The sequence below is a fragment of the Leopardus geoffroyi genome, chromosome E2, assembly GCF_018350155.1.
Source record: "Leopardus geoffroyi isolate Oge1 chromosome E2, O.geoffroyi_Oge1_pat1.0, whole genome shotgun sequence".
NCBI lineage: Eukaryota > Metazoa > Chordata > Mammalia > Carnivora > Felidae > Leopardus > Leopardus geoffroyi.
In genome coordinates, this window is record NC_059335.1 from 22,789,923 (window position 1) to 22,862,011 (window position 72,089).

The window sequence follows — 72,089 nt, forward strand, 5'->3', positions numbered from 1 at the left end:
CTGAAAGAGGCAGAATCGGAATGTTTCTCATACCACCTCCTCTATCTCCACCATCATCTCTCTATCCTCACCTACCTCAGTAGCTTCTTCTCTGGCCTCCCTGCTTCCACTCTTGCCCCTGTAATGGACTTTGTCAGCTGCCCTTTGCCTATCTCCCCTCCTTCACATGGTCTACCCTAGCCCACATAGTTCCTGTGCCTTTGGGAAGCTGACCCACCCCAGCTCCAGTCTAAAGGCATGATGCATTTTCCCTGTAAATAGTTGATTCCAGAAAGGGCATGTGATACTTCACAAACAGATTTCCTGAAGGCTTCTGAAAAAGTTCTCCCTCATTCTTTGGAAGTGTTTCCATAAAAAAAAAAATCTATCCATCCCTTGGTGGGGAAGTACAGGGCATATGGCCCTGTGTATTTCAGCTCTAGTAAAACCACCCGGACACCTCTTAGCCTCACAATGAAGTTGAGTCTGTGGTCAGCAGAGCCAAGAGACAGAACTTGAGTTCTTGACTATATCACAGCACTGGACTCAGGGCTGAATCAGCCAGCTCTGAAGTCTACACATTACCTCTGCACTTCTGGTTAAAGAGGCCAGTAAATTTTCTGACGGATTAAGGCAGTTTGCATCATATTTTATGTCACCAGCAGCTAAAGATTCTGATTCATGTACCCCCAGTCTATTTTCAGCTCAGCAGCCTGAAGGAGCTTTTAAAAATAACCAGATCATATCACTCTCCCTGCTATGAATTCTCACTGCAACTAGAATAAAATCCAGATGTCCTACTAGAATTCTGTATTATATCTGACCCACCTTTCTAACTGCCTTGCAAGCCCCCTTGCCACTCATACCAACCATAATGGTTTCGCTCTTCTCCTGCCTTGGGGTCTTGGCACTGGCTGATCTTGCTGCCTGCAATACTTCTGCTGGATCGTTGCATGGTCTACTCCTTTGCATCACTCAGGCCTCGATTCAAATAAAAAAGCTTCCCTGATATCCTGTCTGTAGAAGACCCTCCCCTCTCCTCCAAGCATCCTCCAGCACCTCACTTTTTAAATTTTCTTCATAGCACTTATCCCTTTTTAGGATTACCAATTTTATCTGCTTTTATACTAGTTACCATCTCTTCACAGTAGAACACCAGCTCCATGAGAACAGGGACTTGGTTGACATTCCATGAACATTTGCTGCTTCCTTCACTCAGTCCTAAGAGCTCTCAGAAGTAACAGCAGAAGAACTTGAACTGTAAAACCCAGACAGACCCAAGCTGTGGTCCCAACTCTGCCACTTGCCTGCTGACAAGTCTTAGGCAAGACCCTTAACCTGCTGAGTTTCATCCTCTGTACAACAAGTCTTAGAGCTATACCTGCCTCAGGGTTGGCTTGAAGAATGATGGTGATCATAAGTATAAAAGCTGACAGTGAAAACTTCCTCTATCCATTTAAATCCTTCAAATTATTGGGGCGCCTGGGTGGCTCAGTCGGTTGAGCGTCCGACTTCGGCTCAGGTCACAATCTCGCGGCTCGTGAGTTCGAGCCCCACGTCAGGCTCTGGGCTGATGGCTCAGAGCCTGGAGCCTGCTTCCGATTCTGTGTCTCCCTCTCTCTCTGACCCTCCCCCATTCATGCTCTGTCTCTCTCTGTCTCAAAAATAAATAAACATTAAAAAAAATTTTTTTTAAATCCTTCAAATTATAATCACTCATCCAGGTGAACATCAGCCACCCCAAAACACCTTCAATAAAACAAAGTTAAATTTCAGCAAAAATTATTGACCCCCTTCCATGTACCAGGCCCTCCCTTGTGCATGAGAAGCAGGAGGTGATCAAGGCAGGGACCAGAACTGTCCGTGGATCTTGGAGTCAACGGAGGGCCAAAGACCTTAGATGAGGTTCTTTTAATTCTATAGGAGGTTCATCCTTAACCCCAAGGTCAAAAAATCATCCCTTCCATGAAGTTCCCCTGGTACTTCATCTGCTTATCCTTAGGGTTGTCACTGATCACTCAAATCCTTGTCGTATATGGTTTTTCTGTACACTTCAGCCTCCCCTCCAAGGAAAGGGATGAAATCATCTTTAAGTCTGAAAAATACATAGCACCAAGCATGGCAGTTGCTACAGTTGTTGCCATCTCTCAGATGCCAGTAATAGAAACTCAAAGTGAGTTATGGAAAAAAACAAAAATTTTAAAAGGAGGGATTCAGAAGGGCATGAGGCAAAATGGTGGAGTGAAGGCCCTAGGGATCAGTCCCTTCATCAAAACAACTGTCAGAGCCACTGGGTGGCTCAGTCGGTTGAGTGTCCAACTCATGGTTTCACCTCAGTCTTGATCTCATGGTTCGTGAGTTCAAGCCCCAAGAGGGGCTCAGCGATGGCGCTGGCTTCGCAGGGCCTCCTTAGGACCCTCTCTCTGCCTCTCTTTCTGCTCCTCCCCTTCACTCTCTCCCTCTCTCTTTCTCTCAAAATAAATAAATAACCCTAAAAACCAAACAAACAAAAACAACTGTCAGTGGGAAACGGAAACACTCACAGAGTCAACAATATTGAAACTCTGGAACTTGAACTTTAAAAAACCAGGAGAGTGCATGATAAAGGAAAAGGTCACCAACTGTTGGTAGGGGTGGGGAGGGGTGAGAACCAGCTGCCATGCCCCATTCCTCAGCCTGCACCCCACCATGCAGCTGTGGGATTAGCAGCCACCATTCCTGGAGTGGTTGGCTGATGCCAGTGTGAGCAGTAAGGTCCTTGTCCTCCAGAACATTTCGGTCAGTCTACCAGCTCCCTGAGAGACAGGTGGAGACTGGCCTTCTAGAACTGCAGCAATTTCCCCTGACAGCATCTTTTGGAAGATTTAAAGGGACAGACTTTTTTTTTTTTTTTTTTTTAAGAAAATCTTCAAGTCACTGGCTGGCTGTAGAGATAACAGAATAAAAACTTCAATGACCACACGTTCCAAGGAATACACTTTGAAAAATAGTTTGGAAAAATCACTAAAGAGATGACAGCAAACTTCAACAAGCAAAAATCAGCAATCCCTGAGGAGCAGGAAAATCGGATTTCCAGAGTTCACATACTAATACTCAAAATGTCTAGTCCTCAACAAACAATACAAAACATACCAAAAAACAAGTATGTAAAGCCAATTCACAGAAAAAAAATAATAATAATTAGAAACCATCCCTAAGGAAGCCCAGACATTGGAAATATTAGTCAAAGACATTAAATCAACTATCTTAAATATGCTTAATAAGCTGAAGGAAATCATAGACAAAGAACTAAAGGAAACCACACAAAAAAATTTATGAACAAATAGGGAATGGCAAAAAGAGATCAAAATTATGAAAAGGAACAAAATAGAAACCCTAGAGCTGAAAAATACAATAAATAAAAAATAAAATAATAAATTCACTACAGGAGCCAAAAGGATTTGAGCTGGCAGAAGAAATATCAAAAAACTTTGAATATAAGGCACTCAAAATTATTCAGTCAGGTAAAGAAAGAAAAAAAAAAAGGAGATATGAACCGAGCCTATGAGCCTGGGGGACACCACTGAGCATACCAACAGTATGCACAAGAGGAGTTCCAGGAGGAGACAGAAAGGGACAAAAAATTTTTGAAAAAATAATGGCTGAAAACTTCCTAAATTTGATGAAAGATTTGAATACACACATCCAAGAGGCCTAAGGAACTTCAAGCAAGATAAACTCAAAGAGATGTGTAGAACTGAGACACATTATAATCAAATTGTCAAAACACACAAAAAAAGACAATCTTAGAAGCAACAAGTGACAAGTAACTTGTCACATACAAGGAATCCTCAACAAGATTAACAGCTGATTTCTAATCAGAAATCACGTAGGCCATGGCACATGGGTGGCTCAGTTGGTTGGGATCAGGTCATGATCCCAGAGTCATGGGACTGAGGCCTGCATCAGGCTCTACACTGAGCATGGAGCTTGCTTAAGATTGTCTCTCTCTCCCTCCGTCCCTCTCCCTGCTCATAGTCTCGCTTTTTACTAAAACAAAAAAATAAAAACAAAAAAAGCACCTCCTGTTTAAAAAAAGAAAAAAGAAATCATGGAGGCCAAAGGGCATATTCAGTTCCGAAAGGAAAAAACAACCTCTCAACGAAGAATTCTTTCTTAGATCAACTATCAAGAATGAAGGAGAAATTAAAACATTTCCAGATAAATAAAAACTGAAGGGGTTCATTACTAGCAGACTTGCTTCACAAGAATTGCTAAAGTGAGTCTATTGGACTGAAATGAGAGAACACCAGACAAGAACTCAAAGTCATATGAGAAATAGAGAACACTGATAAAAGTAGTGACTAAGAAAAAAAATTTTTTTTTGATAAAAATAAAAAAAAGTAGTGACTACACAGGTAAATATAAAAACCAGTATTACCGCAGGTTTAGTTTGTAATTCCTCTATTTTCAACTACAATTTAAAAGGCTAATGTATAAAACAGTAATTACAAATCTATGTTTAAGGGGCACACGATGTATAGGAATGTGATCTGGGACAATAACAATATAAAGGGAGAAGGACAAAACTGTATAGGAGCACAGTGTTTGTATACTATTGAAACTAAATTGGTATTATTCAAACTAGGATGTTATAAGTTCAAAATGTTAATTATAGTTCACAAGGGAACTACTACTACAATAACTGAAATATATACATACAAGAAAAAAAGGGAATCAAAGCGATACACTATAAAATAATCTAATAAATAAAAAATGTAGGAATTGAACAAAAAAAGGTACACACACAAAAATGGCAGAACTAAGTCCTTCTTTACCAACAATTTCTTTAAATGTAAATGGATTAAACGGTCCAATTAAAACAAAGATTGGTAGAATGGATTTTTTAAATGATTGATCTATATGCTATTTACAAGAAATTCACTTTAGATTGAAAGACACAAAAGAATTGAAAGTAAAAGAATGGTGATACGGGCTGAACTGTCACCCCTTCAAATTCACACATAGAGGTCCTAACCCCTAGTACCTCAGAATGTGACCATGTCTGCAGACAGGGCTTTGAAAGGTGAATATGTTAAAATGAATACATTAAAAGGGCCATTTGAGTGGGCCCTAATCCAATCTGGCTGGTGTCCTTATAAGAAGGGGATATTTAGAAGAGAGCTTGCTGGCTCAGTCGGTTAAGCATCTGACTTTAGCTCAAATCATGACCTTCTGGTTGGTGAGTTACAGACAGGTGTCAGCTCTGCGCCGACAGTGTGGGACCTGCTTCAGATTCTCTGTCTCTGTCTCTCTCTCTCTCTCTCTCTTTCTGCCCCTCCCCCCCCTCAAAACTAAACATTAAAAAAATAGCAGGGAATATGTAGAGACACAAGGGACACGTGCACACACAGGGATGATCATGTGAAGGGGCAGCAAGAGGGCAGCCGTTTGCTAGCCCAAGAGAGGGGCCTCAGTGTTAACCAACCTAGTCACACCTTGATCTTGGACTTATATCCTCCAGAACTATGAAAAACTAAATGTCTGCTGTTTAAGTCAGCAAGCCTATGGTATTTTGTTATGGTGGCCCTAGCAAACTACTATATCAATAACCTAACTGTATACCCCGAGGAACTAGAAAGAAAAGCAAGCAACCCAAAGCTAGCATAAGGAAGAAATAACAAAGATTACATGAAGGAGAAACAGAGAATAAAAAACAACAGAGGAAATTAATGAAACCAAAATTTATTCTCAGATAAATATCGATGAAATTGACAAACCTTTACTAGATTAAGAAAAAGAGAGACTCAAATTTTCAAAACCAGAAATTAAAATAGGATACTACTAGCTATTTTACAGAAATACTATGAACAATTATATGCAACAAATTGGATAAGTCTACATGAAATGGGAAAATTCCTAGAAAAATACAAACAAAACTAACTCAAGGAAAAATAGAAAATTATAAAAAGGCCATTAACAAGTAAAGAGAATAAATCATTAATCCTACCAACAAAGAAAAATACAGAACAAATGGTTTCAAAGGTGAATTCTACAAAACATTTAAAAAATAGTCAATTCTGCTTAAACTTTTCCAAAACATTGAAGAAGGAATGCATTATATGAGGTCACTAAGACACTGGAAGAAAGAAAACTATAAGGGTGCCTGGGTGGTTCAGTAGGTTAAGTGTTCTACTCTTGGTTTCAGTTCAGGTCATGATCTGGGGATACAGCCCCATCATCTGTGGGATAGAGCCCCATGTCAGGCTCTCTTGGGATTCTCTGCTTCCTCTCTCTCTGCACCCCCTAGTCACTCTCTCTCTCTCTCTCTCAAAATAAATAAATATTGGGAGAAAAAAGGAAAACAATAGGCTAAAGTCCTTATGAATATAAATGCAAAAATCCTCAACAAAATGTGAACACACAAGTTCAACAGCATATGGTAAAGATTATACACCATGACTATGCAGAATTTATCCCAGGAATACAAAGTTGTTTCACCATATGAAAATCAACCAATGTAATATACCACATTAATAGAACAAAGGAAAACAAAACACATGACAATCCAAATTGATGCAGAAATAGCACTTGATAAAACCCAACACCTTTTCATGACTAAAAAAACCAATAAACTAGTAATAGAAAGAAACCTCAGCATTATAAAGGCCATATATGAAAAACCCATAGGTAACATACTCAAGGGTGAATGATAGTTTTTCCTCTAAGATCAGGAACAAGAAAGAGATGTTTGCTTTTACCACTTCTATTTAACATAGTATTGGAAGTTCTAGCCAAAGCAATTAAGCAAGGTAAAGAAATAAAAAGAAGCCAAATTGGAAGAGAACAAAAAAATTATTTCTTTCAGTAGATGATATGATTTTATGTATAGAAAACCATAAAGAATCTACACACAAAAAATAGCTTAGAGCAACAAACTCAACAAAGTCACTGGATACAAAATCAACACACGAACATCAGTTACATTTCTATACACTAGCAATGAACAATCTGAAAAGGAAATTTTTAAAAATCTCACTTGTACTAGCATAAAAAATATTTAGTAATGAATTAAACTAAGGAGGCATAAAAAATTGTGCACTAAAAACTACAAAACATTCTTGAAATAAATTAAACACAAATTAATGGAAAGATATTTATGTTCATGGGTTGGAAGACTTAATAATGCTAAGAGGAGAACTGTTATGGATGGAATGTTTCCCCAAAATTCATATGTTGAAGCTCTAACCTTCAATATACTATATTTGGAGATAGGTCCTTTGTGGAAGTAATTAAGGTTAAGTGACATAATAAAAATAAGGCCTGTGGGGTGCCTGGGTGGCTCAGTTGGTTAAGCGCCTGACTTTGGCTCAGGTCATGATCTCATGGTTTGTGGGTTTGAGCCCCGTGTTGGGCTGTGTGCTGACAGCTCAGAGCCCGAAGCCTGCTTCGAATTCTGTGTCTCCCTCTCTTCCCCTCCCCTGCTTGCACTCTGTCTCTCTCTCTCAAAAATAAATAAACATTAAAAAATTTAAAAAACAAAAATAATAAGGCCTGATCCAATAGGATCAGTGTCCTTATAAGAAGAGACACCAGAAAACTCATTCTCTCCACACACACACTAAGGAAAGGCCAAGTGAGGACACAGTGAAAAAGCTGTCATCTATAAGTTAGGAAAAAATCTTTTACCAGAAACTGAACTTGCTTGATCATTACCTTGATCATGGACTTCTAACCTCCCAAACTATGAGAAAATAAATTCCTATTGCTTAAACCACCCATTTTGTGGTATTTTGTGATCGCAGCCCAAGCAGATTAATAAACAGTGCTCCTAAAAGCAGTCTATAGATTCGAAGCAATCCCTATCGAATCCCAGTGTCGTATTTTGCAGAAGTACAAAAACCCATCCTAAAATTTATGTGGAATTACAAGGGACCCTCAATAGCCAAAACAATCTTGAGGAAGATCAAAGTTGGAAAAGTCTCACACTTCCTGATTTCAAAACTTACTTCAAATCTATGTTAATCAAAACACTGTTACTAGCGTAAGGATAAACACATTGATTAATGGAATTGAATGAATAGCCCCAAAATGAACCCTCCCATATATGGTGAATTGATTTTTGACAAGAGTTCCAAGATCATTCAATAGGTAAAGAACAGTCACATCAACAAATAGTACTAAGGACACCGGATATCCACATGCAAAGCGATGACATTGATCCCTTACCTTAAACCATATACAAAAATTAACTCGAAATGAATCAGACCTAAACAAAAGACCTAAAACTTTAAAACTCTTAGAAGAAGTCATAAGGGAAAATCTTCATGATTTTGGAATTAGCAATTTCTTAAATATGACACTAAAAGCACAGGCAACAAAAGAAAAATGTAAGTATATTTGACTTCATTAAAACTTATTAAAAACTTGTATGCATCAAATGACACTTTCAAGAGAATGGAAATATAACACAAGGAAGAAATATTTACAAATCATGTATCTTATGAAGGTTTAATATGAAGAATATCTAACTCTGTATTTATCTATCTCTATTTCTATATTTCTATATATTTATTATATATATATTTATATTTATATATGGATACATAGAAAGATATAGTTATATCTCCTACAACTCAACCACAACAACAAAAAAGAAAACAATTCAAAAATCAGGAAGGGACTTGAAAAGACAATTCTCAAAAAAAGATGTACAAATGTCCAATAGACATGTGAAAAGTTGCTCAATGACCCTAACCATTAGGGAATGCAAGTCTAAACCACAATGAGATACTGCTTCATGGCCTCTAGGATGAATATGAAGAAGAAGGAGGACGAGGTGGATGAAGAGAGGGAGGGAGGGAAAGAAGAAAGAAAGGAAAGAGGAAATAACAAGTGTTGGCAAGTATGTAGAGAAATTGGAACACTCTTTCATTGCTGGTGGGAATGTAAAATGTTATAGCTGCCATGGGAAAGTTTGGCAATTTCTCAAAAAGTTAAACACAGATCGTATAAACAAATAGTTTCACTCCTCGACATACACCCCAAAGAACCGAAAACAAATACTCAAATACATCTGTGTTCGTAGCAGCATTACTCACAGCAGCCAAAAAGTGAAAAAAAATTCCAAGTTTCCCTCAACAGATAAGTGGATATACAAAATGTGGTGTGTGTATATATTTTGTGCGTATACATATGCATATGAATGTTACTCAGTCATCATAAAGAGGAATTAAGTTCTGATCCATGCTACAACATTGATGAGCCTTGAAAGCATAAACTAATATAAAATTAATATGAAATTATGAAAACCCAAGTGAAATAAACCAGATGCAAAGGTAAAAATATTGTATTATTCCACTTACATGAAATACCTAAAGCAGGTCGATTGATGGAGACATAAAGTAGATTAGAAGTCACCAAGACCTGGTTGGGGGATGGGAGATGGGGGCCATTGCCTAATGGTTACAGAATTTTTCTGTTGGGAGTAATAAAAGTTCTAGAACGAGTGGTGACACAACATTGGTTAAATGTTACACAACATTGCGAATGTACCCAATGCCACTGAATTGTATAAAGATGGCTAAAATTATATATTTTATGTTATATTTTCCCGCTGAAAGAAAAAAAAACAACGGGCTTTGTTTCCTCGTGTAACTGAAAAGTTCAGTTACAGAAAGTTAGTTTCAGATAAGGCTACACCCAGGAGCATCACGGATATGTCTTTCTCCAATTCTTTGTGCTTTCTTCTGCGTCAGCTTTCTTCTGAAGTTTCCTTACACGTGGAGGCTCCCAACATTCCTAATCATCATTGTACTTATTGAGCAATCTCAGGGGGAAGAAGTTACCTCTTTCCTCCTAAATTGGCTGGCTTAATTGCCCACGCCTAGAGCCCAAGAGGAAGGAATGGACCAACTCCATTCTAAACATAATGAGTATGGGTAGGAGAAGGTGTCTCCCCAGAGAACATCTGAAAACATAGGAAAGGAAGCTATACAGGCAAAGCCTCAAATGCCCACTGCAAGCTCCAGCCCTTCAACAAGAGCTGCTGGCCCCCAGGAGCCTGGATATTCCTCACCTTTTCAAAATTTTTATTTTTTTTAACCTACTTTCTCCCTGATGTAGAAGTTAGCCGACCCTCAAGTGATAATACCAGAAGAAGAAAGATGAGAGTCCTAAATGACCCATTTAGTGGATGATCAAATGCCTATGTCAATTAGAATTTATTAAGCTGCAAATCTGTTGCAAACTGCCTTCATTTAAAAGACAATTTATTGGCTCTCAACTCTGAAAAGTTCAGGAGTGGTTCAGCTTTCAGCTGGGCTTGATTGAGTCCTAAACAACAACAACGGAGCTTGCTTCTCAGGGCCCTACCTTTTACTGCATCTACATCATTCTCAGGTGTCTGGGAGCTCCAGACTCCCAACTTCTAGGGTCAAGCGGGGACCTCTGCCTGCTCTGAGTAAGAAAGAGAAGCATCAGTCTCCCAGTTTTCCCAGAAAAAGCCTCAGGGCATCTGATTCTCTCTGAACTAGGTCGCATGCCCTGTCCTGAACCAATCATGGGGCTGAAAAACAGCAAAAGCTGGACTGACGCCCAGCCCCACGTGCCCCCAAAACTCAGGCACCGGTACCAAAAGAGGAGGGAGGGATGCTGGGTGACCAAAAATCAAGCAAATGTCTGTGACACCTTGTGTACTCACAGGAGTTTGGTAAAGATGGTTAGTTGGGTCATTTAGTTGGCAAATTGGGACTTTAGGCTTGATGGCTGTGCACCCCCCTTCCACTGCCCACCTCAGGCCCTGAGGTTTCTCTGAGCCTTTCTGACTCAGAACGGTATCAGTATGAGGGGAGAGAGAAGCCACGATGGGACTGGGGAGATTTGTGGTCCTATTAAATTCTATCATTTTACCAGCAAAGGACAGGCTGGGGTGAGCCTGTTGCTCAAGGTCTCTGCCTTAACCATAGCCAGAGCCCCTTCTCCAAGAATCTGCTTCTTTCATACCTGCTGAGTGACACCCACCCCTGTGTTAGACCTGGTTTTCTGAGAAGCAGATGCCCGAACAAGACCAACATGTACAAAATTTATAAGAGAAACACCTGTGAGGGAAAATGGGGAGGGGGGCCATAAGTCGTAAGAACTTTGGCCCATAGTGTAGGTCTTGAGGCCAAGTGAAGGAAGAAAGGAAATTTGGGGAGAAGCATCTAAGATTGCAATGCAGTTCTAAGGAAAGTACAACAAGGCTGGTTTGAGGAGCCTTCATGCTGAAGATGGCCATCAAAGGAGTCCTCTGCCTCCCAGGAACAGGCCTGACTTAGTATACCCACCATGCCCAGTGATGAGATGGGAAGCATGGCCTTTGCAGTGGCTTTCAAGCACATCAGCTGGGCCTTGGTCATTAAATTCCTCTGGTCAAAGACCTGGCTGCCACACTCCACTGCCCAGTTTCTGTGGGGTAGATGTCTCAACTGACTGTACTGCTTGGCTTTCTCTGTCAGACTGGAACCCTGAAGCCTGAGACCAGAGATTATACACTCAGAGATCTGCAGGGGACAGACCCTCTTACATAATTGAGCAAAGGGGGCTGGAGGGGCTGGCAGACTAGAGATCCAGTTCACCCAAGGGACCTACTGCTACTTAGCTCCAGCCGACTCATGGGATTCAGGCCCAGCATGATCCCATTCTCCAGGAGAAGCCAGATTTCCGGACTTCTTTGTGAAATCACCCAATGTGAAAATATCAGCAACTAATTCAACTTTAAGAAATAAAACAAAACTGTGTGCTAGCCAAAAACACAGCTCTCAGTCGTTTGTGAGAGGCCCATGTTGAGGGTAAGCTAGAGTGCTGGGGCCAGAGGTGCTGAGACAGGCCTGCAGAGAGTGGAGAGTGATACAAAGGCACAGAAGGCTGCGGGGATGCTGGGCCATGAGGCTGAAAGCAGGTCCCCCAAGAGGATCAGCTGCTCTTGACTCAGCCCAGTACCACTCTGGGGACAGCAGGTGACCTGCTGGCCTGCAGCAATCTGAGAAGACCCTGTTTCCTTTCAACCTTCTTACGTGCATTTAAGTAGGTCTCTCATAGCGAAAAACACTCACATACCTGAATTCAAAGCTATGCAATTATATATTGTGCTGTATATTGTGTATGGTAGTATATTGTGCTGTAAAGCTACAGGAATCCCAACAATGTGATAATAGCAAAGAGATAGACACACATCAATGGGGCAAATAGAGAGCCCGGAAATAGTCAAGTACAAATATAAGCAACTGAGTTTTTACAAAGGTGCAAAGGCAGTTCAATGGAGAAAGAATAGTTTCTCTAATAAATGATGCTAGAACAATTAGATGTTTATTTGCAAAAAAAAAAAAAAAAAGCTCTATTCATACCTCATATTTTGCACAAAATTAACTCATAATAGATCACAGACTTAAATGCAAAATACAAACCTATAAAACTTCTAGAAGGAAACATAAGAAAAAAAAATCCATGTGACCTTGATTTTGGCGATGAAAAAATTGATGGATTGTACTTTATCAAAGTTACAAACATTTGCGGGGCGCCTGGGTGGCGCAGTCGGTTAAGCGTCCAACTTCAGCCAGGTCACGATCTCGCGGTCCGTGAGTTCGAGCCCCGCATCAGGCTCTGGGCTGATGGCTCAGAGCCTGGAGCCTGTTTCTGATTCTGTGTCTCCCTCTCTCTCTGCCCCTCCCCCATTCATGCTCTGTCTCTCTCTGTCCCAAAAATAAATAAACGTTGAAAAAAAAATTTTTTTTTAAAAAGTTACAAACATTTGCAAAATATACTGTTAAGAGGTTGAGAAAAAAAACAAGCTACAGACTGGGAGAAAATATTTGCAAACAGTATGTCTGAAAAAGAACTTGTATCTAGAGTGTATAAAGAATTCTTAAAACTCGACAATAAGAAAACAGCCCAATTTAAAAATGGGCAAAAGATCTGGACATTTCACCAAAGATATACAGATGGCAAATAAGCATATAAAAAGATGCTCAACATAATTTGTCATTGGGGAAATGCAAATTAAAATAATGAGACACTACTACATACCTGTTAGAATGGCTACCATCCAAACAAGAGACAACACCAACTGCTGGCTAAGCTATGGAGCAAAGGAACTCTCTCTTATTGCTGGTGAGAATGTAAAATGGTGCAGCCCCTCTGGAAGACAGTTTGGTACTTTTGCACAAAATTAAGCATAGACTTACCATACAACCCAGCAATCATACTCCCAAACATCCCCCAGCGGATCTAAAAATCTACGTTGACATAAAAACCTGCATGCAAATGTTGATACATTTGCCAGTATGCATGGGTTTGGTTAGACGATATCATGCAAATCAAGGACAGCCTGTTTTGGGTTTATTACTTCCTGTTTTGGGGCCTCACTTTCCTCTAACAAGGGAAGTGACCTGAGGATTCCTGAGGTGTATCCTACCCTGCTGTTGAGGGACTCAGGAATCTACAGATGTCCCCAGGTGAAGCCCAAATATCACCTTGACCCGGCTTCATGCTTCCGGTTGCCAGATTTCACAAATAAAAGTATAGAACACTCAGTAAAATTTGAATTTCAGATAACAATACATAATTTTCTAGTGTGGCCATGTACCATTTGGAACACACGTGTACTAAAAACAAATTCACTGTTTACCTGAAATTCAACTCTAACTGGGCCTCCTGTACTTTATCTGGCAATCCTATTAACACGCCCAGCCTTGGGAGCCTCCCTGCTACATAAAAGGATTCACTTCCATGTGCCCAAAGAGGGAAATGGGAGTGGGGGGGTGTGGGGGGGACAAGAACCAAAAGGACAAAAGGAAGCTGGGTGAGAGGGAGGGGGCGAAATGGGAAGCCATCTCCTGAGGCTAACCCTTGCTCAAGCCTTAGGTTTGGTCTACAGTAATGGTTCTCAACCTTGGCTGAACACTGGGAGCCCCAAAGAATATTAATGCTTGGATCTGGCCTGGGCGTTGGGAATTTTTTAAGCTCCCCTGCTGATTCTGCCCGACGATCAAGGGAGCCGTTTTCTAGCTGCCAACAAACCACCCAAACGTAGTGGCATAAGGCACAGTTCTGGAGGGAGGCAGGGTCAGCTGGGCAGCTCTCAGGACCTCAGCGGAGTGGCAAGCTGGAATGCCTGCCTGGGGCCCCGACTTCCTTACAGCATGGTGGCCAGCTTCTGAAGGGGAGCCAGGTGGGAGTTTTACTGCCTTATCTCGTCCGGCTCCAGAAGTCACTGAGCATCACTTCAGCCTCATCCGGTTCATCACTAACAAGTCACTGAGGCCAGCACACACACTAGAGATGGGCAATTAGACTCCATCTCTTGATGGCACAAATGTCAAAGAACTTATGGTCGCTCGTTATATCCCCCAAACGTACCATTTGAAAAAGCAGTCTCTGGGATTCATTCCCTATTCTACACTCTCCCAGGCCCAGCTGCCATCACTGCTCACTTAGCAAAGTCTGGTGGCCTTTTCAGGGTCATCTCCCTGCCTCCCATTTCCCACCCCATCTACCCCACCCCCTGCAACTGGAGTCTCAAGCTCACAACCCTCACAACCGTTCATGGCAACCCATACTTGGCAGGCCTGGGAGGCCCCACACAGGCCAGCCTTTGTGTCTCTTGTCCTCTCCACCTCCTCAAGCTCTGAGGCAGAGCCAGTCTTACCCACCAGCCCATGCTCTCCCCAGCCATGCATTGCTCACCTCCCAAATCACAGGCACACATCCCCTTTGCCAGGAACAGCCCCACCCTCACCGTTTGCTCCCTCCCTCAGGACATTTTTCAGACCCTCTTCTGGGAAATCTTCTCTGACCACCCAAGGGTGGGTTAAACACAGCACCCTAGGTTTCCCTTAACTACATGCAGGTCCTTTCACAAATTTTCTGTTAACCTGATACTGAAGTGCAACGTTCATGCGGAAAAATGCATAAATCCTATGCATAGCTTGATGAATTTTCATGAAGTCAGCATACCTGCGTAACCAGTTCCCAGATCAAGAAAATAGAACATTTCTAGAACCACAGAGGGTGAATTTCCTGCATCCCACTTTGGGAACCGGAGGGCCCGACCCTCCCACCTCCATCCCTGGGACATCCAGGGATTGGCCCTTGACCAGCTCTGCTAAGCACACTCTGTCCTAGGCACTGGAATTGTGTGAGTCAGGCTGGGGCCCTGTCTTCAGAGTCACGGCCACATCTGCCTGCCCTTAGTCTCCTGTCCTCCCACAGACCTCCGCTTCCTCTTGCTTGGAGAGACAGAAAGCACCCATAGTTCTTGCAGCTATAAGCCCCCGTCCTCGAAGGAAGAAATGTTTTGGTTAATAATTTTTCATGTGTGTAAGTCCTGTCTTTGCTTTCCACTTGGATTGTAAATTCCTGTGGACAAGGAGGATTTCTTCCCTTTCTCATGAATCCAGCACTTGGCACATAGCAGGGACTCGAGCAAGGCTGGGCATGGTTTAATGGCAAGAGGGGGCTCTCTGGAACCAGAGGACCCTGGGGTAAGTCTCAGGCCCTGCACTCACAGTGGGACTTGGGTGGTCCTGTGGCATCTTTAGTTTGAGCTCTGCATCTATGAAGTGGCCTGAATGCTTATACTGATCACCAGCCCTGCAGTCCTCAGGGCCTCTGTGAGACTCGGATGGGTTAAGGGTATAAAAGTCCTGAAGAAACACTGGCTTTCCCATACTCCATTCACGGCAGCCACACCGTCCCCATCAGACCAGCTTCTGCCCCCAAAGACCCACAAGCAGATAGGTGACTGAAGTCAGGGCCAGCTTCATGGAGCGTGTGGTGGTCCCACAGGCACTCCGAAGGGCCCTCGACCGGACTTATGCTCCGTTGTCACCATCTTCTAATTCTTAATTTTTGAACAAGGGGTCCTGCACTTTCATTTTGCACTGAGTCCCACAAGTTATATAGGCAGCTCTGATGAAAATACCATATGAACTGACATGACACTGGATGGGAGAAGGGAGATCCAGGGGCACATACTGTGTAAGTCCGTTTGGATGAAGTTTAAACATAGGTAACACTCATCTAAAGGGTTAGCAGGGCTGAGTGGGGAGGGAGCGGGATGGGGGACAGTGAACAGAAGGAATGCCACTCCAGCGTGGCTCACACAGGCACAAGTCTGGCCAGCAGCCACTGCTGCCTCTGCCCGAGAGAGCAAGCATGGGAGCATCCGGCCGCCCCATCAGTGACACAGGTCACTAGCTCACTGTTCCAGGACAAAGTCCGGTTGTCCCAGGACTGGGAGAGGGAGGCCTTGGCCCCTCTGGTTCCCACAGTGAGAGGGAGGATATTCGCCAGGAGGAAATCAATGTCACTGGGACCAGGAAGTGGACGCTTGGTGGCTATAATATGGCAAAAATGTGCTACAACACACACATTTCTTTTTTTTTTTTTTTTTTTTTAATTTTTTTTTTTCAACGTTTATTTATTTTTGGGACAGAGAGAGACAGAGCATGAACAGGGGAGGGGCAGAGAGAGAGGGAGACACAGAATCGGAAACAGGCTCCAGGCTCTGAGCCATCAGCCCAGAGCCCGACGCGGGGCTCGAACTCACGGACCGCGAGATCGTGACCTGGCTGAAGTCGGACGCTTAACCGACTGCGCCACCCAGGCGCCCCAACACACACATTTCTTTACAGAGCCGGTACGTGGAACAATAGCAAGGAGCTCCCAACCTAGCAAGTGACTTTGCCTCTGCTTGTGGAGAAACGAGCAGAGTCATGACAGAACACCCCAACGGTTGCACAAGCGTGGCCAAAGTAAAGCGCTCACGTGGTACCCCAGCAGAGGAGAAGCCATAACACAAGTCAGCTTCAACTCACCCAACGCACAGGCTGAACCCCCTCAGGGGCGTGACGTCCTGGGCAGAAAGACCATGTTAACATCAGGAGGGTGATTTTCAAGGAGCCCGGCAGCGAGCTGGAGGGTCGCCCAGAAAGAATACCCACAGAGAGGGCTCTAGAATTTGGCAGACATGAGGATTCCGGTTCTGTGTCCCGGGCAGAGACATGTCACCAGGCCTCCCCCAGCATCCCCAGGACACAACACATCCCTAGACTCTCATCCTTCCTCAGCTCCAGTCCCCGCTGACATGACTGTCTGCTAAGAAGTGCGTGGCAAGGGACCACGGTGTTTGTGGAGCAGAGCTAGCCGCCTCTGTTCCTTGGGCTGAGCAAAAAGGACTCCATTTGCCCTCACTGCCCCCTCTTCCCACTGCTAGGCAGGGTTATACTGGCCCAGCTATGGGGCATGTTTGTGAAGATGTGGAAATGCTTGATTCCCTCATGGAAGAGTTTCCTGCTCTGGGTGGAGCACAGCCACTGAACAGAGTAGGAGCTAGGTGCTCCCACATAGGCAGTTAGCCCTGCAAAGTTACTTGGCAGAGGACGTGGATATAGAGAATGGTAAAGGACGGAGCCATGAATGCAGTCTCCCACCTGAGGGTGAGTGGACCCCGAGAGCAGAGACCAGGAAGAAAGTTTGATCTAAGGTGGGTTGCACGGGCTGGCCCCGGGGCCATGCACTGAGGAGCTGGGAGGAGGGCCATTCTTTGAGGGCATTCCCAGCAGGGAACAGAGACCAGGGAGGCAAGAAGCCACCCAGCTGGCTGGCTGAAAGTGGCCCGAAGCTAGAAAGGAGTGAGCATAGACCCAAACGCCTTCTCCTTGTGCCCAGTTAGGGCTTGTGACAGGGAGCCTAGGCTTATAAAGGACAACAGAGCAATTTTTCCAAAAATCCAGAGCAATTTTAGATGTATCTGTCTTTACTTAAAACCATGTTTCCTGAATTTAATTCACATTCCAATGTCATCATTTTTTCTGCCATATCCATTTGCCACCTGTACTAATATTTACTTGATATTTTTATCTAACTCAGCTCATATTTTTAATGTAAAGATTTAATTTAGCAATAATATCCATGAAATCATGAGCTTATGCGCCGGTTATGTATGTTTTTACCCAATCCCACAGTAAAAGCATATAACCTCTCAGATAAAAAATGTATTAAATTGTTGAAGAAAGAAAAGTCATATAGAATATATAGAGTAGGAATCCATTTATAGAAATCAGGAACAGCCCAAACTGAAGTAAGTAGATCCCCATCTGCCTGAGGTAATGTTCAGGAGCCATCCCCAAGAGACACAAGATTCAGGAGAGCGTTCACCAAGATGGGGATTGGAAGAGAGGTGGGCACAAGCCATTGTGTTCTCTCTCAAGCACGATGGTGGCTACACCGTTCTTCATACCCTTCATATCTATTAGAAGTGACGGTTTCATGGGGCGCTTGGGTGGCTCAGTCGGTTAAACATCCGACTTCGGCTCAGGTCATGATCTCACGGCTCGTGGGTTCAAGCCCCGCGCCGGGCTCTGTGCTGACAGCTCGGAGCCTGGAGCCTGCTTCGGATTCTGTGTCTCCCTCTCTCTCTGCCCCTCCCCTGTTCGTGCTCTCTCTCTCTCTCTCTTAGAAATGAATAAACATTTAAAAAATAATAATAAAAAAAAGAAGTGGCGACTTTATTCAGTATTTAGGAAGAAGGAGCAAAAAGAAACATTACTACTGCAATGGTAGTCGTTCACCAAAAGGAGAAACAAAATGACAAAAACTGCCTTCCTGTGGAGCACATAAAATCATCTCTTTTTCACTGCGCGTGGAAAGGCCTGGTCTGAAGGGTAAGACCCACCTGTACGACACTCATCCACCTGCAAAGTGTTTCTTGGGACACCGCTGAGTTTTCTGCACTGAGGCTTCCCGTGCCGGACAGGGTGAACAGCAGGGACGAGGTACATGCCCCGAGGCAGCAGGGAACCCACACAGCATCAAGGTACTGGGGGAAAAGCTGTGAGCAGCCCTGGGAACCACAGGGGTTTCCAGAGGAGGCCGGTTGTTTCCCAGCTCTGTTCTCCTCTCTAGAGGGAGCTGAGGTCCCCGGGCCTCAAGCAAGTGCTGCAATTCCACGTGAACACGCCTGTGGTCGCTAGCGCCCTGATTCCTAGGGTGGGCGTATTTCTTTTCAGGGTCTTGCCCCGCCCCCCTCCCCTCCCCGCTTGGGCCTCTCCTGGGCAGCACGGCAGTTAATAGAGCTTAATAGAGCTGCCGTAGGGGGCTTGTCGTGAGAACCGCAGGCCTTTTATTGGTGGGGCTACGACATCTCCGGCCAGGTCTTTTTAGCCCCCTTAGAAACCTATTCCTCAGCAAACGGTGAGTCCAAGAACGAATCAGGACCACAGATGTTAGTGTTTTGATGGCCTTTAGTTCTGATGGGGCCCAGACATCACAATGGGGGCCCTTGTAACTGCCAGGGTTGCGGAGAAGGGAGCTCGCCCCAAAGGGTCCTTTCTTTTCCAGAGAAATGAGGCTATCCATGTATATCAGGGTTTGGTATGTGTATGTGTGTGCTTGTGTATATGTTTCATCTGAACTGTTTTATCCAAAGCAGGTTAGGCTCTTTTAAGGCACAGCAGGCATACATTGATGTTGATATTTACCAAAGAATAAATGAATGAGTGGGAAGCATGTATTACCTTTAACTCCACAGGTGCCCATCTCCTACTCTAAGACCAGAGCGTTAGTGATACCCTGGAATCAGACAGACCTGGGATCTACCCCCTCGGTAGCTGTGGGACCTTGCGGAAGTTACTAAACCTTTCTGAGCCTCACTTTCCTGATATGGAAAATGGGGTGATAGCAATTACACCCATCTCAGGGAGTGGATGTGAGGATTAAATGAGGTGATGCATGTAAAGAGCTTAAGATATGACCTGGCGCAGCAGAATCATTTGATTATTCAGTAGATGATGATGCTGAAGAAGATGTTGACAATAGTGTAAGTTGTTCCTGGTCCTTTGTCTCATCCATCTCTGTTTTTCCATGGAGCAGCATTCTCAAATATATTGGTCTCAGACACTTCACATGCTTAAAAATACCGAGGATACCAAAGATCTTTTGTTTTTGTTGATTTATTTTGGTTGGTTGGTTGTATTATATTGGTTGGTTGATATTTACTATAAATTGAAACAGAGAATTTATATAAGCTTATTAATTCACTTAGAAGTAACAATTATAAACCCATATTACGTTAGCATAAATAAAATATTCTTATTAAAAACTAGCTTTTTAAATTTACGGTTTTCCAGCTTTGCGAGTCTCTGTCATGTCTGGCTTAAAAGCAGACGATTGGATTCTCAGATCTATTTCTGCCTTCAATCTTCTTCCATCTGCTGTTTCTGTTGAAGAATATGAAGAAAATCTAGACTCACAAGGATATGTAATTGCAAAAGGGAGACGTATTTTAATAGCTTTTTCAGATAATTGTGGATAATCTTTGATAATATACCAAAACTCAGTAAGTGGTAATTTCTTTTTTTTTTTTTAATGTTTATTTATTTTGAGAGAGACAGAGAGAGCACGAGCAGGGGAGGGGCAGAGAGAGAGAGGGAAAACATCCCAAGTAGGCTCCACACTACCAGCTCAGAACCCGGTGTGGGACTCATGAACCATGACATCATGACCTAAGCTGCAATCAAGAGTTGGACACTCGGGGCACCTGGGTGGCTCAGGTGGTTAAGTGTCTGACTTTGGCTCAGGTGATGATCTCACAGTCTGTGAGTCCGAGCCCCACGTTGGACTCTGTCAACAGCTCAGAGCTTGGAGCCTGCTTCGGATTCTGTGTCTCCCTCTCTATCTGCCTCTCCCCAGCTTGTGCTTTCTCTCTCTCTCTCTCTCTCTCTCTCAATAATAAATAAACTTTAAAAAAAAGTGTTTAAAAATTATTTAAAAAAATAAAAGAGTGGATGCTTAACTGACTAAGCCACCCATGTGCCCCAGTGATAATTTCTTAAAGGAAACTTACAAGGTGGAATCTGGAAACATACTGGTATACTTTTTACACTCTTTTTCATTAAACTTCTTTAGTTTACCTTGTGCTGTGCATTTCAAATGGATTTATTTGCAGACAGCATATAGTTAGGTCTTGCTTTTTTATCCAATCTGACAATCTCTATCTTTTAGTAAACATATTTAGATCATTTGTATCCAATGTAATTATTTATATAATTGGGTTTAAATCCACCATCCACTTATTTTCTATTTATTCCGTTTGGTCTTTGTTCTTTTTTCTCCTCTCTCTTTTTTTTTTCTGCCAACTCTTGGCTTGAGTATTTTTTATTATACCTTTCTTTATTACTGATCATTTATGCTTCTCTTTAAAATTTCATTTAATGATTTCCCTAATGCTTACATATCCATCTTCAAGTAATAACAGTCCTCTCCTCAAGTATATATGCTATATTCCTTTTGCCTAAAAAACTTTCTTTCACTTGTCTTCCGATGAAGGTTTGCTGGTAACACATTCTCTCAGCTTCCGTTTGTCTGAAAAAGTCTTTTTATTAAAATAAACTAAAAATATTGAAAGATTTTCACTGGGTATCAAAAAGCTGATTCTGTTATCGCTTCTCGGCCTTTTGGCTAAGATCAAGTGTAAAAAGCCGATTCTGTTGATAGTTTTAAATCTTGAGGGTGGGTCATTTTTCTGGCATTTTTATATGCCTCATAATTTTTAAAATGATGCTGAACATCTTGCACAGGATAGTGGAGGCTGAAGAAACAGCAAGTAGGCCTGGAACTGAGTCCCCCTCCTCTGCTTGGCCATTAACGTGGGCAGCTGAGGCAACTGAGTCAGAAGTTCATCTGGGTTTGGGGCGCCTGGGTGGCTCAGTCAGTTGAGTCCGACTTTCGATTTCAGTTCAGGTCATGATCTGACACTTCATGACATTGAGCCCTGTGTCGGGCTCTGCACTGACAGAGCAGAGTCTGCTCGACACTCTCTCTCTCCCTCTCTCTCTGCCCCTTTCCCACTGGTGCTTTCTCTGTCTCTCTCAAAATAAATCAATGAACTTAAAAAAAAAAAAAGAAGTCAATCTGGGTTCGGTTTTTGTCATTGCTATGGTTTGTGTCGGTGTAACACCAGGTTCAGATTCCTAAGCACTAACTTGTGCTTGGGGTTGGGAAGGTCTGTGGCCTCACCCTCAGTTTGTGGCCTTCCCTGTGTACCCACACATCAGAAGCGCTCCCCACACTCTGATCCTTGACTGCCATTGTGATTTGATACATGCCTTGTCCTGGAATCTCTGAGAGAGTGCTTTTTCAGTGAACCATTCCCTCCTCCCTATGACAGCTTAGGGTTTTGTTCCATTCAGAGTCTGGAAGAAGGGTCTGGAAAGTGTTTCATGCCTTTTCTGCAAGAGTGGCCAATCCTGTCCTCCAGGCCTGCACCACCAAAGGCAGCTTTCTCTACCAGAGACACTGCTCTGTCCCTAGACCTCATAAGCACGTACTAGAGGTCTCTAGAAAGTCCCCTTGAGTCTACAGGGCCCAGGGCTCTATATTCTTACATAAGTCCACACTGAGGCTCTAAAATTTGCTAACAACAACATGTGAGTTCTTTTTCCCCTTGCATGGTACATGGAGCTACAGGTGTTCACGTCCCGTCTCTGTAGGTTCTTGTCTTTACCAAGATTTCAAGCTACTTTGCTGTCCTGCAACCTCAGCTCTCTGATAAATCAAGAACATTCTTTAAAAAAAAAAAAAAAAAAAAAAAAACAGCATATATATTTTTTAGTTTTTTTTTAATTTTTTTTTTTTTTTGGAAAGAGAGAGAATGCTTGCATACACATGTGCTTGAGCAGGGGAGGGGCAGAGAGACAAGGAGGCAGAGGATCCAAAGTGGGCTCTGTGCTGACGGCAGAGAACCCGATGTGGGGCTCAAACTCACAAACTGTGAGATCATGACCTGAACCAAAGTCGGGAACTTACTGACTGAGCCACCCAGGCACCCTGAAGCATATATATTTTTAAATATTTATTTTGAGAGAGAGAAAGAGCATAAGCAGGGGAGGGGCAGAGAGATTGAGAGAGAGAGAGAGAGAGAGAGAGAGAGAATCCCAAGCAGGCTTTGTGTTGTCAGTGCACAGCACGATGGACGCAGGGCCCAATCTCACAAACTGTGAGACCATGACCTGAGCCAAAATCAAGAGCTGGAGACTTAACTGAGCCACCCAGGCTTAACTGAGCCACCCAGATGCTCAACTGAGCCACCCAAGGTGCCCCAGATCAAAGCACATTCTTGATTTGGTAGTGTACCTGGCTTTTTCTTGCTGTTGGAGTGGGAACAACGCTATTCCTCACTCTACATGCCGAGTGGAAAAGAACTGCTGTGTAATATCCATCGTGCACTTTGAACGGATTTCATAACACCGCGCACTGGTCATTTGGAAAACGTTGGCTCATTAAGTTATTTAGAGCTTCTGAATGTCGAAGTGACTCTACGCTATCAAAAATCAAATTTTTAAATCTCACCGCTGATCTCATCAGAAAAGTCTCTACCTATTGAGAAGCTGTCAAGCTCAAGGTGGTAGAGTTTTTCCATAAGTCTAATATTTAACTTGAAATCCTGAATTTTATCATCGGCCACACAAACACCAGTTGTTTTCTTTGATGTGACAGGCTCATTTTATTCATTTTGCAGAAAATGTCTGCCAAACATCCAGGTCTGTGTAACCATAGTTTTATGTGTCGGGCTTTCTTTGAAGTGAAAATGATGTTCCATGAAAAAAAAACAAAAACAAAAACCAAAAACAAAAAGCAGCTGGTTCAGCTCACCACGTAAACACCTGCACAGCACTCACCTGGAGACCGTCACCCGGGTGGCAGGACTGCTCTGTATGTGCTCTGCATTTGTCACACGAAATCTTAAAAAGGTGAGTCCCCAGTGACCGCCGTTTACTAACAAAGATTGTTACTGCTTCATCAAGGACTTTCTTGAGTAGAAGTGGAGTTTTAGTTGGTGTGGCGGTGGTTACGAGCTAGCGGCGTGAAGGACACGATGACCGCTGGCAGTGTGGTGAGCGGCCGGGTGTCCCCAGCTTTACTCATACTGTTCTTGCACCCATCGGCGCAAGTGTCAAAAGAGTGTAAAAGGCAAACCACATCTTAGTATTACCATAAATCATCGTAAGTTGTAAAACAGTTTTGAGCCTGTAGACTGCTTGGAAGTATCTCAGGGATCCCCGGGGGACCACACTTTGAGAAGCATATCGGTAGAACTTGGCACGGTGCCTGGCACAGAGTAGGAGCTCAGTAGATAACTGTTGAATAAACAGATGCATAATGCTATTCCCGGTTGAATGCAGGTCAGGTGACTGCACAAATAGCGTCTACAAGGTTTCCCCAGACCCTTTTCGTGTTCGTGTACCTCACGACTCCTCCTCCCAGCTGCCTCCAGCTGGGGTGGGAACATGGCCCAGGCCTGGCTACTTATCCTCACTCCTGCCCTGTGCAGCATCAGAGAACAGTAACTGGGAGGCAGACTGCAGACCAGCCAAGCTGGGGGTTCCCACCTCCGGTGGATCATCAGAATCACGGGCTCTATGCCCGTGTGGGGCTTGAACTCACGACCCTGAGATAAAGCATCGCATGCTCCACTGACTGAGCCAGCCAGGCGCCCTGATTTTTTTTTTTTTTTTTACTTGTGGAACATTTCAAACCAATAAAGCAGAACAGCATAAGGAACTCCACATCTTCGCCCAGCTTCAACAATCAACTCAGGCTAGTTTTGTTTCATCTGTACCCCCACCTACTGCCTACCCACCTATTATTTTGAAACAAATCCCTACATTATGTCATTCCACCTGTACCTATTTCCTCACGTATCTCAAAGGGATAAAGACTTTTTCTAAAAATATAACCAGAACATCATCACATGTAAGGAAAAATGGTTATACCCATTCCTTTTTTTTTTTTACTTTTTTTTTAACATTTATTTTTGAGAGACAGAGAGAGAGCGCATGAGCAGGGGGGAGGGGCAGAGAGAAAGGGAGGCACAGAATCCGAAGCAGGCTCCAGGCTCCGAGCTGTCAGCACAGAGCCCGACGCAGGGCTCAAACCCACGAACCGTGAGACCATGACCTGAGCCGAAGTCGGACGCTTAACTGACTGAGCCATCCAGGCGCCCCATAATCATTCCTTTTTTAAAATCGTGGTAAGAACCTTTAACATGGTAAGAATGTTTAATAAGAACGTTTAACACTAACAGATTTTTTAAGTGCACAATACAGTATTGTTAACTGTGGACACAGTGTTACACAGCAGCTCTCTAGAACTGTAATCAGCTTACGTAATTGAAGCTTTATACCTGTTGAATGGCAACTTCCCATGTCCTCCTCCCTCCAGCCCCTACTCCCACTCATATGAATGGGATCATGCAGTATTTGTCCTTCTGTGCCTGGCTTGTTTCACTTCACATAATGTCCTCAAGGTCCATCCAGTTGTGAATGGCAGGATTTCCTTCTTTTTGAAAAGCTGAATATTTCAAATAAATAAACTTAAGAAGAAAGGGTGTGGAGTAGCTCAGTCAGTTAAGCATCTGACTCGATTTCAGCTCAGATCATGATCTCACGGTTCCTGGGATGGAGACCGGTATGGGGCTCCTCACTGACAGTGCCTAAACTGCTTGGGATTCTCTTTCTCTCTCTCTCTCTCTGCCTCTGCCCCACTCGTGCACGTGGGCTCTATCTCTCAAAATAAACTTAAAAAAATAAATCTGAAAGTTGCCTGGGTGGCTCAGTCAGTCAAGCGTCCGACTTCGGCTCAGGTCATGATCTCATGATACATGGGTTCTAGCCCTGCATGGGGCTGTGTGCTGACAGCTCAGAGCTTAGAGCCTGCTTCAGATTCTGTGTCTCCCTCACTCTCTGCCCCTACCCCGTTCACTTTTTTTTTCAAAAAAATAAAAAATAAAAAATAAATAAAAGCTGAATATTTCATTGCATGTGTATTTCTTTATTCCTTTATCCATAGATAGACATTTAGGTTGTTTACACATCTTGGCTATCGTGAATAACGCTGCAGTGAACATGAGACCACAGATACCTCTGAGATCTCCATTTCACTTCTTTCATAATTTTGAGAAAACTTCACACTGTTTCTATAGCAGCTGTACCATTTACATTTCTACCAACACTGCGCAAGGGTTCCAATCATTCCACATCTTCACCAACACTTGCTTTTTTTTTTTAAGTTTATTTATCTTGAGAGCCATTGCACACACATGTGTGTGCAGGGTAAGGGCAGAGAGATAGAGAGGGAGAGAGAATCCTAGGCAGGCTCCATGCCACCAGCGCTGAGCCCAAAGTGGGGCTCAATCTCACAAACCATAAGCTCATGACCTGAGCCGAAATCAAGAGTCAGACGCTCAAACGACTGAGCCACCCAGCCGCACCATCTTCTCTGACATTCGTTATCTTTTGTTTCTTGAGACTAGCCATCCTAACAGTTGTGCCATGATACTTCATTGTAGTTTTGATTTGCATTTCCCTGATGATTAGTGATGTTGAGCATCGTCTCAACATCTGCTGGAAATTAATAATGTCTTAATATCATCCAATATCCAGTCAAGATTTAAATGTTATGAAATTAAAAAAAAAAAAAAAAAACTATTGGGCCCTCCTCCAGACCTGCACGCATGCATGATATCTGTATTTCAATAAGCTCCCGAGTGGTTCTTCCAATTGTCCAGATTGGGCAATCGTGCTCCATCTGGACACATCGCCAGTGAGGGGGTGCTTGCTCTGGACATGGTCACCATTGGTATCAGCATTTGGTGAATACCGTTCCATACTATTTTCTGTGTTTTGAACATTTTTCCTTAAGTTATACCCCAAATTCGTCTCCCTGGAGTTCGAGCTTTCAAAATCAGTTTCCCCTGCTCCTTGATTGTCTTGCCAAAATTTGAAGATGGCTCTTGTGGCTTCTCGGGTTTTTTCTTCTCTGGCCTGGGTTTTCCTCTTTCCCTGGCATTGACAAGGTCATGGGCTCATCATGATTCAGGCCTGGCTTTCTGTGCCCTGGAATCTTGCACAAGGCTGGATTTCTCGCCAAGACACCCAGTTCCCCAGCCTGTGGGCATGTAAAGAGGAAAGAGGAGGAGGTACAGGTAGAGATGAAGCAAAATGGCCATGAATTGATAATAGTAAAAGTTGGGGGATGGATATGGAGAAGGGAGTATTATACTTTCCCATCTACTCCTGCATATGTTTATATTTTCCATAATAAAAAAGTAGAGTGTGAACAAAAAAATACCACTACATACCTATTAGGATGACCAAAATCTGAAACACTGACAGCACCAAATGCTGGCAAGGGTATGGAGCAACAAGAATTCACATTCGTTGTTGGTGGGAGTACAAAACAGTGTAGTCATTCTGGAAGACAGCTTGGCAATTTCTTGCAAAACTAAACATACCCTTACCATACAATCCAGCAATCACACTCCTTGATATTTGCCCAAAGGAGTTGAAAACATGTTCACACAAAACCCACACACAAATGTTTATAACAGCTGTATTCATAATCGAAAATATATGAAAGTAACCAAGATGCCCGTCACTAGGTAAATGGACAAGTAAGCTGTGGTACATCCAGACAATGGAATGTTATTCAAACACTAAGAAGAAATGAGCTATCAAGGCATGCAAAAACATGGAAGGAACTTAAGGGCATGTTACCAGGTAAAAGAAGCTAATTTGAAAAAGCCACATACTGTATGATTCCAACTACATGACATTCTGATAAGGGCAAAACTATGGAGACAAAAAAATAGACCAGTGGTTACCAGCAGTTTTGGGGTTGGGGGAGGGGATGAATCGGTGGTGGGTGGGGGGGGGGAGCACAGAGGATTTTGAGGGCAGTGGAACTGTTCTGTAGGATACCATGATGATGGATACATGTCATTATACATTTGTCCCAAACCCACAGGATGTACAACACCAAGAGTGAACTCTAAAATAAACAAAAGACTTTGGTGGGTATATGTCAATGTACGTTCATCAGTTGTAACAAATGTACCACGCTGGTGGGGGACGTTAATAACGGAGGAGTGCTGTGCATGCGTGGGGGCTGGAGGGGCATGTTGGTAATCTCTGTATCTTCTCAATTTAGCGATGAGCCTAAAACTGCTCTAAAAATTGTCAATTAAAAGCAATTTTTAAGTGTCAGGGGAAGCATCAGTGGCACACTGCACTCTGTGCTAGCACGGGAAATGCAGGGCACATGAAGGGCTGGCTGTCCTTAAGAAAATGTTTTAAAAAGCAAACCAGGAGCTTCCAGATGGAGCAGACCCTAGGCTAGGCTGCTGCCTGTAACCAGGCTTAGAGAGAGAACCCAACGTCCCCAAATCACACACCCTCAGCCACTTCCCAGGGTATTACCAACGGAGTCATCATGGGGCGACCGCTTCGTGCCAGGTGGGGTTATAAAGGGCTCCATTGCCAAATGTTGTAACTGATGCATCGGTCTGCCTCCTGAGAAGCTTATGATTAATTTTTTGTTACTTGATAATCATCATACCAAGAAAAAAAAATTTTTTTGACCTCGGGTATAGAAACGTACCAACACTGTGCTGTGTTTCTAGAGAGAGCAAAATTAAGCTGATGAATTATACTTCCTTGCACAGATCTATAAGTGGTGCCCTCATATTTTTCTAATTTGTCTCTCTCATTCTTGTTTCACTCTGTCCTCAATGATACAAGCAGCCAAGTGGTACCATTGCTCATTATTTACATGCAAACCAGGACTCCAGGGTTAGAGTCATCTATTCTCTGGAGGAAGTGAGGTCGGTGTTCTCTTCTGCCAGCTGCATATATTATTGACCTGGTGGCCCTCCCAGCCCTCAGGGCTTCCTGGTCCGTCCTCCCCGTAAGTGCGCCCTGGGCATTGTAGCAACGTATACCATATATCATCATAATGTAAAAGCAACCTCAGGGACTGAAGAATTACTTTCCCTCACTTCCCTCTAATGCCTCCTGACTGTGCTGGCCTGTGCTGAGGGCCTGGAGCTCCACATAAGCACAAGCAAACCCGTCTTTACGCAACCTGGGAGGATCAGAGACAGGCAAAGGCAAGGCAAAACTAATCCCATTTTTCAGACGGCAAAACCAAGCTTCTAAAATTGGAATAAGGGGTCATCTGGATGGGTGAACCACCTGCCTCCCTAGCCATTTTTAGGGTCTACACAGTTGTTTCTCTTTTTTAAATTTACAAGTAGTGTTAACTCCCTATAAGATATGTCACTTGTCAATACCTTCTCCCATTCAGTAGGTTGTCTTCTTGTTTTGTTGATTATTTTCTTCTCCGTGCCAACAGCTTTTTGTTTTGATGCAGTCCCAACAGTTAATTTTTCTTTTAATTCCCCTTGCCTCAGAAGACATATCTAGAAAAATGTCGCTATGGTTGACGTCAGAGAAATTACTGCCTGTACTTTCTTCTAGGATTTTTATGGCTTCAGGTGTCACATTTGGGTCTTTAATCCATTTAGGTCTTTATTTTTTGTGTATGGTGTAAGAAAGTGGCCCAGTCTCATTCTCTTGCATGTAGCCATCCAGTTTTCCCAACGCCATTTGTGTAAAGACTTTTTCCCATTGCATGTTCTTGCTCTCTGTGTCCAAGATTAATTTGACTATATAATCGTGTGTTTATTTCTGGGCTCTCTGTTCTGTTCCATTGATCTATGTGTCTGTTTGTGTGCCAGTACCATGTTGTTTTGATTACTACCGCTTTGTTGTATATCTTGAAATCCGGGATTGCGGTATCTCCAGGTTTGTTCTTCCTTCTCAAGATTACTTTGACTATTCAGGGTCTTTTGCAGTTCCATGAACATTTTAGGATTATTTGTCCTAGCTCTGTGAAAAATGCTCTTGGTCTTTTGATAGGGATTGCATTAGATGTGTGGATTACTTTGGGTAATATGAACATTTTAGCTCAACATCACTGATCATCAGGGAAATGGAAACCAAAGCCACAATGAGATATCACTTCATACCTGTCAGAATGACTAAAATCAACAACACGAGAGACAGCAAGTGTTGGTGAGGATGTGCGAAAAAGGAATTTTGTACATTGTTAGTAGAAATGCAAACTCGTGTAGCCACTGTGGAAAACAATATGGGCCTTGCTCAAAAAATTAAAGATAGAATTATCATATGACCCAGTAATTCCACTACTGGCTATTTACACAAAGGAAATGAAAACATTCATTCAAAAAGATATGCATCCTATGTTTACCGCAGCATTATTCACAATAGCCAAGATATGGAAACAACCCAAGTGTCCGTCGATAGATGAATGGATAAAGAAGATGCGGTACACACACACACACACACACACACACACAGGAATATTACTCAGCCAAAAAAATGAAATCTCGCCATTTGCAAAAACATGAAATGAGCTAGAGAGTATACTGCTAAGTGAAGAAGTCAGTCAGGGAAAGACATATACCATATGATTTCACTCATGTGGAATTTAAGAAGCAAAACACACAAATGGAGGGGAAAAAAAGACAAACAGTTAAAAAAAAAAACCCAGACTGTTAATGGGTCACCTGATTGGCTCAGTTGGTTAAGCGTCCGACTTCGGCTCAAGTCATAATCTTGTGGTTCATGATTTCCAGCCCTGCGTTGGGCTCTGTGCTGACAGCTTGGAGTCTGGAGCCTGCTTCAGATTCTGTGTCTCCCCCGCCCCTCTGCCCCTCCCCTGCTCACACACTCTCTCTCTCTCCCTCTCTCTGAAAAATAAATAAACATTAAAAAAATTTTAATTGAAAAAATTTTAAAAAACCAGACTGTTAAACGTAGAGAACAAATGGTGGTTACCAGAGTGGAGGGCAGTGAGGACGGGTTAAATAGATAAAGGGAATACACTTATTGTAATCAGCACTGAGTAATATACAAAAATGTTGATTCACTGTATTTTATACCTGAAACGAATATAACGTTGTATGTTAATTTTACTTGTAATTTTAAAATATTACAAGTATTAAGGGAGATACATAGTATGGTGCTCTTTCGTTATGGTTTTCTTCTTTTTCCAAGTGAAAATCATCTTCTTTATTTTTCTAAAGTACAAGATAATACATGATCACAAGAGAAAAATCAGAAAATACAGCAAAGCAGAAAGAAGCTAAGGAAATCCATAATTCCATATAGTCAGGGAAAAGATAATTATCCTTTGTATGTAGGTCACTCAATATCCCTTTATTTCATTCATTCATTCATTTTACAAGCGTGTTTTGAGCTCCTGATATGTGCCAGCTTCTCTGTTACATATAAAGTCATCAAACAATGGCTCCTACCCCAAAAGAGATCAACCTAGTAGAGACAGTGAAATGAGCAATTATACTCAAAGATTTTCTGTACATACAAATATCCGTATATACAGATATTCTTTACAAAAATGGGATCACATCATAAATGCTATTAACCTTATTTTTGGCCTCATATATCAGATAAAAGATTTTCATGTCAATAGAGTCCCTTCAGAACAACAAAAACAAACTCTAAGACTAAAGCTAACAAGAATTGAGCAAAACCCACCTGAAGAAAACCGAATAATTTTTAAGTATTTCTAAAAATCAAGATGTAAATCAGGTGCAATGACTCAATGTTGTCAGACTATGATTCTCTACATATCAACCTATATAGGGGCGCCTGGGTGGCGCAGTTGGTTAAGCGTCCGACATCAGCCAGGTCACGATCTCGCGGTCCGTGAGTTCGAGCCCCGCGTCAGGCTCTGGGCTGATGGCTCAGAGCCTGGAGCCTGTTTCCGATTCTGTGTCTCCCTCTCTCTCTGCCCCTCCCCCGTTCATGCTCTGTCTCTCTCTGTCCCAAAAATAAATAAACGTTGAAAAAAAATTAAAAAAAAAACCTATATATGGGGTACCTGGGTGGTTCAGTCTGTTAAGCATCCGACTTCAGCTCAAGTCGTGATCTCATGGCTAATGGGTTCAAGCCCTGCATCGGTCTCCGTGCTGACATCTCAGAGCCTGGAGCTTGCTTCAGATTCTGTGTCTCCCTCTCTCTCTCTCTGCCCATCCCCTGATCATGCTCTGTCTCTCTCTCTCTCTGTCTCAAAAATAAATAAAAACATAAAAAAATTAACCTATATATTTGATGCAATCCCAAACAAAATCCACATAGATTTTCTTATGAATTTGTTAATATTCTCAAGTTCATCTGGAAGTGCAAATACCAAGAATAAAAAATATGTCTGAAGAGCACTAGGAAGTATTTTGCGCAAAAAACAAAATATGGCTTAAGACATTAGCAATCGAACAGCACAGTATTGTCAGAAGACTATGAGACCTCAGTGGAATAGGATGGAAATTCTAGAAACAACTCATAAATTTAGCTTTAATTTGACATTTCAAATTAAAGAAGTAATAATGGAGTATTTGATAAACACTGTTGGAATAATCACCTATTGTTTGGAAAAGGAACCTTATACTTCACTCAAAATAATAACCCGAAACTAATGTCAGATGATTTAAAGATGTAAAATAATAAAAAGTATTATAAAAATAATAGTAGTAAATACGATAGAATTTTTTTTTGTTTTTTTTAACGTTTATTTTTGAGAGAGTGTGTGTGTGCACGTGCAGGGAAGGAGGAGAGAGATGGACAGAAAGGATTCCAAGCAGGTTCTGCACTAACAGTGCAGACTCCCAATGTGGGGCTTGATCTCAGGAACTACGAGATCATGACCTGAGCTGGAATCAAGAATCAGGCGCTTAACCAAGCCATCAATGCACCCCAAATATGATAGAATTTTTAGGAACTTTTTGGATGGGAAAAGCATTTTTAGGGAAATCTAGTAGATATAAAGAAAAACAAATGAACAGATTTAACTGTGCTTTAAACTTCTCTCCAACAAAGGATACCATAAGGTATCTTTTTAAACTACAAAGTTTAAAAAGAAGTCACAAATTAAAATATTTGTAATATTTTTAGCAGATAAAAGGGTAACATGAAGAATATATAAAAATCTCTTACAGACAATCAGGAAAGGAAAAAATATTTTTATAGAAGAAAAAAAGAACATAAGGGGCAATTTAGAGAAGAAATGTAAGTGGCCAATGCATACATGGAAACTATTAAGCCACCCAGTGCTCAGGGAAATTTAATAGATATTATATTTCACTTATTAGAGTGATGAAAATTAAATGTTTTAACCTTTAGTGTTGGAACTGTGAGGAAACATAGATGCTTACAAACTGCTGGTGGGAATGTGAATCAGCATAGCTTTGATGAGCATAATTCAAGAATATTATTTAAAATATTCAAATGTGCAAACCCTTAGACTCTACAATTCTTCTAGAGATAAGTCTTCTAGAAGTGCTTTCTAAAGATGAGCCAAGCTTTGTTTAGAATCATTCACTTTGCTAAATGTCCATCCATAGAAAACTGGTTAAATGAAGTACCTATAAACTATATCAGTCAGCCATAGCTGCTTAACAAAGCACCTCCAGGTCGGTTGAGCGTCCGACTTTGACTCAGGTCATGATCTCACACTCATGGGTTCGAGCCCCATATTGGGCTCTGTGCTGACAGCTCAGAGCCTGGAGCCTGCTTTGGATTCTGTGTCTCCGTCTCTCTCTGCCCCTCCCCCACTCACACTCTGTCCCTCTCTCTCAAAATAAACAAACATAATAATTTAAAAAAATTAAAAGCAAAAAAAACAAAACACCTCCAAAATTCAGTTACTGGAAATTGCAATCACCTATTCTCTCTCCTGTATCTGCAGGCTGGCTGGCTGGAAATTGGCTGATCTGGGCTGGGCTCTGTTGGGGGCTTTGCATTAAGCTCTGGGGCCAGGGAGACTGGGCTCTTCTCTGTGGGTTGGCCTCATGTCTACTCCACAAGGGGTTCTTTTGGTTCTTTGGAAAGATCAGCAAAATTGATAAACATCTAGCTAGACTGATCAAGATAAAAAGAGAAATGGGAAAATTGTTTTGAAAATGACAACTTGCCAAAATTAACACAACATATGGCAAAACCTGAATAGTCCTACATATCTATTAATGAAATGGAATTGGTATTTAAAACCTTTCAACAGAGAAAACTCCAGGCCTGGACGGTTCACCAGTGATTGCTACCATTGCAAGGAAGAAATAGCACCAATCTTACATAAACCCTTTTGCAAAATAGAAGAGGTCAACATTTCCCAACTAATCTTATGAAACCAGCAAAATCTAATAAAGATATTTAACATTTAAATATCAATCAGTGTAATTTTTCATATTAACAGAATAAAACAAATGATCATTTCAATAAACATAGACTGAGCATTTGCCTTTAGCATTCTTGCCCTTCCAGAGCCTAGATACCTGGACGCTTGCAGGAGCCAGTTCTAACATTCTCCATCCACCTTGCTAGCAAGCAGGTGCCTCCCACTTGCTCCCCTGTAGAGCCACTCCACCCAACCCATCTGCCACTGGGACGGGACCCTCAAAAGTGCCTACTACCATGCCACACCTTGCAGCAGCCCCCATCCATTACCTCTCCAAACCAGCTCCTGCCCTGGGGAGAGGGGAAGATAACCCCCACAACAGTGCACCCATAGTTCCTACCACAATACCAGTTAGCTAGCTGTCCATGGAGCAAGCCCTGCCCTTTGGTGCCCTTGCAGCTGTGGCAGTGGCTAATTGGCAGGAAGAATGTCAGCTCCACCCACTAGTAAGCCCATGGTGGCTACAGCTAGTTGTCTCAAAACTCTGAAAACTATAAGACTCTGATGAAAGAAATTGAAGGTGACATAAACAAATGGAAAGATATACCGTGCTCATGGATTGAAAGAATTAATATTGTTCAAATGTCCTTACTAATCAAAACAATCTACAGATTTAATGCAATCCATACCAAAATACCAACAGCATTTTTCACAGAACTAGAACAAATAATCTTAAAATGTGTACGAAACCACAAAAGACCCTGAATAGCCAAAACAATCTTGAGAAAGAACAAAGCTGGAAATCTCAGATTTCAAACTAGACTACAACACTGCAGTAATCAAAGCAGTATGATACTGGCACAAAAGTAGACATATATATCAATGGAACAGAATACAAGGCCCAGAAATAAACCCATGCTTAGATGGTCAATTAATCTGTGACAGAGCAGGCAAGAGTATGCAATGGGGAAAAGATAGTCTCTTCAACAAATGGTGTTGGGAAAACTGGACAGCTACATACAAGAGGCTGAAACTGGACCACTTTCTTAGACCATCCACAAAAAATAAACTCGAGTGGACTAAAGACCTAAATTTGAGACCAGAAACCATAAAAACCCCAGACGTGAGTACAGGTAGTACTTTCTCTAACAATGGCCCTACCAGTTTCTTTCTAGATGTTTCCTGAGGCAAAGGAAACAAAAGCAAAAGTAAACTATTGGAACTACACCAAAGTAAAAATTTTTACACAGCAAAGGAAGCCATCAACAAAATGAAAAAACAACCTACCAAATGGGAGAAGATATTTACAAATGATATATCCAAAATATAGGGGAAAAAACCCTCGCACAACTCAATATATTTTTTTAAAACCCCAAACAAACAATTCAATTAAAAAATGGGCAGAGGACCTGAATAGACATTTCTCCAAAGAAGACATAAAGCTGGCCATGGATATATGAAAAATGCTAACATCACTAATCATCAGAGAAATGCAGATCAGATCAAAGCTACAATGAGATACCACCTCACACCAGTGATATTGGCTAGACAAGAAATAAGACAAGAAATAATAAGTGTTGATGAGAATGTGGAGAAAAGGTAACCTTTGTGCTCTGTTGGTGAGAATGTAATTTTATGTGACCCCTGTAGAAAACAGTATGGAGAGGTTCCTCAAAAAATTAAAAATAGAAATACAATATGATCCAGTAACTCCACTTGGGTATTTACCCAAAGAAAAGGAAAACACTAATTCAGGGGCCCCCGGCTGGCTCAGTCGGTTGAGCGTCCGACTTCAGCTCAGGTCATGATCTCACAGTTTGTGAGTTTGGGCCCCGCATCAAGCTCTGTGCTGACAGCTCAGAGCCTGGAGCCTGCTTCAGATTCTGTGTCTCCCTCTCTCTCTGCCCCATTCCCACTCATGCTCTGTCTCTCTCATCTTAAAAATAAATAAAACATTAAAAAAACACTAATTAAAAAAGATATGTGCACCCCTAGGTTTATTGCATCATTTTTTACAATAGCCAAGATGTGGAAGCAACCTAAGTGTCCATCAATAGATGAATGGATAAAAAGACGTGGTGTATATATACCATGGAATATTACTCAGCCATAAAAAATGAGATATTGCCATTTGTGACAACATGCATGGAACTAGAGGGTATTGCGCTAAGTGAAATAAAATGGCATCAGTAAACATACTTAGCAATAAATACAACAAAAGACATAAAAGTCTTCTACAATTAAGAGTAAAGAACATTGATTACATGGAAAAACACACCATTTCTGAATTGGAAGTTTGGATACAGTTGAAATGTCAATTCCCCCCAAACTTATCTATAGATGAAAAGCAATCCCTGTAAGAATTCCAGCAAGATTTTTTATAGAAATTGACAAACTAATTGTAAAACACATATGGAAATATAAATGACCTGTAATAGCTAAAGCAATTCTTTAAGGTAAACAAAATTGGAGGATTTGCACAACCTGATTTCAAGTCATACTATAATCTGCATTAATCACACAAGGAGGTATTGGCAAAAGGACAAACAATGAAACAGAATACAGAGTCCAGAAATAGATCCACACATATTTTTTTAAGTCTACTTATTTATTTTGAGAGAGAGTGAGAGTGCACACATCTGTGAGGTGGGGGAGGGGAAATGAGCCAGAGGGAGAGAGAATCCCAAGCAGACTCCATGCTGTCAGCACAGGGACTAACTCGGTCAGACTAACCAACCATGAGATCATGACCTGAGCCGAAATCAAAAGTCGCACACTTAACTGATTGAGCCACCCAGGTGTCCCACACACATATATTTTCAATTGCTTTTGACAAAGATGGCAAGGCAATTTAGTAAGGAAAAAGGAAGTTTTCAACAAATGTAACTATTGGGCATCCATTAGAAAATAAGAACATTGAGGGGCGCCTGGGTGGCGCAGTCGGTTAAGCATCCGACTTCAGCCAGGTCACGATCTTGCGGTCCGTGAGTTCGAGCCCCGCGTCAGGCTCTGGGCTGATGGCTCAGAGCCTGGAGCCTGTTTCCAATTCTGTGTCTCCCTCTCTCTCTGCCCCTCCCCTGTTCATGCTCTGTCTCTCTCTGTCCCAAAAATAAATAAACGTTGAAAAAAAAAATTAAAAAAAAAAAAAAGACAGAAAATAAGAACATTGGCCCTTAACTCACATCATACATAAAATTAATTTGATATGGGTCACAGACATAAATGTAAAATTATAAGTGATAAAAATTCTAGATGAAAACACAGGAGAAAATCTTTGTAATTTTAGGGTGGGCAAAGATTTCTTAAAATACAAAAAGCATGAATGATAAAGAAAAAATGATAATCTGCACTTTATCATAATTAAAAATTTTAGCTCTTAGGAAGTCACTCTAATATAATAAAAAGGTTGAGTCACAGATTAGAATGTGACTCGATACGTATAACTCACAAAGCATTTAATCACAGAACACAGAACGAATCTTTACAATCAGATATAAAAAGATAAATAACCCAATCAAAAAGATGGACAAAATATTTGAATAGACAACTGATAAAAGAAAATATACAAATGACCAAGGATCAAATGAAATGGTGGTTAACATCATTGGTCATCAGGGAAATGCAAAAGAAACTACGTATTTAGAATGGCTAAAATAAGAAAAGACTGACAATACCAAGTGTTGGCAAGGATATGGAACAAATAGAACTTTCACATGCTGCTGGTAGGAATATAAACTGGCATATTATTTTTTTGTAAAGTTAAATACACACCTACCTTCCAACCTAGGCATTTCACTATGGTATTTAACTCAATATAAACTGAAACGTATAACCTGTGGTAGACAAAATGACCTATTAAGATGTTCAGACCCTAATCCCTGGAATCTATGACTATGGCAAGAGGAGTTTTGCAAATGTAATTAAGGGAGATCATCCTGTATCATACGGGAAAATATGATCACATGAACTCTTAAAAGCAGAGAATTTTCTCCAGCTGGAGTCAGTAGAGATGCAGCAGGAGAGAAGTCAGAGAGATTCTGAGCATATGAAAAATTTGATGTGCCTTTGATGCTTTGAGACACAGGTGGCCATGAGGAAGAGCCAGGGGGCATTTTCTAAGCCCAAAGGCTGTCCTGTGCTGGGAGCTAGCAAAGAAATGAGACCTCAGCCCTACAGCTGCAAGGAAACAGATGAACTTGGACTCTTCCCCACAGAGCTTCCAGATGAGACCCAACGATGTCCAACACCTTGACTTCAGCCTTGGAAACCCTAAGCAGAGGGTCCCAATGAGCAATTCTGTAACCAGACCTCCGACATACAGAATGGTGAGATAGCAAATGGCTAATGTTTTGAGCCCTAAATTTGTGGTAATTTGTTTCAGCAGCAATAGAAAACTGATCCATGCCCACAAAGACTTGTACACAGATATTCACTGTTTATTTGCAACAGTCAAAACCTGGAAGCAGCATACATGATATAACAGGAGAACAAAATGTGGTATATCTGTGCAATGGAAAACTACCTGGTCATGAACATGAACAAACCACATGGACAAATGTCAAAATAATTGTGCCGCATAAAAGATGCCAGACACATACTGCATAATTCCACTTATTTAAAATCTAGAAAAAGCAAGTTGATCCCTGATAACAGAAAATGGATCAGTGGTTGCTGGGATTGTGGCCGAGAGAGGGAAGGGTGGAGAGAAAGGGGCGCGATGAAACCTTTGGAGGTGATGGAAATATTCTGTCTCAACTGTGGGCCACTTTCAGAGGTGCATACATCTGCCAACCTCATCAAATTGTATGCTTTAAGTGGATGCTTAAAGTATTTTTTTGTGGGTATGGAAATTATACCTGAATTAAGTGGATTAAAAATAGAATTCAGGGGCTCCTGGGTGGCTCAGTCAGTGAAGCATCCAACTTTGGTTCAGATCATGATTTCTCAGTTCATGAGTTCAAGCCCCGCGTCAGGCTCTGTGCTGACAGCTCAGAGCCTGGAGCCTGCTTCAGATTCTATATCTTCCTCTCTCTCTGCCCTTCCCCTGTTCATGCTCTGTCTCTCTCAAAAGTAATTAAACTTTTAAAAAATTAAAAAAAAATAGAAATCAAAGGCATTAAGGGGTGCCTTTCAAGAGGGTTTAAAAGAAAGGCATAACAATTTTGACAAAACAACTTTCTCTTCATTTGATTAGAATGACATTAAATCTGAGGAGTAATACAAAGGGAATGACCATAATTTCAATAGCGAGCTTTTCTGTCTAGGAACATAGTAGGTCTTTTTCGTGCTCCGGGACAGTTTAAGCAGCATGGTTATTGTCTGCTCCTTAACGATTTAACTGAGTTCACCCATAAAATAATCTGGGCTAGATGCCAGGGGAATGGGGTGGATTGTGGCCAGGAAGGACAGGTGTGCTTTCACTGTTTTTTTTTTCTTTTTTAAAGATTTTATTAAAAGTATTTACAAAGCCATATCCAGACTCCAGATCCGGCTGCCAACAAGACCCTGTTACACTATGGGCACTGGCCGTGGCATGGCAGGTGACTCTGGTTTCCCACCCTTCTGTTCCAAGAGGGGAGCGGTAGGTAGTGTCTCATCTTTGGGTTCCACAATGCTCACGTGATCAGGCAGGGGCTTCTTAGGGCCAGTCTTACCATTTGGGTCCCAGGGAAACACAGTCTTCACTTTGACGCCCAGCATACCCTGACTCAGCAGCACATGCAGTGTTAAAGTACTAGTTAACAGGGTTCCCCCTGTGAATCATCAGGCTATCCACAAAATTCATGGATTTAGTCCTCTGTCCTCGGAGTTTCCCACACCCCTCGACCTCACAGCCTTTGGCCCCACTCTCCGTGATGAGTGGACGCCACAGCACCACAAGGCCTCCGTACCGCAAGGCCTCCTAGGAGTTTGTAGGTGGAGACTCTGCCTGGGTGATAGCACACAGACCTCTTGTGGCCACCTTTTCAGCATAAAGCTCTGCACTGACCTCAGAGAAACCAAACCTCTTCTGAACCACAACACTCAATTCCTGGATCCACTGGCCCAAGAACATTCTGCATCCTGGTGACCAAGATAATGATTCCTGTCCTGGTTGGTGTAACTCAGACCTCACCTATAGAATGGCTATCTTCAGTCAGCTCCCGAGTGAGAAACCCATTCAGTTCAACTTTGAAGATGCCATCGGCCGCAAACTTCCTCTTCTTGGAAATTTGTCCCGCCATCTTGCTGCCGTGTGCCACCTAAAGCAAAGGCATGCGTTCACTGTTAATAACAAGGGTGGAGTTTGGATTCAAAGACCAGTGGTTCCCAGTCACTGGTTGATCATGGCCTTCTGAACAGTCTCCGGGTTAGTGATCTCCATTCAGTTTTAGATGCATGTTTTCAGTCAGATATTTATAAGTGCAGACAGAGCTTTTAGCGAACACTGTAGATGGCCACCCCGTATCTCCTCAGCCCATGGCTGAGTTTGGCAACAGTTAGGGTGGTTCCTTCCCACACAGATGACAGCTTCCACCACCAAGGGTTGTCAGACTAAAGGCTTTTCCAGCACCACCCAAGCTTTCGGGGAGTCTGAAAGTGGCAAAAAGTTAACATCCCAAGAGCAACTCTCAACCAAAGAAGGAAAGTGTCCCAAAGGACAATTTCCCAACTTCCCCATCTCTCTATGGGATGCTTGGAATGCATTCCTCATGAAGCCTCACACAGCCTCTGTGGGAGTGAGCCAACCCATTACTACTGCATCCTTCTCTGTCTCCCTACCCCATGGCCTCCCTCCCACTTCCTGAAACCACCTCCCAGATGAACAACCAACCCGTACCCAGGTCCTTGTCTCTGGGTCTGCTGTATCTTATGGTACTATTTCATTCATTTGTAACAAGACACACACAAAATACACATTTTACAAAGACAAGATAAATAACATTTAAAATAATATATGTATTAACACAATCGTTTTGCTCTCACTCAAATATTAATTATGATATTCCTAGTGAGTGCCAATGTGATTAATTGTTCTTCATTATTTTCGAAAATCTCGATGAACACTTTGTGAGGCCAATTCGGAAGTCTGGTTCCTGATACTTGGCTTCATGGTTTTGATAACTAAAAAGGCACTTCAGAAAGCTATGTGAATCCAAATGGGGAACAGGCATCACTAAATCATGTGCTCACTTTCCAGTCTGTCTACCAACTATAGTTTCTGTTAAAATCCAGCCAGGGAATGCTGGTCTTCCCTGATGTGGGTCAGTGTTCTTGCTCACTGATTGGGAAAAACTGCAATTTCATGTTTTTAACTAATTGGATCAAAGCCCATAGAAATCATGCATTTTGGAAGGTTTAGGTCTGGTTAGACAAGTGTACGTATTTGCCAAAACTCATCAAATTGTACCTCTGAAATGAGTGCCTTTGAAGGTGATTTGCTACTGCTTTTCGGGTAGTTGAAAAGTTCAGGTAATTTGTTGGTGCCTTGATGGCTAACAGGTTGCTTCGGGATGTTCCCAGAAAAATTTTCTAGGAAATTCAGGCAGTCCCCTAGATGGTTCTCTGCTGCCTTGAGTGAAGCAGAGTTCTTCTGCCTTGGGGCCTGGGAGGCCTTGCAAAGAAGAGATAAGGCTGGGCCGTTGGGGAACTTAGGGCAGAAATAAATCATCTGTCAGGTATGTCTCCCACAACAGATGCTTCCTTTTGGTGATGTCAGCCTGACCTGACCCTGGGCTCTGCCTCCCCTTCATACGTCTGCCAAGGCCCCCAGGTAAGAAAGGCCACTTGCCTGGGCTATATGAAGAACAGATGGAGGCCTGCCAACAGGGAGCAGGGGACCTTGAAGCACACAGGTTCTCCAACCCCCCAAAATGGGACTCTGAATGTGGCTCCTGCTCTCCTCCTCCTTGCCCACCTCCTCTTCCCCAGCTTCCTGCAGGGAGAAGGTTCACTTTTCTCTGCTACCCCAGCTTCAGAGAAGCTCTGCTTGAATTGAAATGGCACCCTGGACTCATCAATGCAGATTCCCTTCCTCTTGACAAAAATGAGAGCGCCACCCCAGGCCTGATTGCTTGCAGAAGTAAGACAGGCTGTGGTCCATTCATCAGCTTTGGACCCTGCGAGGCTGAAATAGCTGGTCTGCATTGTCTAAACCTCATGAATTAGCCATTGTTTTGTCCATTTCACAGACAAGGACACGGAGGCTAAGTTGCTTACCTGAAACCCACAGCAGCTGTGCCTCCTACAGGAGCCCAGTCTTGGGAGGGAGGAGACCAGCGTGATGACGGGGTGGATTAAAAATTGCCTGAAAAGGCATATGGGGCTTCTAGCAATTGGGAAGATACACATTAAAGCAACCATGAGCTACTATTTCATACCCACGAGATAAGAAAAAACATTTAAGCCTAATGATACCATGGGTCAGAGAAGGTCTGGGGAAACCCTCACACATTATGGTGGGAATGTAAATTTGGCAATAAAGAACAAAGGCAAAGGTGCTATGGCACTTCTGGATGATTCCTAGAGATGCTTACACATGTGGCCAAGGAAACATGAAGAAGGACACTCACTACCTGGAAATCACACGGTGCCTGGCATCAGGCGTCTATGTGTGAGACAGAAATGGCAAAAAGAAAAATGTTAACTGGTGTTTATGATTTTTATGAATTTATGATTATTATCTGATTTTTAAAAATTATTCAAAAATACATGAACAAAAAGGCAACTTAGCCTGGTGTGAAGTTGTACCAACGGCCCACAAATGTAGGCCACATGCTGACCCCAAACTAAATCTCAATTAGAGCCTGGTTTGGGAAACACAAGACTGGGGTCTCAGAGCCTCCGGAAAGTTCTCAGAGTCTGGAGTTGTCCGCCAACCAACAGTCCTGATGTCACCAGAAGGCTGATAGAAACAGGCCAGCTCCTTGCCTGCCCTTGGGGGCTCATGGTCTGGTAGGAGACCTAGGTTGCAGGCCTACACTCAGGTCAAGGGCATCGCCCTGTCCATAGAGATTAGAAGTGCATGAAGTGAGGGGCACTTGGGTGGCTCAGTCGGTTGAGTGTCCAACTTCGGCTGAGGTCATGCTCTCATGGTTCATGGCTTCGAGTCCCGAGTCGGTCTCTGCGCTGACAGCTCAGAGCCCAGAGTGTGCTTCAGATTCTGTGCCTCCTTTTCTCTCTGCCCTTCCCTCGCTCGCATTCTATCTCTCTCTCAAAAATAAAGAAACATTTTTAAATACTTAAAAAGAAACAAAGAAGTGCATGATGTGAACACAACTCCACGTCCTGTGAGGAGTCCCATGGCCCTGCTGCAAATTCCCCTGCTCATCTCTGGTGGAGGTGGTTGGCTTCTGCTAAGCCCTTTATTTTTAACTCTGCATCTGTAGTCTAACCCTCAGTCTCCGCTGCTGCCTCCACCCAAACGTGGATGTCGCGTCTGCCCCAAGATTTCCCCTTCCCACTCCAAGGCATGGAAAGCCAAGGTCATGAGAGATCCATAAAAACAAGTTAGATCCAAGGGCAGGCTTCATGGAGGAGGTGTCCTGGGCCTCGCAGAAGGAGAAGACAGAGGGATGGAGGGTTCCAGAGGCTGGGGAAGGTGCTCGGGCACTCATAAACTCAGAGGTGCAACCACAGCAGGAGTATGCCTGCGGCCATCTGCGGAGAGCCATGGGTACCAGGCAAGAAGGGGATTCTTGCCAGAAGGAGCTTGTATCTTCAGTACTAGTCTGGCATGTAAACTTGCTAGAATATATCAACCTGTGCACACCTGCAACTGTTCATTGAGCCACATGCCGGGCCCTGGATACCACAGTGATGCTCAATGTGTCCACACCATGACCCCCTCTCTCGCAGGGTGACCACGTTTACTCCACTTGTCCTCCCTCACAGATCACAAAGGGGCACCCAGGGGTGACCTGTCAGTCAAGAACCAGAGCCTGATTTCTGTCCACCTTCCTGTCCCAAAAGCTGCAGAAGCTGCAAGGCCATGTCCTGCTGCTGACACCGCACACTACCTCATCTGAGTGTCTAGACTGTACCTCTTCTGTTTCTCTCCTGTCCATTAACCGTGACTCTTTGGGTTGCAAGTGCCAGGAAACACAACTCCAACTGGCTAAGGGAAATAAAAAGAAAAAGAGGGGAGACTTATTGGCGCAGGTAACTAGACTTTCGGGCACAGCGGAATTGGGGAGCTCAAGCAATGTCGTCGGGACTTGTTCTCCCTCTGCGTTAGTCTCTGTGTATGCTGCGGCCCCAGCCTCTGCTCCCAGGACGCCCCAGCAGAAAAGGGGTTCTCTTTCCTTATAGTTCCAGCAAAACCCCCAAGATTACATCCAGATCACATTCCCACCCGGAGGCCTATCACAGGGACTAAGGGGTGGAGCACTACTGGCAGGCCTGGGTCATCTGCCCACTGTGACTCCAGGGAGTGGAGCAGCCCCCAAACCTTAGAGGCTCAAAGTGGGGGCAGAGGGGCTCTTTGAAGGAAAACGGAGATGCCGTTATCTGTAGCAGGAACATGCGTGATGTACAGGAAAAAGCAGTACAACTTCTGCCTCGTTTCTGTGCTCCCTGAGTTTAGGGAGGGTCCAGCACAGGGTCTAGGACATGCTCCTCCTTGGTTTATATGATAGACAGGGAGATGCATGGGTCGGGGGGACAGCGGCTACTATCGCTCTACTGCGTCACTTGGGATGTTTGGCCAGAGCAGGGACCTGTGCCACAGGACCACTGTCTGCCCAGAACTGAGACTCCAGCATGAGAGGCAGGAGGGCAGCGTTCTGGAAAGAGGGACAGGAGAGGGGAAAGCGGGGATCTGGATGGGACACTAGGATCGGACGAGGGCCAGTAAAGAGAATTGTGAAGCTTGACAGCTTCCTTGACTAGTGAAGCCCTGGGAGCTAGCCCTGGGTGAAATTGCCATGCAGGCCTGTGTGGGTGCTGGTCTGGGACCATGCAGCCACGCTTGGAAGGGAACAGGGCGGGGGGAGGTCTCTTCAGAGGGGATTTCCATATCTGGTGCTGCCTACCTGCTTTGGTCCAGCTCCCGGGCTTGGAATCTTCCATCAAGACTTCTCACAGGCCACGGCTAGAACTCCCCTGGGCCTCTTAGCATCCTTTCCTGACACCTCACCAATGGGAGGAGGAGAAGGTCCACCAGACAGCAGCTTCCCTGCCTTGTCCTGCCTGGCTTCGCCCTGGGGATGGGGATGGGGGTGGGGAGGAAACGCCATGGACCCAAAGCACTCTATCCAGCCCTCCATCAGCTTTCCCAAGGCCCCGAGACTCCAGACCTACCCTTCCACCAGGCCTTGAAAAAGTCAGAAAACAAAAGACTGAAAAAAGTCTCTGGATGCAGGAGTGAAATACTGGGTCATGAATATGGTAAGTCATCTTATTAGAATTTGCTGATTGATTGATTATAGACTCGCTAATCCCCTGGATTCAAATGTACCTGGAGAATAGGTGAAAACTTGTGAATTCTAGACAAATATCGTAGGACACTGCCAAACCTGTTTTCTTTAAAGTGACTTATCCGATAATTTTTGGCTTTAAATTCTACATGGATATTTCATAAATATCCCATACATTTAATATTTTAACAATTTTACATCATATCTACAGTACTTTAGTACCTGACTTGTATATTTATGTGACTATTGTTAGAAGTGACTAATTGGGTTTGATTAGCTCCATCATTAATATTCTGTCCATAATTTAACATGCTTCAATAAAATACCCTAAAGCAGTGTAATGATTAGATTTCAGGAATATGTGTTTTGCAATTAAGTTCCTCTTGATTTTGATATGCAGATGAAGAAATGGTGGTCTCATTTAAAAAAAAAAACTGCCCTTATTAACTCAGCAGTATACTCTGAAGATTAGGTAAGAAATCCAAGATTTTCTCTTTGTATATGCTAGTTAAAATGTATTTCAATCAAGCCTATGTGGGCAAATCAGATTTGATTAGTTTAAGTTCACAGTCATTCTATCTAAATGAATAATGTGTCACCTAACATTGCAAAAATTTGATTAATAGTTTATCAGTTAATTAAAAACGGGGTTTAATTTTTCTTTTTTAGGAAAATGCAAGGTAGATATTCCTTGTGTTCATCATAAATGCAAATTATTTCAGCTTGAATCTATTGTTCCTTTTTTGCTTCTTAGCCAACTGGCGAGAAAAATAAAGCTCTTGGAAATATCTCTGGAAGGGAGGAGCAGCGAAACTTTCTTTGCTCCCACGGGTGGCTGTCGCCTGTGTCCGGGCTGGGAAGTTTGTTCCGGAAGGAGCAGCTTCCCTGGCTTCTCCAGGCATTTCAGCCCCGTCTCTCCCAAGCCCCATCCCCCTGCAGCCTTTGGCCACAAGACTTTTCCAAATGACAACTTTTTTCACCTTGTTCAGTTTGTCTGTGGGTCCAAGCCAGGAAGCCAAAGGAGTCACTTTCCCCAGGAACCTGAGATCCAACACTAGAGCAAAGGGAACCACCAGGTCACTACTGTCCTCCTAGGGACGGGCTCTCCACAAGCAGTCATTAGAGCCTCAGGGTGCCTCCCTCGCCCTATGTGGCTCCTTCACTGAAAGGCTGCTGGGTAGACTGAGCCAAGGGTGGTTCTTCCAGGCACTGTCCGTGGGAGGCTGGGAAGCGGAAGGAAGGAGGCCAGTCCAGAGTGGAGGAACGCACGCAGTCCTACCGCGGGGACCTGGGACACAGCCCATCTGGAGGACAAGGGAACTGGGCTATTTATCCACAGCTTCTTTTGTCATCGACTGGAGGCTATTCCCTGAGTTGCAACAGCTGGCACTTCCCACCTGTTCTGCACACAGGCACAGCAGGCCCCCTCGGCCAGGCCATCTCGGGTCCCCAAGCAGAGCGCCAGGCACGGGCTCAGCTGCATGCGGGGAACAGCGAATGCTGAAGGGCAGGGGCAGGGCATCCCCAGAACTTCCCACAGGGGTCCTGAGCTGACCGTCTGTCCCGTCCATCCACCCAAATTCACTGTTAGCTCTGGGAGCACTGCCATCCTCAGCATTTGTCAAGAACAACAAATGCTCATCAGGAAACAACCTTGCCCCAGGCACAATTGTAGGTGCTGTGGCTGCAGCTGTGAACAAATCTGGCCAGGTGAGGGACAAGAGAAAGTCTTGATGGCCGAGGATAGAGAGAGAGAGAAGGGAGCCAAGTGGAAATGACATGGGGAGCAGGAGGTGGGCAGGTCACTGCAGCCGGGCTGTCAGACTGCCACCCCCAGTCACCGCAGAGTTCTGCACACTTCAGTGTTACCCTGAAGGCCCCGGAATCACCCACAGCACAGCATGTATAGTTCCAGGCTCCCAGTTCTGCGCAGTAAAACTTAAGTGTGCTCGAGTTTAGGAAACTCCAAGCTGGACCAAAGGATGTATGGGCATTCGAGCCACTCTGCATAAAGATCAATTCCCTGGGAACAAGCCGGGATGGATTCCCTGCCAGCCTGATGCTCCCTGTTCTAACATAGAGCCCTTCTGGCCCCATACACTCAAAAAGATGGGTATGTTGTGGCAAGGAGGGAGGTGATAATGCCCGAACAAGCACTTGGCCCACAGTTGTACTTGGGTAAAGCAGGCTGGATTTGGAGCTAAATCTTGTTTGATCAGACTCACAGCCTTCACGGTGCAAAGAGTCTCTGTCACCCACTGGCATTCCTGTTGTGGCTGCGCTGGAAAGCTACCTCTCTGGACCTGAATCCTCTTCTCAGAACCCTTCTGGAAGCAGCCCCCAGCCTGGGTTTAGGTTCCGTAGTGGGCGTGCAGGTCAAATATGCAACTGAGGCATGCCTGGGCCTGACTGGGGTGACATGCACTGTTGTTCTGCATTGGGGGTGGGGGGGTGCCGAAGCAGGTGCTGGCATTTTAAAGACCCCCACCCCCCAGGTGACAGCCATGCACAGCCAGGATTGAGGAACCCAGGGGCTAGGTGGGGGTCCTGGAAAGAAGATGAGAACCAGATTCTGACCCTGCCGGCCAGGAACTTCCTGGCTGAGCCCCAAGACACCTGTAGAGCAGATCATGCAGACAGAGAACACCCCAGGTCCCAGGGAGTCAGGGAGAGGGCCAACCAGGGAGGAAGCAGGTGTAGAAGCTGGAGCTTCCTGCCACCACAGGAGCTGAGTGTTGGCTAGATTTGTAAAACTGAACTCCTGTCACTCAATCCCAGGGAGCATGGGGACACACTGGGAATAGAAACTTTTCGGAGTCATTTAAGCTGCTAGTCATTTTATTTTATTTTTTAATTTTTTTTAAGCTTGTTTATTTATTTTGAGGGAAAGTGTGTGAGCAGGGGAGGGGCAGAGAGAGAGAGAGAGAGAGAGAGAGAGAGAGAGAAGGAATCCCAAGCAGGCTCCATGCAGTCAGCGCAGAGCCCAACGTGGGGCTTTAACTCACAAACTGCGAGATCATGACCTGAGCCGAAACCAAGAGTTGGATGCTTATCGAACTGAGCCAGCCAGGAGCCCCGAGCTGCAAGTCATTTTAAATCATCCTCCCCAGGCTCTTGGACAACCCTGGGGTGACTGGGGAGGAGGGGGTGCTTCCCAAGGAGGCCAGTCCAGCAACAAGTCCATGGCCTGCCTGATGTGGCTGCTCCGGCTGCCCCCGCCATGGCCCCTCCGCACACAGCTGTGCAGGGCACCCCACCTGTTTCCTCCCTGCGGCCACCCAGCACCTGAGCATGCTCCAGGGAAATGCAGGTTCCCAGCTGGGCACTAGCCATCCTCCGGACCCCCCAGCCCTTAGTCTCTGCCTCTGCCAAGGCTGGAAGTCAGGGATATTTCTGTTCTTCCTATTTATGGGATACACGAATACCTCAAGACAGGGCCTGTTAAGGGCAGGCTAGGGCAAAGGGAAGGAGAACCTTTTCTCCCAGGCCATCCATTCCTGATGAACATCATGGTGTTGCCACTGTGTCCAGTGAGGGTTTCCAGGGAGTCTCTGTATGTCTGTCGAAAACCACTTAATTGCTTTCTGTAAATGTATTCAGTTTACCTTAACTTGTGTAACCTTGCTTTGGCATTTTGTTATGACTTAATATACTGGACTCTTGCACAAGTGGAAGTGGCCCAGGCTTCTCCTGACCCTTGGGAGGCCCAGGCTTGAGGGCCATGTCCTAAAGAAGACTCTGGGTAGAAAGAGGGGCCCTACTGGGAGGAGGCAGTAATTATGGCACACCAGGCACTGGGTGTCAGCGCCTCCGCATGGACCAGCCAACTCCTATGAACTTATCCGGTCCTCACGAAAACCTGATGAGGTCACAGCTATTCATGTTATCGGTACTTTATAGCTGAGGAGCCAGAGGCACAGAAAGGTTAAGTAGCTCCACCAAGGTCACATAGCTAGCAATGGGCAGAGGCAAGATTCAAGCACAGACAGCTCGTTCCAGAGCCCAGATGGTCATTCTTGCTGCTTTCCCATCTCCAACGTCACAGCGGCAACCTCTGTTTATCCAATCTCCTGCAGAGATTTTCACATCTCGAAAGCAAGGAAGGAACCACTATTCCCAGTTTACTGATGAACAAAATGAGCTAAAGAGACTTCCCAGTGTCGTGTCCTGATTCCCTGTCTAGGGCACCTGTCTCCCATCCTTGGGCTGTCTGCCCTCCGTTCACAGCTCCCGTGAACTCAGGTGCTTCATTTTCTAGCATGCAGCAAAGGCCCATACATATTCAAGGGCCAGACACCCCTGCTGTTGGGAAGATGAGAGAAGACAAATTGTCAGTGTTGTGTGTGTTGGGGTGCCTGTGCACGTGTGTGTGTTTAATCGGGGTGCCTGTGTACATGTGTGTGTTTAAAGAAAGATATCTAAAACTCCCCAGTAACAAACTCTGATGACATCATCTCTCAGGCAAGTTCAGGAAGGGCTCTGAACATTTTGAAAATCAGGATTTTGTGCGTGGGGCCGGTGGTGTGTGAGTGGCTGTGTGTAGCTGTGTTTTTCAGAGCAAGTTTTCCTGTATGAAAACAATATCAAGAAACCCCATATGTCAGTGTCTAGACATTTAGAATTTGGACTATTTCTGCTTCAACAGGAACTGTCTGGAAAGATGGCAGACTGGACCAGCTTATTTCTGGGGAACGGGGCTGGAGTGACATGAGAACGGCCAGATTTAAAGTCGAAACCTCATTCCTCGCCCCCAGAGCCCTGGCTTTCAGAGTTGCCTGGCTCCTGCAAATGGCAGAGACTGGCTCCCCATTGGGAGCCTGGCTAACGCAGCCTTCATCAGGCGTCATAGATTCCAAGTACTGGCCCACATGTGCAGGAGAGGGAGCTGGGTCTGGTCACTAGCTCCCCATCTATTGGCCAACACAGAAGGCAGGGGGCGTGGAGCCCCTGCAGCCTCCGGGCTCCACCGCAGCTGCTTACAGAAAGACCTCCCTCTACAGATGGGGCCCTGAGAAGGCCCAGTGTGAGCTTCTGAGGGCACCATCAGTCCTGCATCTGTGGCTCGAGGCGCTAAGCCGGGTGGGCCTCGCTCTCCTGGCTGGCTGGTAAAGGCCCTTCTCCCTACTGGCGGGCCAAGTGCTGATGAAGGGTGGCAGGTAGTTTGGGGGAAGTTAGCAAAGCGGTTTGGTATTTCTGCTAACATGGATTGAATTCCTATTAGTCATTTATACACCACTCACTCATCAAATGCCTTCTGAGAACCAAGCATGCACAAGGCCCAGTGCTGGGCCCTCGGTGGTAAAGCAGGAAGAAGGACAGCATCCAGACATACCAGGTCCCTGCCGTCCAGGAAGCACAACCGGGCAGGGAGGCCGAGAACGCGTGCTCTACAGACACTGGCACGGGCAGCTGCTACCTGCTGTACTGGAGGCAAAGCTGCGGAGGAGGCAGAGGAGCCCCGAGCCCAGGGCGGGGGGCAGCCATGGGGAGATGGCCTCACTGTGGGCCCAGCTGTCGACAAGCCCCCCCACGCCTCACAAGAGTTTTCTCAGGTGCAGGAAGTGCGCTTGGGCAAAGTCAAGGACCTTGCCCACACCGCTCACCACTAAGTGGTAAGGCTGCAGTTCAGACCAAAGCCTAATGGCCTACGCCTCCCTTCCAGCTAGAACCAGCCTCATGGGCGGGGCCCCTGGGGCCAGCCATGAGGTGTGAATAGCACATTTAGAGACCACTGAGGTGGCCCCTTGGGATAAAATCAACCCTCCTTTGTTGGATAACATCATGCTGGATGGGTGCCAGGTCATTCACTGGGCTACTCTGCCCACCACACTAACCCCAGACCTGAAACTGGGCACTGCACATAGGACACTTGGACACTCACAAGCCATTTCCTGTGGGGGAGAAGCATTATTAGTCACCTGTCATGCAGAGCAGCCCTGTGCCAAATGATGCAGTTTAGACCAGAGGCATCACTGCCCACCTCTGCCCCAGGGACCCAGGGAGCTGCCTTTCTCCCTGGGGAGCTGTGACCAGAGAGCAATCAGCAGATGAACATGACCAAACAGTGAACAGAATTCCCCATTCTCCCACTTCTACATGTCTCTGAAATCCCCTGTGTTTCAGCCACAGGAGTTTACCCAGTGAGCATGTCCACCCAGCAGGCTTCATGTCTTCTCAGGGCTCTGGGCTCTGGGTCTGGTCTGCACAAGGACACTCCACACCACAGCTGTCTGGAGACCTGGGTCCACCCCTCACCCCACAGCACTCCGCCCACCCGATGCCCAGCCTTGTGGGAACAGCCTCAGGCCCAGTCTGCAATGCTGCGCTTCAGCACCAGGGCCAGGGCCCGGCCCCCTCACGTTCACCCACACGGTCATGCCACGGATGTTTCTTGAGGGTCCTGTGTGCCAGTCCCTGATTTAAGTGTAAGGCGAAAAACAATAAAAGTTTCCGTCTTCTGAGAACTGAGCAACTAAAGAGACAGCAGTGAATCCAGTAAACAAAAAACCACTTACAAAAAACAATGGTAAAGGGTGATAACTGCTGCGTAGGAAAAGAATGGGGCACCCTGAGAGAGAACACCGCGGGAACTCAAGTCACACAGGCTGTCAGGGAAGCCTCTGCTCGGGCTGTGTACACCAGGTGCCTCATAGATGCTCATAATTTGGTGAACATGACTAAAGGTTATAGAGGAAAGAGGACAAGACAAGACACGGGAAAGGGGCCCAAAGTGAGGCAGCGGGATCAGAACAGAAAGAGAAACCCTGGCATGCGAGCCCTCTGCAGAGATGCAGAACAAAAGCCCAAGGTGAAGGTGGCAAATGTGGCCCTGAAGCAGGTCAGCTGGCCCAGGGGATGAACTGGGTCTCACACCCTGGGTTCTGAGATCACTGGTGGGGGCGTCAGACCCAGCAGGAAGTGGGGACTTAGCTCACTGAAGGAGCTGTGCCATTTATGGAACACTTCTGGCTGCAAACCAGGAAGCCAGGGCATTACCAACGCTCCTGAGCTGCAGCCCTGAGCACTGAGCCCATGGTGCCAGCTCTGCCTCCTCTGGAGACAGACCCAATGACAAGCTCCCTGAACCATAGGCAGTGGCTGGGCACAGTGAGAGTGAGGCAAGATGGGAGGGTCCCCATAATGCCTGTCTGCAAGATCCAGCAGGCTCCAGATCCAGGGCACACATGGGACACCGGGTCCCAAGTTCTCATGAGAGGCTCAGCAGTCCAGTTTCTTCTCTCCTCCCACTCCTCCTCCTAAAAGTAACCTCTACCACCAATGTAAGGCTCAAACTCAAGACCCTGAGATCAAGAGTCGCATGCTCTATTGACTTAGCCAGCCAGGCACCCCTGGCTGGCTTCCTTCTCAAGACAATTTCTCCCCGAAGTCAAAATGGCCATGGCCCCAGGCTAAGCTTCAGCCCAAGAGTATTTCATGAAGCATTTCCTGGCAAGTCCTGAGACAAGTCTGACTTACCTGGTTTGGTTGTCTCCTGGGGCACAGGCAGGCTCCACCCAGATTGCATGGGGTTCCCAGGAACTGTGGGTCCCAAAAGAAAATCAGGTACCTTGGACAGAGGGAAGAACAGGGCTGTCTACCACAGCAGGGATAAGAGATATATATGCTAAAGGAAAGCAAACCACAGTGGAACGGAATAACGTTAGGGTGCAAAGGTGGAGGGAGGCCCCAACAGGTCAGGAAGGAGGTCGTGGAAGGGGTGACATTTGGATGGTTTTAAAGACCATGGTTTTAAAGTTCTTGTGAAGGGTAACCACTTGGCCGTTTTCTGCCCTGTTCTTTCTGTCTCCTGCAGGTGCCTTTTTCTTAATTACACCCAGAGAGCACAGGAAAGTGGATGCCAGCGATATTTATTTTCTGCTCTGAGCCCGACACAGGTAACTCACCAGGGGCATCTTTCTTAATGAGGGAAGAAAAATGTCAGAACAGCGATCAGCCGCGATGTACCCAATGGACTTAAAAAATAAGCAAAAATAACATGAAAATTCATTTTGCATTAGCTGGCTGTATATATCATCCCCAGATAGGGGGAGCAGAACATTCTCTGTGCCGTGGTGAGATCTGTTACTAGGAGTGACCTCACAAGGGGACCTGCCTCATAGAAGGGTTATTTATTCGGGGGATTATTTTATTCCATTTAAAACCAGAGCTGAAGTTGGAGGTCTGGGTCCACATCTGTCCCTCCCCCCTGCTGTCTGAGGTCTGCATCCTCGGCCCCCAACTGGGAGGCCCCATCTTCCTTTTGAGGTTTTACCTTTTATGTACATGGATGGGGCACAAGTTGCTGTCACTTAACAGCCCCCCTGTGATCTCACATGCACCCCTAAGCAAGTTAGGGATGTCTCCCCCATTTAACAGAAGAGGAAATTAAGGCTTAGACGAGCTTATGCATTGTGTCACACAGTACACAGGGTACATATCTGTATTTGTCAAGAGCAGACACTAAATCCTTCATTGTTGTATATACAACCGGGGTCTCACGCAGGGCCTGAGTGCGGTGGCCCTGGGTGCATTCTGTCAAGTGACTGTGTGAATGGGTGGTGGGTCCAGCCCCCATCTGCTGTGACTCCTTGAGCGCAGGCCCCCCACAGCACATGTGCAGGCTGGGCACCCAGGGGGAGCTCTCATTAGGGCTGTGGGCCGTTAGAGGTTCTACAACTCCTCCTCCCTAATTCCAGGCCAGAGCGGCAAGAAGGATGAAAGGAAGTGGATGAGGAAGTCCTTGAAGTAATAAAATGAAAGCAGCCCTGATTGGCCTCATTTAGAGCAGTGCAGAGGAGGAAGAGCAGAGAGTCACATGAAGCCGGTCTCCAGGGCCAGGCTGCTCCCCCTCCTCTAGCATTGGCAGGTGACCGTGGGGAGAACTATTGGAACCCCCTACAACTCCATCAATTGGGAAAGGGGCATGGCACCCGCCCGCCCTCCTTCAGGGCACAGGAAGTGGGGAAGATATAGCTGGAGGAAAACAAAGAGAAGGGGAGTCAGTCCGAGATGCAGATGGTGAGGCTATCAGAGAAATAATGACTGGTACAAGGAGAGACAGAAGGTGGAGAGCGAGGTGGAGAGGTCCCAAGAAAGGGACAGGGAGCTGACTATCTCCTCTTCTGCACCCTCCCTCACCTGCTCTGACTACCTCCCCCAGCAGGTCCCCTGCATGGACACATCCACACATAACTCTGCCTTGTGGGTGGGTTTGAGCTTGGGGAGCCCTGGCATGGACTGGGGAGTGGTTGGGTGGCCATTCCCCAGGCTTCTCCTCCCAAGATCACCTCCCCTGTCGAATGGCACTCTCCACCTCGAGATTCAGGTGGCTTCTCCTCTCTGGGCCCTGCAACCCAGGGTGGGAAGAGCCCCCCCTGTTACCAGACCCAGAGTGCCATCCCTCCTTCCTGGGCTCCCCTTTGTAAAGATGTCCCTTCATTAAGCTCTCCCTGAATGGCCTGAACGAGCATGCCACCTGCTTCCTGCCAGGTCCTGGCTGACACAGGGACATCCTGGGCTCCTAACTCTGAGGAAGAAAGGGACCTGTATGTGGACAGAAAGGATCTTGCCTCTGATGTGAAAGTCTTGTACTGCCCTCAAATGTCAAAGAGCCAGGCTGGGAGGGGGGTCCTTGGGAACAGACCACCGCCTCACTCGGAAGCCAGCAGCCAGAACAGACATCTCGCTAGGACCCAGCCTCTTCCATGCACCTGGGCGCCCACACTGGCTGTTTCACGGATGTGTCTCTGGGCTCTGCTGCACCTGTCCCCCCAGGACGGCCCTCAAGATAAGTAAAAAAGCCTCTGCTGACTGTGCATGCCAGTGTCCAGACTCCAGGGTCTATTTTTAGAATGTAGGACAACTTTCTCCCAGAATAGACAAGACACGCTAATCCAGGAGGGAGGCCTGGGAGAGATGAAGACATCGAGTCTAGATATGAATTAGCCGTGAGTATATTATTTGAAGAAATGTTGAACAGCTAGGCAAATATTTGATACCTTTGAATTGGAGCCGGCGTTTTCACAGGCAGAGCGGCAGCGGCTGCTTGAGAAGTCCCCCTCCCTGCTGGCGTACCTGGCTGTCACGCCCGGTTCTATAGGCCCCTTCTTCCTGCCTCCTGAGAAGTAATTAAAGCTCTGTGCCTGGCGGAAGGTGCGTGAGACACGCCTACCTCACACCCCAAACCCGAGTCTCGGGGACAGTGCCTCGTGCGTGAATGGATCTAAATGGCTCTTTCGCTTTTTAAGGAAAGTTTATTTTCCTTAATTACTCCACCAGATTACTAAAGGGATGAGGCATCTACTTCAGTGAGGCCTTTGTGGAAGGGAGTCAGAAATCATGACCCCTGATTTGGACCCCCTGGTCTGTGACCCCTGGGAGGGAGTGAAGAGCCACCCAGACGCCCGTAGCTCAGGAAATAGGCCCTGGCCACAAGGCTGCAGACAGAGCCTCCGGTTTTCAAGCAGCCGCTGGGAGAGTCTTTTCGTTCTAACAGAGAATTAACCTCTGGGCGCTTAGGAGGTGGAAGGCCCAGCGGACCTTTGACACCAGGTGCACCTGTCTGCATAGAGGTGGCACCCTCTTTACCCTTGTTACCTTATACCTGAGTGGGAGGTCGGCATTGGCACCCCCGGTTTACCGAAAATCCCTGATATGGCCAACGTTGAGCACTGGTGAGAGGGTGAGAGAGTGGGAGACAGAGAGAGAGAGAGAGAGAGAGAGAGAGGGAGAGAAGAGGGAGTCTGAGCAGCTGAGAAGCAGTTTAGGATTTTTTTTAAATTTATGTAAACTCAAGTTAGTTAACATACAGTGTAGCATTGGTTTCAGGAGTGGAACCTAGTGATTCATCACATACATACAACTCCCAGTGCTGATCACAAGCGCCCACCTTAGTGCCCATCACCCATCTAGCCCACCCCCCAGCCACCTCCCCTCCGGCGACCCTGTTTGTCCTCCGTATTTAAGAGTCCCTTGTGTGGGGCGCCTGGGTGGCGCAGTCGGTTAAGCGTCTGACTTCAGCCAGGTCACGATCTCGCGGTCCATGAGTTCGAGCCCCACGTCAGGCTCTGGGCTGATGGCTCAGAGCCTGGAGCCTGTTTCCGATTCTGTGTCTCCCTCTCTCTCTGCCCCTCCCCCGTTCATGCTCTGTCTCTCTCTGTCCCAAAAATAAATAAACGTTGAAAAAAAATTAAAAAAAAAAAAAAGAGTCCCTTGTGTTTGCAGCTAGGGATTTTATAGGAGAAACAGCTAACATTTACTATGCTCTTTGCCATGGGTCTGGGGCTTTTCCTGCGTTTGCCCAGGCAGTACTCTGCAAAGGCTCCTTGCAAGGCACGCGCTTGTTTCGTCCTCTTTTACAGACGAGAAAATGGTTCAGAGAGCGAAGGGTCCTGCTGCAGGATACCCGGATGAGGTGTAGCAAGTCTGATTCTACAGCCTAGCGCTGGCACCAAAACCAAGGCGCCAACCACTGCACCACACTGCCTCTCTCCGGACCCCAATCTGCTGGGCGCATCCGGAGCCGCATAGGTGGCAGAGGCGTGGGGCTTCCTGGCTGCGTTGTGCGGCGGTGAGAGGCTCTGGGGCGCTGGAGGATTCGTGAACCCCCGCCCCCGCCGCGCCCCGGGCCCCGCCGCCCCGCTCTGCGCGCAGCTGCCGGGGCGCCGCCACCAGATGGCAGCAGACGCCTTGTGATCGCGCCGCCGGAGGGAGCGCACGGCGGGGCCCTGGCGCAGGCCTGAGGGAGCGCACCCGCGGAGCAGGCCCACCTCCTCTGGCCGCCTGCCGGCCTATGCCATCCGTGGCGGGTAACTCAGGCCTCCGAGGAGTCGGCCCCGAACCACTCGCCCAGTCCTTGGGCCGCCCCCTCGAGCGGCTGTTCCAGGCGCGGGCGTGTCGACCCGCTCGGCGGAGGCCCGGGAAGCTGGACCACTTGAGCAATCAGCCCTCTGGGGCAGCGGGCGCCGGGCCGCCCCGGGGCTGGAGGAAGAGAGCAGGCCAGCCCGTTCACGTGCCTGCAGCTTCGCCCCGCCCCGAGGTGGGAGGGGGCTGTCACCGCACTCGACCGCGAGGAAACTGGCGGCTCCAGGGTCCTGGCAAGAACGCACCGATGGTAGATGGCAGAGTGGGAGCCTGCGCGGGTCTCCCGGCTCCAAAGCCCAAGCCGGGCCCCGCTCCCGATGGCGTCCATCACATCCGACGGCGCCCAGAGCCTGGCTGGAGCACTAGACATGATGCATTCGGCCAAGAGTGGGTGCAAGGCCTCGTGGGCAAGTCACAGGCACTTTCTGAGCTGGGGCGAGGTGGGGTGCTTTGAGGAGGGGGCTGCAGAGCTAGGGAGGGAGGGCCGGGCTCCCGCCTCGCAGGTGTTGGAGAGAGCCTCAAGTTTGCCATCGAAAGCAATGCACATCAAGACGACGAGGACCGGGAAGCCAGAATCCTCCGTACCAGGGGAGGGGTGCTGAATCGGGGCGGCTGGGGCTAGCATGTCTCCCCCCCCCCGCCCCCCCCCCCCGCCCCGAGACACACTGCAGACAAACAAGACGGGAGGAGCTCAGCCCGAGGATTTGAAGGAGGAGGGGGAGGGGGGCACCGGAGAAAGCTAGGAGGCTGTCTGGCTCCTGCTGAAGCCTCTAAGGAGCTAGAAATAAAGTGAACGATCTGTGTAAAAGCCGCTAATAAGAATGACCTCCTTGGGCCACGCCATAAAAAGCCCACCTGGCCGTGCGCACTTGTGCCCAGCCCTCACCTTGTGCCAGGCTGCACGCAGGAGGGAAGGTCAGCGCGTGTGCCAGGGCTGGGCAGGCCCACCCAGCAGCTGTGAGCTGCCCACCTGGCCTCTGACTATCCCAGCTCAGGCCCCATCTGCGGCCGCCTGTCGGGCAGGGGCAGAGGCTGAATTAACTGGTTGCAAGGACCAGCCCACCGGACCAGCCTAGTGAGTCTTTCTGGGACAGGGATTAGGCGCCAACTATGTGCACTTTACTGACCCACACGTTTATTTGGGAGTCCTTAGAAAAAGAAAGACTAAAAACAACGAAGCAAACCAAAAACAGTGAAGGGAAATAAGGGGGGAAAAAAGTATTTTGAGTGATGTGGAGGGGAATCAGCCTCAAACCCCATTCCTGGCTCTCCCACCTACGTCCTCTGCAAGTCCCTCTACCTCTCTGGGCCTCCCTGGATAATCAATCCACTAAGTGGGAATATTAATTGGCACGGACAGGATTGCTATGGGCATTAAAAGGAAGCGTGGGAGTCGGTATGGGATTGGAAGGGGTTTGAGGACCCACCATTTTGCTCTCAGGGTGGCTGACCCAGCAGGGACTGCCCCAGAGCATCACTGCCTTTTCTGCCCTCTCCCCTCTGCTCCCTTCTCCTTCCCCTTCCCTCCCCTCCTCCCTTTACTGTATTTTATTTGGCATATTTCATTGTTTTTACTTGTTCTTTTTCTAAGGACCTTAGCGTGATGCTGGCTCAGCCTACACTCTGCTCTCTCCTGCTGTCCCACCCACAGTCCTGTTCATTCTGTGCCCATGTGGGATGCGGGCTCTTGAGCCCCTAGATCTTTAGCTCAGTCAACGGGGTCTACCTCTTGGGGAGAACCCTGATCAACATCCCTTCCCAAGCTCCTGCAAATAGGAGACAAAGGCCAACAACTCAATAGACAAATAGGCAAAGGCAGGACCAGATAGTTCACAGAAAAGGAGCTGCAGATGTTGAAAGACCCTCAACATCGCTAAGTGGCAGTACCTTCGAGCGAGAACAGCACCCGTGAGGGTGACAAAAATTCAAAGGAACAATAGCATTTGGAGCTGGTGAGGTTGTGGGGAATTAGACACCTGTAGAGGTCATTACTGGTGCGATGGTGAATTGCTACATATTTTTGAATGGTGCATTGTTTATTACAATTTCTAAACGTCTGTGGCAGCAGATTTTTTTTTTACATGTTACCCCATGTTTTATTTCTCTCCACCTGTTATTCCCTCCCTCTTCCGATTCCCTTTGTCCTTCCTCCTCCACCCCCATCCAATGAGGGCAGCTTTGCCATTCTTCCCTCATTAATTCAGGAGAGGAGTCAGGGTCTGGGGTCGGCAGGGGAGACTGCAGGTATTTTTACAGCTCTGGGCTTTAAAAACCAAGCCCTTAAGTAAACAGAGAAGGTGCTTGGCCCAGAGAGAACATTGAAGAAACATTAGGAGATCAGGAAGAGATTTAAGGAGAAGGAAGCTCCCCTCCCAGCCCATCACTCTGCCCTTCAGAAAAGATGTCCCTGGGCTGGTGTCCAGATGAGTGGCCTGCAGGGAACAGAGAAAACGGCAGAGGATGTGACAAAGGCCAAGACATTGGCCCTGAGAGAGCAAAGAAGAACTGCCAGGTGTCTGTGCCTTTCTGGGGTAGGCAGGCCCTCTCCTGAGATGTGGGGCTCTGTCGATAAGGTGGCAACAGGTCCCCGGAACTGCCATAGTCCAGCCAGAGAACTGCCTGGGCTGCAAGGCTAGCCCCAAACCCCCATCCCTCTCCCCACCCTCTCCCCCACAATACAGAAACAGGAGAGAGAACCTGGGCATTATTTGGGGAGACCCAAACTTAGACTCACACCCAGAAGAAGGGGAACCCCAAATTAACTAAGATTACTAGTCTACATGAAATTGAAATAAAGTTTTAGTAGAAAGATCTTTTTCTTTCTTGTGCATCCACGGGTCTCAGCTTCAGCACAGAGGTCTTTTTAACCCAGTAACCCCACTCTCCAAAATCTACTGAAAATATCAGCATATAATGACATCTGGGCAAAGATATTTCCTGCATCATTGTGTGTAAGGCAACAAAACTGGAAATAAGTCAAGTGTCCATCAATATGGGTAAATAAATTGGTGCTATAAAGAAATATTTTTACATGCAAATGCTAATTATTTTAATTTAAAAGATATTTTGATAAGATCTGAGATTCCAGATAAATATATCAAAAACAATAATTTTCTCAATGCCCACAATAAATGATTATGAAAAGAAATGGAGGTGGGGGTAGAATCCAAGCACAATGTTCACAAAATCCAGAAAACAACAGGGAATAAATTTAATAAGAAAAGTTCAGCATTTATAAGGAGACAGCTTTTAGGGATGACTGGGTTGCTTGGCTGGTTAAGCGTCTGACTTCGGCTCAAGTCATGGTCTCGTGGTTCACGAGTTCGAGCGCCGCATCAGGCTCTGTGCTTACAGTTCCAAGCCTGGAGCCTGCTTCGGATTCTGTGTCTCCCTTTCACTCTGCCCCTTCTTGGCTCACACTCTGACTCTCTCTCCCTCTCAAAAATAAATAAAAATTAAAAAATTTTATAGGAAGACAGCTTTTAGATTTTATTAAAAGATTAAAAGCATTAGGGGTGGCTGGGTGGCTCAGTCGGTTAACTGTCCGACTTAGGCTCAGTTCATGATCTTATGGTTTGTGAGTTCGAGCCCCGCATTGGGCTCTGTGCTGACAGCTCGGAGCCTGGATCCTGCTTCAGATTCTGTGTCTCCCTCTGTCTCTACCACCAGCCCCTGCTCCCACTCTGTCTCTCTCTCAAAAAAAAAAAAAAAAACATTTAAAAATATTTAAAAAAATAAAAAATTAAAGGCATTACTTGCAAGGTATATAATGTTTCTAGATAGGATAACTTACTATAATAAAATTACATTTCAAAGTAATTGGAATTACACTTGTCTCTTCTGTCTTTTATGTATGCCCCTTGTTTCATTTTCTTCTATGCAGAAGCTAGTATCTGAAGGATAACGGAATATCAGGCCACCTTCCTAAAGGCAGAATTTTGTTTGCTATTCAACTCCTTTATGATTGGGGTCAACTTAGATTTTTTTCTGCCTATAATTGAGTAAATTTTGACAATCTATCTTTTTCTAGAAATTACCCATTTTCTTCTAGATCACCAAGTTTGCCTTAAAGATGCATACCATGAGGTCTGCACTTGCAACTGCTTGCTCATTTTTAATGGTATTTTTTGCTTTTATTCTTTCTTTCTTTTTCCAAAATTAAACTTGAACCTATTTAATTGGTTTTTAAAAAGGGCCATATTTGGGTTCATTTATCTTTATATTATTTTCAATTTTCCATCTCATTATTTGCAAATTTGCCTTTAATAATTCCCTCCTACTCTGTGAATATGTGTGGTGTGACTTTTGTGTGGTTCTTTTTATAATTTCTTAAGTACATAGTGGGATTTTTCACATTATTTTTTAATATTAAAAGATTTTTAATATTACTACATATTATAGTAATCTTTCCTAAAAATTTTCATCTGATTTTAACCCATCCCTTAGGTATTGGTAAGAAATGTTCTTCATAATTCCTTTTTTTGGTCCAGGTAACTTGGAAGAGATTGTTTAGTTGGAATACTTGGAAAAGTATTACAGGTTTGTTTTCCTTGACAATTTCTTGAAGGGATTATTTTTTAAAAATTGTTGCTTTTTCTTTCAACGATATATAATCAGAGAATGTGACATATAAAAAAAATTTATTTCAGTGGCATTGTCTAAGGGTTTGCTTGTGGGCAAGCACATGACTGATGTTCACAACTGTCCACAAGACATGGGAGAAGAGTGTGAGTTCTCCATTTACAGAGTAAAACCTATAATAATGAACTCTATTATTAAATCTTCTATATATTTGTCTACTAAGATCTATTATTTTCTGGAAGACATACAGGACCTCATCATTATTCAAGAACAATTGTACTAGAGGAAAAAGGAAAAGAAAACACTTAAAGTCAATCCACTTGGGATATGGGCAAAATTTCATGCAAAAAGTAAAAAAGAAGGTTTTGTTAGCATTATATGGTGAGAAATAACACCAACTATTATGAAAAAAAAAGACATTTATTTCATGTGATATTTACCAAAATGTAGGTTATAATTGCAATAGTAATGTAATAGTTTTAGAACAAACAAATATAAATCAAGTGTACTTTCCCATGTGTATGTTGTACTTGAATGAAAAGTTTGCTTAAAAACAATAAATCTAATGTTGACTTTTTGGAAGTATAATTTTTCCAATAAAATTCTGTGATAGCATGACAAGACACCCTTCACTTCACATTTGACGTTTGCAATGCTATTATGTTTTGCAAAAGGTAATTGATGGCTTCAGCTATCATCCTAAGGGTCTCTCTTAATCCTTTGCTATTTGTATCAGTCAGGATTGCATTTGACAGAAACCCAATTTAGCAACTTAAACAAGCTAAGAGCTTATTTTTCTCATATGCCAAAAACTCTAAGGGCAAATAGACGTGCTAGGGTGCTACTGCTCAAAGAAAGCATTGCAGACATGGCTCCTCTGGCTTCTTGCTCTGTCGTCCTTGGGGTATTTCTTTCTTCCTAGAATTCTCAAGAGGGTTGCTGCACCTCCAGGCATCATATCCATGTTGCAACTCGAAGAAGAGGGGCACAACTCAGTGCAAAAATGTTCGTACCAGCTTAGGTTATCCCTTATTCATCAGGAAGACAATAACTTTCACAGAAACCCCACAAGTAGACTTCCATATCTCATTGGCCGAAATGTCACATGGCTACTCCTAGTTTCAAAGAAATCTGGGACACGGAATTTTTAACTGAGCCCACATCACCATGTTGAACAAAACTAGATTGATGTCAGTAAGAAGAGAATGGATATTGGGTGGCAATTAACAGCTTCTGTCATAACAATCAAACCATTTTCTTTTGAAATACTCTTTTTTATTTTTGGTAAAATTTCTCCTGTCTATTGTTTACTACTCTTACTGGTTCTGCATGTGATTTTAGTAATTACCCAATATCACTTTTTAAAATAAAATTCAAATATGTTTTTTAAAAAATTAAAATCCTATATATTTATTTATCCTACTACATAGAATCTTACATTTTTTAAGATTTGTAGTTTCATGTTGCAATTGTTTTCTATTACGGAATATTTCTATCACTATCAAGAACATTTCTATCACCTGAAAACTGAGAGGAATGTTTGTGTGGGGACTAATTTTTATAAAAGTGCAGTTCGTTGGTACCTAGATTCAAAACATGGCTTAACCTCACATTAACTGTGAATATTTGGGCAAATTGTCCAACCTTTCTGTGCTTGTTTCCTTATTTGTATCAGTTATCAGTTATCTCTTTCCATAAGATAAACCATTCCAAAAAACGTGAAGCAACTATTTTATTTTCTCGTGATTCTGTGACTCAGCAATTTAGGTTACGCTCAGCTGGGTGATTCTTCTGCTGCTCTTGCCTGAGGTTACTCATACAGCTACAGTCATCTGGTAACTCATCTGAGGCTGGATGTTTGAATATGGGCTCGCTCATGTGTCTGGTGATTAGTGCTTGGCCACACGTCTCCAGAAAGTTAGTTCAGGTTTCTTCACATGATGGTGGAAATGTTCTAAAAGACCAGGAGTGAAGCTGCAATCCCTTTTAAGGCCTAGCTTGGATGTCATGAAAAGTACTTCAGCCACATTTTATTGTCAAAGCAAGTTACAAAGCCAGACGAGATTGAATGGATAAAAAAACAGAATCTACCTCTTAAAAGGGGGAGTGGTGAAATCATATTGCAAGGGTTACGTGTACCAGGATGGAAGGAATTATTATAGCCATCTTCGCAAAACATATAGTAATAACTATGACACATAGTTTGTGGTAAAGACCTCAAGGATTAATATATACAAAGTGCTTAGAACCTTAGCTGTCATATTGTAGGTGCCCAAAGTCTGCTGTTTTTTTAATCATTATTGTTGTTGTTGCATTAGGTCTACTTTTGTTTCCCAAAGAAACCACTTAACTGCGGGGACTTGAATAATGGATCTCAGATAATTAATCTTTTGTATTATAACCTCCTATTGTAGTTGTATTTTTATTATACTCTCTGTATATTCCTAGGAGTTTTGCTTTATGTGTTTGACTACTACATTGTTTGGCACATATGTTTTATAAAGGTTGTTTTTTCTCTGTGAATTGTACCTTCACATTTCATAATTTCCCTCTTTGTTCTTTGGTATTTTTCACCTTGGATTCCATGCTGACTAATGTTCATATCACCACCATGCTTTCTTTTGCATGCATTTGTCTCATATCTCTTTGCTCAACAATTAATTTTCAACCTTCTTTTGTATCTTTGTTTCAGATGTGTCTCTTATAAACAATATCTACTTGGATTTTATTTCTTTTCTCCACATTTGTTAGGACAATTCATACTTTATTATGAAATTATATATATATTGGCTTTGACATCTTCAGTCTTATTGTATGTTAACTAATTTTACTAAATGTTTTTCTAGTTTCTGTTTATCCTGTTATTATTTTCCCTTTCCCATTTAGTTGCCTCTGCAGATTTGCTCAGGTGTCTAGTCATTGTTTTCCCCTTTTAATTTAGAAATCCTGTAATATTTTTCACTCCCACTAATGGTTACCTTCCATCCCTAACAAACATAGAAAGCTGTCTATCTTAACAGGTTGAATTAGTTAACTATTAATGTGTAACAAATTATCCACAAACTCAGCAGCTTATAGCAAAAGACATTCATTATATCACAGTTTCTATGGGTCAGGAGTCTAGGAGTGACTTAGTTGGGTGGTCTGCCTCAGAGTCTCTCACCAAGCTGTAATCAAGTGTCAGCCAACACTATGGTCATCTGAAGGTTGACTGGGTCTAGAGAATCCTCTTCCCAGCTCACTTGTGTGGCTATTGGCAGGAAGCTTCAGTTCTTTGTTACACGGGCTGATGTCCATAGGGCTGCTCCCAATAGAGTCAGGGCAGAAGTCCCGTGCCTTTAATGGCTTAGCCTCAGAGTCACACCCCATCACTGTGTTGTTTGTTGATTAGAAGTGAGTCATCTAAGTCCATCCCACACTTCTTGGAAGGGGAATTAACCTTGTCTCTTAAAGGGAAGATTGCTGAAGAATCTGTGGATATATTTTTTAAACCACCACCTAGCCATATCAGTTTCAAGTAACTGCTCTACCATCAAGATGTTTTCTTGCCTATTTAGATGAAGCCCTCAAGTCACTTTCTTACGTGCTTTCTTCTTGCCATTCTCCACCTTCTTCCCTACCTCCAATGTCTGGATTTTGCTGAGGTCGTTTTGAATTCAATTTCCAGGTCATTATTTGTTTCCCTTATCCATCTGGTTTGGGCTAAGGCATCTCTCCAGCATTCTCTTCAGATGGGGTGCAAGATCTTACATGCTCTAAAAGCTCTTGCTATCACCCTGATATGTGAATGATAAACTTGTATAGGTATAGGATTCTTGGGTCATCGTCTTTGTCCCTCAAAACTCTGAAATCACAGTTGTGATTGTATGGCAAGGAGGCAGATAAGAGAGCCAATACGAGCCTGATTTTTCTTTCCTTTGTAAGTAACCCTCCTTTTTGTCTGAAGTTTATAATTCAGGAATTACACTAGGGTCTAAGTATATGTCTTTTTAATTAATTCTTCCTAGAACTCTATCAGCCCCTTTAATCAAGCCTTTCTTCAGCTCAGAAAATGTTCTTTAATTAATTGTTCAATTATTGTTTTCCCTTTATATGTTCTTCTTCTTCCTTTTTTTAAATTTTTTATTTTTCTGAAAATCCTCTCCTTTGAAGATTAGATTAGATTGCCCCCAGATTTGTCTTCCAAATCTCTCTTTGGTTTGGTATTGCAATGAGATTTTTCTTCCACTTGAACTCCCAGAACACTGACTTATTTCTCAGCAGTGATCACTCTTTTTCTGAACTCATCGGTTGGATTTTTAAATTGAGAAATCTTTTTTTTTTTTTTTTTTTAGTCCCTGATAGTCCTCCCCCCACCCCATGCCACCCCCAGTTCATCTCCTTAAGAATATTTACTTTTTTGTTAACACCCTCTTCCTTCCTCAGTAGAGCCCACTGTTCTTTTCAGTTTGGACTGCCTCCCTCAGGTTCCCGAATTTCCTTGGATGGAGTGCCAGTGGTTCTGGTTCTGCTTGGCAGGGTGTTCCCTGGACACTGAGAAGAATTTTCTTCTTCACCAAACTTGACTCAGGCTCCCCTCAACTTTTTTTTGTTTGTTTGTTTTCAAAGAGGTTTTGACTTTTGGACTTCTGTTTGTCTCTGCATTGTCTGATTTTAGCAAGAATCTTGCTAAGTCAGTTTAACCAGAACCAACCCCCCCCCCCCACTGCCCCTCAATATCTGATCCCCCTTGAAATCTGGTTCTTTGTCCTCCACTATCCTCCAGGTGATATCTGATCAGCCTGGCCTGCCTTCAACAAGAATCCTGTTAGATTGGTTTAGCCAGAATCCTTACTAACCCCCGATGTTTAGTAATTTTCCATCACTGACCCCTGCACCTGCTCCTTGGTTATAAATTCTACTTTTGTTATTGTATTTGGAGTTGAGGCCAATCTCTCTCTTCCAAGTCAAGACCCCATTGCAGTGGTTCCTACATCTATGCCCCCACCTTGAATAAAATCTGCCTTACCATTTCTAACAAGTGTCATGAATAATTTTTCTTTAACACCATGCACATGGGGCCAGGCTGCTGGCACCTTCTGGGCAGTGGCAAAACAGCCCTGCAGTTTTAGTGCTTGTGGACGGCAGTGAGCGAACTAGTGTGTTGTTACCCTTCCACTGAGTGCTGGTGGTGTCCTCCCAGGCCTCGAGGAAACATAGTCTACCAGGTTTCTGGAGGCCAAGTTCCCAATTATGGGGGTAGAAGGGACTCAGGCCAGGGGAGGGCAGAGAGCCTTCCGCAGTGGTGAGAAGCTGAGGGGTGCCAGCCTCCTCACTCCCCAGAACTCCACTGCAGGCTGGCTTCTCCCAGTGCTTCCAGGGAGGGGGTATTTTGGAAGGAAAATCAGGGAGAAAGGGCTACCTTTGAGCATGAGCTGGGGAGCCAAGAGGAGACTGGGAACCCAGGCTGGAAATCAGAACCAGAGGCCCTGGGGAATATTAGAATAATCTGGGGAAGCTTTTAACATAGATTAAACCTCAGGGGGCACTTGAGACTAAATCAAATATTTAGGGGTGGGGGCTTCAGCATCAGCATTTTAAAAATACTCTGCACAGGTGGATTCTGCTGGGCAGCCAGAAATGGAAGAACTGGCCTAAGAACATTACCTGAACCAATCTGACCTAGATCTTGAGGGCAGTGTGCCCACCCCTCCTAATATACTGGTCACATTTCCCTGTCTATGGGTCTATGGACACATCTGTGAAGTCCCTAACTATGTCTTATCTTTTCTGTGTCCCAGCACCCAGCACAGTGCTTGGCTCTCAGCACCAGCAGTAACTGAATGAGTAAATCTGTGTTTTAGGGTGATCACAGAACTACAGGACCAAAAGGCTCCTCAGTCCCATTTAGTCAAGGGCCCCATGCACACACTTTGTAGATGGAGAAGCCAAGGCCCCAAGCAGAACAGGGGCTCCCTGAAGTTTCAGTGGCCTAGGGCCCAGGCCAGAAGGCTGCCATGGTTGTGATGCTGATCTCCCTGCTACTCTATTGCCTTATTTATGGTCTCTTTCATGTTCTTTACACACCTGTGTATATGTGAGGAGAGGCATGCAGACTGTTGTGACAGAGGTCGAGAAGCATGGTCATCACACCACAGGCAAGCTCTGCTTTATGCTGGGCCTGTGTTCCAGGAACAGGTCTGGGTATAAACCCAATAATGGCAAACTGAGTTCAACTCATTCAACAAGTATCTCTTGAGCATGTACTATGTACCAGGAACTGTTTCAGTGGCCACTTTGGGGGTACATCAGTAGACAAAAGAGAAAAAAGTCTGTCTTTGTGGGGTTACATTTTAGTGGGGTGAGGTAGATAGTCTCCCAAGATGGCAGCCAACAACTCCACTATACCTGCCTCCTTCCATCAAGACGGGTCTAATCACCCTCTCCTTGAATCTGGGCTAGCCTTGTGATTTGCTTTGACCAATAGAATATAGCAGAAGCGAGGTTGTGCCAGCTCTGAGACTAACCATTAAGAAAACTGGCAGGTTTGATTTTGGTGTCTTGGAAGCTCAGCGTCCAATATAAGAAGTCCAACCACACTGCCCAGAAGGGAGCCCAGTCTGCCCTTAGTCGCTCTAGCCACTAGAAACAAGCAATGCCATGTTCATGCTCCAGCTCCAGCCAAGCTCCAAGCTAAAAGCAGCCATCTGAATGACCCCAGACAACATCCCATGGAATAGAACTGCCACTGAGCCCAGCCATCTACTTAGTCATTAGAAATAATAAATTGCCGTTGCTTTAAGCCACTAATTTATGGGGTGGCTATACCAATAGATAATTGACATATGAGGGGAGACAGACAATAAACAATAGGCATGATAAAGAAGCATTATTTATTATCAATCATGTTATTTACTATCAGTTATCCATGGCTTTGGTTTTATGTCCAGGAATAGCTCTATCCTTTTTCTTCAGGTTAAACAGCCCCACATTCAGGTCCCAACCAGCGTTCTCTCTTTTGTGCACAATCAGATCCCAGCAGTGTAGCCCCAAGACATGCCCCAAAGCTGAGTACCTGCACACAGTAGGTGCTTTCTCAGTGCATTAGGCTGGCTTTGTCAGCAACCCTCCTCCACCAGCTTCAGCCCCTGCTGTAACCATCTTCCCCTGCTCTGCCCCCTCAGGGGAAGGAAGATGTGCTAATAACCCCAATCTCCAGGCTGTGGAGCACACAATTTGCTCCTGCAGCCTCTCTCCTGCACCAGCGGCACTTCCACTCTGCATGCCCCGAGGGCACTCTACAAGGCAAGGTCTCCAGGGCAGAAAAGGCCCCCAAGGCAATGTGTCACTCTAGTCTAGGGTGCTCCTCCCTCCCACCCACATCCACTCACTCTTCTTGTGGTAACAGCCTGCAACTTTTCTTGGGGACCCACGCTCCCTCTCGGGGTCCACCTGACTCCATTCGTCCTCTGGGGCAGGCACAGTACTCCGCTGAACCAAGGAGTATATTCTCACGGTGGTCACAGTAATTGATTCAGGAATGGGCACATAACCACAGCTCATCCATTCAGAGCTAATCCCAGAACTTTTGTGTTTCTGGGAAGAAAAAGATTCCCTTTCCTACAGGGCTTTCTCTTTGTAAGGATAATGGGAGCCTGGAGCTGCAGGGTTATAACAGGAAGAAGGCTTGCTGGAGAAGGAAACCAGCACTGTGGAATACAGAGGGAAAAGATAGAGGTGGGGAAGGAGGAGGAGAGATATTGACTGAGATAGAGAAAAGAGAGCTCCGATGACAGCACTAGAGCCCCTGGATCCAGCAGTTCCTGAAGCATGCTGACCTTACTGGCAGAAGTAACAGTTGCCAGAGGAACTCATCCTTTCATTTCAGGGTTATATGCCTCCCTTCATTCTGAAGAGCAGAGGCCGTATTTAAGGAAATACAACATCCTTTGCTGGCAGGTATAAGAGCTACTAACAAGTATCATTTACAATAAAATGACCCAAAGTCATTTTTATCTGCATACAAGTGACTTGATGTTAATGGCTGGGGGTGTTGCTCAAGCCTGTTTTGTTTACAGATGACAGAAAACTGATTTTAACCATCTTAAACAAACAGGGCATTTACTGACTTGTCTATTCTACTACAAAAAGAACAGGTGTAGTTCTCTCTTCAGGAAGAGCTGGATCCAGACACTAGAATGCTTAGGGACTGTCTTGGGCTTTCTCTTTTCTTGGTGTATGTCAGGTTTCTTCTTCTACGGTTTGGCTTTCTCTGGGTGTCAGGGAACATGGCCTCAGCCAGTCCCCAGCTTACTTTCTCAGAACCTATAGCCAGAAAGAACAAGTCTCTCCCTTCTGACTCCAGTTAGATAAATCCTGGTGAAGGATTCAGATTGGCCCAGCCTGGATCCCTCATCCAGCCACGTGGCCAAGGTCAGAATCTGTTATCCCAGGCAGGAAGATTGGAAGCCAGGAGCCGATCCTAACTGTGTCTGCTTGGAGAGGAGAGGGGAAGCCGTAGGACAGGACTCTGGGTGCTGGTGGGGAGAATGTTTATAGTACAGCTAGCCCGATGTCCAATCAAACAAGTGTCCAAGGAACGGGATGCCCTGGGTCTCAGAACTGGGTTCCAGAGTGGGTTTCTTTCCCACCAGGCAGGAGGACTGACAGCACTGTTAGGAGGAGGGTGGGGAGCCTGGAGAGAAGGCTGGCTCACCTTTGAATTATGCAGCGTGGAGTGTCATGGTGGCTTTGATGGTGTTTAATTAAATATTTGCCACATTTAATTAATGAAATATTTAAATGTTAAATACGAAATCAGATGTGCCTTAGTGGACACTCTGTCTCAATAGCCATTAGCCATTCAACAAACCTCTGAATGGAGCCTCGGCAGCCTCAGCCTCCCCGCCCCTGTGTGAGGAAGAACTCCAGGAGACACTCAGGGAGCATCATTAATTAATTAGTGACTGAGGCCGCCCTGGGCTTTGCAGTTTCAGAATGTCATGTGTCACTCGGGCAGGGGTCTCTCCTGTTGGGTCCCAGGGAAGTGAAATAGACAGTAGCCTGGTTCCTGGGTAGCAAAATCTACCCCCCACCTGCACACACACACTTCCACATGCCTGCCACCTCCTCTACCCAAAAATAGTCCTGATGCCCCAAATTCACCGTTAGAGACTGGTGCCTTGGTGTCAGGCCAGGTCTCCTTCCCTTGACCTGCCATTACCCCAGGTGTTGGGAACTCCTGGACAGCGTCAAAGGGGGGAAAGTGCTCCTTCCAAATGGCCCAGCACCAAGTGTGGTGACTTTCAATTTCCCTTTGTTTCGCGCCCCCCCTTACACCAGCCCCCCTGCCAGCTAGGGCAGCTTCCTCTGGCCCCTCCCACGGGGACTGCAAGACAGGTCAGTTCCCAATTATCCTTAGGGTTGGATGTGTGCAGCTCTTTCCTGCCCAGAAAGAGGGGCAGGCACAGATGTGAGTGCCCTGTGGGGAGGGGTGGGGTCTAATGACATGTCAGGCAGCTGCAGCCACAGTGATCTTTCTAAAGGACAAATCTGATGGTTTGGGTGGGCTGGTGGATCCCCCACTGCTCTCAAGATAAAGTCCAGACTCTTCACTCAGGCTGCCCTGGCCCTGCTGCACCCCCCCCCCCCCCCACACACACCCCCTACCCTGTGTCTAGCATCATCCTGACTCTCCAGCCCCCATGCCAATATACTACATTCCAGCCCCACCAGCTTCCTATCCGGTTCTGAAGTCACCAGGGTCTGTGTTCTCCAGATCTTGCCATATTCCGTTCTCTCTGCCTGAAATCCTGTATTGTTCTTCAGGTCTCTGTCAACTCCTCAAGGAAGCCCACTTGCCTTGAATGTGGACCCAGGATGGAAGAGGTGGGTAGGCAGATCCAGGCAGGGGCTACTAGACAGCCACTCTGTCTAGCTTCCCAGTACATCCCAGGCAGGGCCTGGATGCCAGGACCTCCTTCCTCCAGGCACTAAGAAGCCTGCAGCAGGTGCACTGAAAAAGGCCTGGGGGCCTGGAGGGAAGGAGGTGGCCAGGAGGAAGGCTCAGAGGTGCCACCTACTGGCCACTGAGTAGAGAAAGCCTGGGGTGTTGCCAGGGAGCAGTAGGCTTGCAGGATCCCTGAACCCCTCCTCACTCCTGCCAGGGCTCCCCTGAAAAGCACAGGAAGGGGGAGTCCAGACTACTCAATGGCTGCTGGAACA

The 72,089-nt window shown here is 45.0% G+C and overlaps 1 protein-coding gene and 1 pseudogene across 2 annotated transcripts in view; both read right to left on the reverse strand.

Annotated features, from left to right (window-relative positions):
* Positions 1 to 16,923, reverse strand: part of URI1 (URI1 prefoldin like chaperone) — a 101,700-nt gene extending 84,777 nt beyond the window's left edge. The window contains exon 1 of one of the 2 annotated variants that reach the window (XM_045442599.1): positions 16,815 to 16,923. In XM_045442599.1, the coding sequence (XP_045298555.1) occupies positions 16,815 to 16,877 (63 nt within the window). In that variant the 5' untranslated portion in view covers positions 16,878 to 16,923. The remainder of the gene's footprint in view (positions 1 to 16,814) is intronic. The other variant, XM_045442601.1, reaches the window with a different exon arrangement.
* Positions 16,924 to 39,524: 22,601 nt separating this feature from the next.
* Positions 39,525 to 52,047, reverse strand: LOC123578386 (annotated as a pseudogene).
* Positions 52,048 to 72,089: the final 20,042 nt, after the last annotated feature.